Here is a 72,089-nt window from a genome sequence, read left to right on the forward strand (position 1 = left end):
TTAATCAAGTTTTAAGTAAGAGTTGGCACTTGAGCATATCATCAAGCAAATTTTAGAAGTTTGTGCGCTTTCTCAAGGGTGGCTCTGCCCTGCTTGAGACTGTGAAATTGCAGTTCTCCATCTCCACCCCTTTTCTTCCTTACCGTGCTGTAACATAAGGAAAAGAGGAAGTTTAGGTGTTGCGTAACTTTTTCTAAGCAGGTTTTGTGTGCAGACATTGAAGACCGTGTTATGTTAATTCAACCAGTGCTGTAGCTACCAAATTTCTGTTAATGCTAACAGCATTTGTGTAATTAAGGGCCCTGTGTACTGAACAGAGAGAGCTGCTAAACCTCTTGAGGAAATTATTTTGTCTGTTGCGTTGGTTAACTTTCCCTGATAATTACAAATGTTGCTGATACTCCCTTAGGGTAGTGGGGGCAGTTTTTGCGGGGCCTGCTAAAGTGAAACTCTTGTATTTTCTTTATTGAGCATTGGACAAAGCATCTGTGGCAGTCAGAATCGGACTGAATGGTTGAAATGGAACTGTTAATAAAAGTTGATCACAGTCCAACTTGAGGGGACAAGTGTGGTAAGATAAGAAAGTGGAAAGCTGCACTGACAAATTTTTTGTGTGTGTTTTTAAGGAGTTCTTACTGTATAAAGGTGGAAAGAACTGAGACCTGTACTGCTGGAAAACTAACAGTAAATGATCTAGAGCAGACAAGACAGTATTTGTCTTGGTTTAATGTATTCTCTTGAAGCCATCTGAAAACCTTGGGGCTTGTTAAAAGTTCCAAATAATTTTTTTTCTTTGTTTGGATCTTTATTTTCTACAACACCAACCATAGGTGGCACTGATTATTAACAATTAAAAAGTTTAGGATACATCTCTTTCTCCCAAACTTACATGTTTTGTAAAGCCATGACAGTCACTTGGTGTATTTTCTCTCACACTAGCAAAAAATAAAAGTGTGGCAGGTGTCTGCAGATTCTACTATTCAATAAGTATTACAACTAACATTTTTAGTGAAATTGATCCGTTTGGAAACTTCCAATATGAATACAGCTCTTAAGATCGGTTGAGAAGGTTTGTCTTTTGAAGCCAGTCTTACCAGCTCTGAAGCTGGAATTAAAGCTTGTAAGAACTCATCAGGAAAAAACATTGATGCTGATTAGTAAGGAATAAGTAGTTTTCCTGTGCTTTTGGCTTTGTTTTACTTGGAGGCAAACTTGTATTTAAAGCTCAGTTCTAGTTACTGGTGTGACTTCCACAGGATCTTTGGTCAAGCTTGGTATAATTCAGGGTTCCAGAACCTGGACACTGGTCGGCAAAGCTACTCAATTCAGCACGCTAGTAAAAACGCGGTCTGTTGGCATTTACTTGCCACTTCAGCTTCAATCCTGATTCCCTCATAATTCATCTTCTACCATGGACTACTGGAGTCTTGTTTATACACTTGCATACAAATGAATGAATGCACAACCTGCTTCTAGTCCATCCAAGCAATCTGATGCCAAATGCGTTGCAGCTGAATTAAGCTGGTGAAGAGCAAGTTGTGATGGTTTTCTAAAGTACGGGAATAAAACTGGATCTTTGCTGGAGGGATCTAGAAGCGCTTAAATACACATATACACGTTCATTCATACTTTAGTATGAAAGGTCCTTGCTTCTGAATAAAAAGAGCTCTATTGCTCTTGGTTAGGAGTGAGGCTGCAAGAGGACAGTGGGTGAGGACTGCTCTGGTGTTTTGCTGCAAAATTCTGCTGCCGCTGTGCTGCGATCCTTCCAGCTCCCATAAATTAAATGGGGTTTGGCCAGCTCATTAGGGCTGTTTCAGCATGGCAGATCTCTGAGAAATAGCAGAGGTTGGTGAAATGATGTCTTTGACCCTAGTGCCATCATTCATCTTTCCAGTTCAGTACTGACATGGTTGTTTTCTTGGAGAGAACATCATTGCAGCAGGTATAGTGGAAAAACTTATAGAGTATTCTTGATTGATACAGATCTCCCCATGTGGTGGTTGCAGTGCTGGTTATTTTTGTTATTTTGGAAGATAAAGACGTTTACTGTGGCGTGCAAGTTATATTTCTTTTAGTGATTCTTGTTGTGTCCTCCAGTTTATTGTAATCAACAGTTGTTTTATTTCGCCTCCTATTGGAGAGGCAGAATATCTTCTCACTGAAGTGCCAAACTGAGATTCACAGAACGTGCATTCCATTTCTACCATGAGTATGGACTTCATGTGACTATGAGCAAGTCACTCTGTCTTCTTCTGTGCTCTCAGTTCCTCATCTGTAAAGTGGGGATACATCACAGGACTACTGTGATGATGACTTCATTGATGTTTATTTGGTGGTGTTTTGTTTAGAGACAGAACAACTTTTTTCTTGCTGCTTTGATAGTGCCCAGTAGCCTCCCATGTGGTTTAGACCCATACAGCGGATATAATGAGAGGTCCTGGTGAACAAGATTGGAGTGAAATTACTATGATCAGTGTGTAATGAGCAGCAGCTATCTAATATCAGATATTTAGTTGTTTTCAAATCAAAATAGATCTTTAGTAACAGAAGTGACTCTTACTTGTCATTAGTGGATTTTTTTTTTTTTAATAGCTGGTCTCGCTTTATGTATAAGTAATAAAGTAAACAACTGAATTCTGGAGTTCACTCAAGTCTGAAATAACTGTCAAGTCTGAAAAATCTTGGGATTTTCTTTTCCTTTTAGAGATTCTTATAGTGGATGAACTAGTCTATGAAAATCCCTTTTACAGTCAATATTTCCTCATGCCTGCAGCTTGGTGGGGGAGGGCATCAAGCTTTATGAGGAGGGGAGGTAATTATGGTTGTGTATTGCATTGAAGGAGAACAGCCTGCTAAGGATGTTCAGTCAACTTCAGAGTTTTTTGCTAAAATTTTTTTTTTTTTAATCCATGACTGTGATTTTTTTAAAAAGAAAATCATTTCATGGAAGGGTAGTTTGGATGCATGTCTTATGCAAGTTGCAAATGTGGATTCTTGCACATAGTTACGCTTCACTGAATGGTCAAGGGAGGAAAAATACTCTCTTAACAACAGCTCTGTGCTTCCAAGAGCATTTCTTCTGTTCTGCCCTCCAAGATTTATGAGATTACTATGTCACAGATTTTTGTAGCCTTCAGCTAGTCATGAAGAAGCACAATCCAATTTGAAATTAAAAATGACTGGATCATCTTACTCTGCAAAAATTTAACTGGTGATCTAATTTGCCAGTCAACCAAAGAGAAATGTTTAAAAAAGAGAGGTTTTACTGGCAGCACCTGGAGTTGCAAAGAATTTACTGACATACCCTCATCAACTAGTCTAGTCTTTTGGATGCGCATTAGGAAAGCAGTCATAAATACTATCACCTTTTTCTTGATTGATATCTCTGAAGAACACGGATCGTGCTTGCTCTTGGAAAGTATCCATTTGCTTTAAAATAAGATAATTAAAGGTGGATAAAATAATTGATGAAAAAATTGATGAGATGTGTTTTCAGTAATGCATTACGTTCTGATGTATTAGCAAACATGAGGCTGTTGTTAATCTGAACTCATGTCTTCTGTAGAATTGAATTACAAGAACAGTTTAGTCTCCTAAAACTTTCATTTTGGAACCTTTTTTCCAAATATGATTGGAGCTTTTGGTCTCAAGGGTGATGGGTAGGGAATGACTTACTGATTTTTTTTTCCCTCTTCCTTTCTGAACAGTAGATTACAGAGTCAAAGATTTTCTAGCTCATCCAATCCTTCTTGTTCCATTGGCCAAGATCAGAATATAACTAATGCAAACCTGAAGATTTTGATTGCCCATCCATATGCATAGTAACATGGTGTATATTCCAGTTCAGTGCAAATACTTTTTACCATGGTGAAGTAATATATCTGATTTTTTTTTTTTAGGAACTGTGCTGTCTAGAATTTCACCAATGGCTTTATGTTTTAATGAATCGGGATGTTTGTATTCTTTTACAGAGTGTAGCATTCTACATAATCGTGTTTGTGTTCTTCTTTTTCTTATTATTCAGGACTTGCTTGTGACACGGTTTCCTAAGCAGATTGAATAGTCTCTCTGCCTTCACCTACCATTGCAACTCTCCTACATTAAATCTGCTTTCTCCCTACAAATCACCTTTCCTGCTTAGTTGTCCCTATATCTTGTCTTAGTTTGTAAGCACTTTGGGGTTGAACTCTGTGAATTTATGGGTATATAAGGTGTCTTACAATAGTAATTATGCCATGCAGTGTTTCCCAGCAAATGTCAAGCGCAGCCAGACTTGTTCTCATAAACCTGGCAGAATATAAAGAAGGCAAGTGGAATATACATCCCAGTAGGTTATTCTTGGTAAGCCAAACTGTTCACCTTCAGGAGTGCCTTGGTTGAAGCTGTGGATTACCTGACTGAGGTGAGAGATACCAAAGTGACTTTGGAAGAAAGGTTAAGTTTTGTTTGCAAGAAAACTAAAATCAGAGTTGCACCCAGTATGTCACCCTCTCTAGTTTGAGGAGTAGGAGGGAAAGTGTGTTCAAAAAAGTGGGGATCTAGCAGAATCAAGTCTTTTGTTTTGAGCGCAAAAGGTTAATTCATTAAAGCGGGGGACTGAGCCGTAGAAAGTTTCCTTTGTTTCATTGAACAAGGTCTGGGTTTATGTTTAACCAGCTCCCTGGAATGAGCACCTTCTCTGCCTTCAAGTTCCTCCTCAAAAATTTCCTTGTTCATGTCATCTTTGGCACCATTTGTTGTCATGCTAGACATACTTTAAAAAAGTCGCTCTGAAAATAAGTTTTCCTAGGGAAAATATTTCCTTTCCTCCTCTGGTCTCTCTCTCCTCCATCTGCACTCTCTGAAGTGAAGATAGACTGGGACAGGGTAGGGGTATCTTCTCTGTACCAGCCAGGGAAAGGGAAGAGCGTTCACGAAACTTTTAATAGCAGCAGATCCAGAAAAGAGGAGCCCTTCTATACTGTATTTTAGCCCTTTTGTATCCTTCCCTCCATATCATTAATCTGTGTGTTATGTTGATCTTTTACTGTGTATTACTCTTTGCTCCCCCCCCCAGTCCTATGTAATAAAAGTATCAGGTGAAAACTGTATTATAAATTAGCAGCATGTGTTGCTATACTGCTACATAAACTTTTTTCTTTTTTTTTTTTTTTTTTTTAAGAGAAGGGGAAAACATACTTATTGTGGAGGCCAGTGTTGCTCTAGGGCTTCATTTAACTGTTGTCCAGCCTAATTCATGTTACATATGTAGTCATCATCTCACAGGTACAGTTGTATTTATTCTAAACTTTATAGAGCGTATGATGAGGGAAAGGGAAAATAGGAGGGTGGGAATCTGTGAGGAAAGGCAATCAGCATACATCAGTTGTGTTTCACCATGTGGTTTGTGAAGATGGTATTTTGGTGGGTTTGGATTAGTTTTTGATGTGATGATTTACTGTTTGAGGAGAGCATGAAATAGCATCAACAGTGTAGATGATCTTGATCTAGGGAGCATTGCAGAAGCATAATGGAATTTCTTGTGAGAGAGATGCCTGAATGTTACTATAAAAACGTGTGTTTGTGGAAATGAGAGGGTAAGGAGAGGGACACAGCAAATGATTTAGGCTATGTGGATAGAAAGGAAAGAGTTATTTATGTCCATAGAACTTGGAGATACTTAAACTTCATCAGGAGCAAGAGAAAAACAGTTGAGAGTTTGAAGTAAAGGATTATATGCTCAGAGCAGCTTGAGGGGAAGGATTACAGGGACAGCTGTGTTTTGTGTAGCCTCAAAGGGTCATTGGATATTGGTGATGTTATAGAACCATGGGTTGAGGAAGTAGGGAGTTGACAGAAGTCTAAATGAGAGTAAATGTTCAGTATAATAGTGGGAGAAAAAAAATAAGATTTTAGAAAAGCAGAAAGCAATGTCAAGTTTATTTTTGAAGTCGTTGTGGGTAAGTGAATAGCAGGAGTGTCAGAGTGAAAATAATCTCCTGATGACAAGTTTTTGTGACAAACTGGATAGTATTAACAAGCCAAGGAGACCAAACCCCTCTTTCATAAGACATTATCAGCTTCCTCAGCTCTGATGCAGAGTAGTCCTGCTTGGATATTGTCACAAACTGACCGCAAGTATGACTGTAGAGAAAAATTCTATTTTAGTCCAGTCTATTGACACCTTCTTAAGAAATAAGATTGGTTCCCTTTCATGAGCTAATACTGAATTAACAGAATGTCTTTCCTGTTACAGTGGAAATAAAATAGTTTTCCACCATCGATTTCTACATGCTGATTATAATGTATTTATTTTTGGCAGGGTGGAGTGAAAAGCAGATTCACAAAGTTCCAGCATTGACACTTTCAAGGTATGAGTTTCTGCCCTTGAACTTGGGAAGTTTGTCATCCTGTCCTTTTTTTACCCCAGGCATTGAGTGGTAACTTAATCTAATTCACACCAGCTTTGGTCCTTATCTCTTTTAAAAATTCTGAGTCAGATGATGGTTTAACTCGTGCCCATGTAGTCTTTGATTCCTTTCTCCTGACATAGCTAACTAGGGTACCAAGTTAGCAATCTGCTAAAAGTATCCTGGGCAGCTAGAGATATGATCACCTGCCCACCAGAACTTCTGGCCTTTTCTTGACAAATGTATGCTAAATTATATACCTTTACAGGTATATTCCTTGAGAATCTCATTCAGAATCTCACTGAGAATTTCTCATTCTTTGAGAAGAGTGGGATTTTTTTTTTTTCCTGGTCTTCCTTTGTTGCCCTGTTTGGCTTGTACGTCTGCCGTCCATTGTGACTTCTGCATTAATTTGGTATTTGTGAGTCTTCTTATGGTTATGTAAGATTCTATAGAGTTTTATGAGCCTGAACTGCTGGTGAAAGAAATCACAGTAATAATGTCATCTTCAGTGGAGTTCTTCAGTATGGTTCACTGACCAAATTTAAGCAACAGAGTTTGGACAAAAACCTCCTTTAGCTTCATGACAGGATTCTTATAAAAACTCTAAAAAGTGAAGAAACAAGAAAATAATAGTTTAGCAAGAAACTGCACAGCCTATGAAACTTATCCTCAGGTCATTGACATTGCCTGATGCACATTGGTCATACACTGATTCAGAAAACACTGGAGTTGCTTATCAATGGTTTATTGAGCTGGGAAATGCCTCTTCTAGATACACCAAGGGAAGGGGGCTTTATGTAACACTGGAGATGTGAGTTGTGACTTCTCAGCCATGCTCAGATTTATACAATGGCCGATTAAGCTGGAAGTAATGTCTGGCCTGATGAGATGAATTGGCAGAGTTGTGGTTATGCTATAATAACTATTGGATAATGATTTTATAGTTCATGATACATAGTTCAGGCTAGTCTGGTGGAATCTCCTGTGTTTTTTTTTACCAGATTCATGAGATAAAATTCTTTCATTTTATGACAGCTTTCCTCTCTCTGTACTTTATCAGTAGATATTAAATGAACAGACCATAACTGTAATTACATTTTTGAAGTATTTGTGTTTTGTTTTTTCCAAAGCAGCTGTGATAAGATTTATAAAAGGGAGTTCACCACCTAGCTCCCATTGCCTTTTGTTGTAGCTGCTATCTGGTTTTGTTAGATGATGAATCAGTATCAGAATTCCAGCATGTGAGAAACCACATCACCTGCCATGGTTGGTGTGTGTTGAACAACTTGAGGAACAGGCAAGATGGAATCAGTCTTGCAGGTGTTGTTTGGAAAAGGAAATCTTGCATTGTCTAATACTGCAGGAAGAACATTCAAATTTTGCAAGTGAATGGGTCTGTTTTAATTTTTAGAGCTCCAACTTTATCAGTCATGACTCTTCAACTAATGTTCTATTACTGTTTTTCAGTGTGGTAGATGTCCATTTATCATGTGTCTGATTCTGCCACGTTAATACATGTTGCATGAAGTTTGATGCCTCCCTCATGCACCAATTTGTACATGAGCATAATCTTGCCATTATTTTGATGTCCTATTAAAATCCATAGATCTATAGATGTTAGTAAGAAATGAGACAAAATGCAAAGCTAAAGGAGTTACTATTAAAATAGTTACTAAACAATATTTTTAAAACAGCATTATTTTAAAAAGTTGCTTGATTTGATGTTTCACACATGTAAATGTAATCACAGACTATTTTTTTGTTTAAAAAAATAATAATAATCAGTACCTCTACAGAGTTAGGCATGAACAGCCAGTGTGTCAGATAATCCATTGTTGTGGACTACTTGTCTACTGAATTGATCAGAAGTACTCTCTTTTTTGTGCTACCCGATGTACTCATTTCTGCTGCTGTATTGTATTGTCATTTATTGCAATTTGTCATTGCTTCCTTTTAGAAGACAGCACACTCAAGATGGTGTACGTTTACATTTTTAGGCTCTCTTTGAAAGCTCTAACACTGCCTGTTAGAGTTCTCTACATAAGGCTAAAGTAGAATTGTGTTCTAGACATTGTTTAAGGTGTCACAGTAAAAAAGAGACTTAAACCTTCACTGCCCATTGATAGCAGCTTAGGATGTCCCTGTGACTTGAAGAGCATGGGATTTGATTCCAAATTCAGAGCTAGCATGAGCCCCCTGCTCCTGTAGGGGGTGTGAAGAGTGTAAATCTGTGAATTTAACAGAATAAAACACCCCAACTACTGATAATCTGTTTTACTAAAAGTTGGTTATGATGATTAAAGAAAAAATTCTTACAGTGTAAGCCTGAGAGAAGACCTAATGTGATACTGAAACAACAGTTAATTATTCACTGCAATATAGCTCAGTTCAAAAAAAAAAAAAAAAAAAAAAGCATGCATTATTCAATTATGTTATTGGACACAGATTTTTTTCAGAGCTTGAAGGGCTGGGTAACTATACTGCTTATAAGCTAATGCATTTCTTTGAATGTTCTCGGCTGTGAAATGTCTTTGTGTATGTTTAATTCTCAGCATCTCAGAGTAAGTTGCTGATTTGTTTGCAGATGTTGACTGAACCTCTGGTTTTTTTGTATCTTGAATCATAATCATTGCCTGAAATTTTTCCTAACATTTTCAGCCTTCTCGAGTAGGTAAGATAGAAATTCCGCCACAAATATCTCTACTTTTCTTCCATTTTGCTTAAAGGGGTTAGAAAAGCAGGGACTGAAGTGCAGAATTGTATTGCCCTGAGGTCTAAAACTTACTCAATTTGATCTTAAACCAGTGACTGTTTTAAGATCTCATGAGTCAGTATCATGGCTAGAAACACCTATACTGTTGCACTGAGAAGCTCTCATCGCAGGCTTCAGGAGTGATTTGTATCTGGCTCTAGTAGCTCAGGTGATGCTATAGCTTAAAAGGGTGACAATCTAATTCTTTTGAAGGATGTTTTCAAGGAGGAGCTATCTTTTTTAAACTTGTATTAATTTTTTGTCTTTTTCCTTTAAGGCCTTTTCATTAGTAACTGAGCCAACCCAATCAAACAGGTAGAGTGTTGCAAGTCTAATACCTATACAAAAATTAAAAGGAAAAAAATCTAAACAAATGTTGAAATGCAGCCGAAAGAAGACACAGATGGGTGTGTGATGACATAAAGGTTTTATTGGCAATATCTTAGATGCCCACATACAAGTCAGTTATGCAGGTCACCCCAAATGAGTTCCAATAAAAGCTTTATACCAACATGAACAGTCCTATTTATAGAGGCAGCTCTCTGTCTAAATATAAACTGCTCCCAGTCATGTCTAGACCAACATCAGAGCTGTGCTAGTGTTGAAAGTGGGGGTTCAGAAGTAAGAGTATAGGCTATACCGTTCTTCAAGCTGCTAGGTACTATAATTAGCATCTAAACTTTGTGACGGTGTTACATGTGTGAATGTCACAGGACACCGTGTTGCCCAAGACATCTTTTCTTTCTCCTTTTTAAGTGTCAGAAGGTATGTCTGGTGGATGTGACCTGTAAGATAAATATTCTTCAGCATGTGTTTAAAGCTTTGAGAATGTATCATTGCGTGGATGGATGGATAGATCAGTAAATGACTTTCACTGCTAACTGTTTTCAGCAGTTGAGTTTTAATGAGTCTTTCAACTGTTGCTGCTGTGTTTAATCTGCTCGCTTACTCAGCATTCAACATTAAAGAAGCTTTCGAGGAGGTTAATGTTGTCATGATTACAGAAGGGGTTAGTTTGATTGTGTTCTGCACAGACCTTGTGTTAAGAGTCCTTTTTTAATTGAGAAATATGTGCTGTGCATACAGATAATTAGGAAAGATAAGTGAGTGTTGTGTTTGGATGTGCACATCCGAATATACAATTGCTATATTAAGATAAATAACTCAGAGTGGATGAAGTTATAAACAGAGGTCCTGATTCTCAAGCAGTGGGTCTGTCATGTCCTATATTTGTCACTGGGTTCTTCTTTTGGATTTGTGATTTCATATGTATCGACAGACGGTGGAATAGAGTGAAAAGCACTGCAAAAAGCAGTTTGTTCCACTTCTTTTTATTTAACATTAGAGTTCTTCTTTAGTTTACTTGATAGGCTGCCTAACATCTCTGTTAAAATAAATAAGCACAAGCCAGTCACTCTTACAGGTGGGGAATACTTAAAAAATGTAGTGTACCAACGTGAAGAAAATATAGTGATATTTCTGGTAAGTGTACTACAAAAACAGGAGCTCTGATCAAATGCCAGCTCTTACATCAGTCCTCTTTGTAATCTTTCTTGCTGATCTGTGACCTTGACCTTGTGTTTGTGTTTGTATGTCAATTCTATTTTAGGGATGGACAAACCCAGTTCAGTTTAATTGGATTTATACTCCAGCTTCATAGGATGCCTCAGTATAATATAAAAGTTAAAATATTTGAATGAATTATTCTGTTGCCAGTCTTTTTCTCAGATTGCAGAGGGCTTGCACACAGTGGTGGTTTTGGGGTTTGGGTTTTTTTTAATTGTGCTTAAAACATACTTCTTAGAAAAGGCATCTTCTTTATCTTACAATGAACTCTCCTAAATTCAGTATAGACATTTTGCCTAGAGGTGGAGTCTCCTCTTAGTGAGAGAATCTCACAAGTAGCAATACTCCTGCCTCTTTAATTTGACATAAGTGCAGTTTGGCACTGAAAGGAATAGGCCCTGCTTTCTGTCCTTCTCCTCCACCACTCCAGTCATGCATTCCCACATGGAGGACTGGTTTCTAATCTAGGTGAAAACGGCCTGTCAACAGTATTTTGTTTTTTTAATTTTTTGCCATGATCAGGTCCTTAGTCCTACTTGCCACTTAAGATCTTTCTGTAGGAATGCTAGTGTCAATGCAAGGGAGGTGACAGGAGCAAGCAGCTGAAGATAGGTAGAAGAAATCAAGGCTACACATTTTGACAGCATCTTCACACTTAGATGAAAATTCCTGTGCAACCACATTCTTATGTATATTTAAATGTGTGGCTTCTGAGCTAGTTTATTGTTTTGTTTATTACTAAAAGTCTCATCTGCAACTGAGATTGATTGTTTTCAGATAGGGATGGGGCTCACTTTAAGCCCGTTAGACTCTGATTCACTGGTACCACTTCTGCTCATCAGAGTTCTTGAGTACGGGCTTAATTTTGGACATATGCTAGCATGGAATTTAAGCACATGCTTTAAGTGTGTTTTGTATAACTAATGCTTTAGGCAAGTGACTTTATAAAGACTTAGTGAAGTTGTGGGTTTGATGGGCACTGTGGAAGATGGCCCCAAATCAGTTAATACTTCTGTGATGCCAATATGGAATAATAGATTTATTTTTAATAGGTCTTTCAATTTGGGGTAATGATCTTATATGTAGAAAATTACACAATTTCTGCAGAGATCAATAACACATCTGTGTTGTTTTGTTTTATATAGTTTCTAAATGGGTATGAGTACTTGTTTCAACTTATCTGACACTAATGGAACAAGCAGTAATGATAAATAGCCTTTTCTTGCTATTTTGCAGTTACTTCCTTCATGCAGTATTCATGAAAGACAGATATAAAACATATTAGTAAGAGCTGTTTTCCACAACTTTGTGACAGCATATCATCTTTCTGCTTAAAATGCTTGTCATCTTTATCAACATAAAATTTGAGAAATTACTTCAAAGTGTGTGTCCTTGTCTTGAGTGTTTAGGGTAGTTAAACACTTACCCTTCCCAGCCATCCGGTGTCCTACTATCATGACTTTGTGGCAGTGAATATAAAGTAAGTATTTTCTTTGTTTTTTAGCTGAGTCAGTATTTTAGTCATTCTGATTTGACTCATGGCTCAATTTGAGCTGCAGCCTGATTCCTAGTGTTTGAGAGTATTATTAACTAACTAATTATCTCTGTTATCTACATTTATATGACTTAAAAGGCTTTTAATTTTTTACTTGGGGATTTATGTTATGAATGCTTTTAGATTAATTCTGGCGCAGTGGTAAGTTGTGGAACTTTCTTCACTGTATGTTGTTAGTTTTTTCTCCCCAAGTTTTGCTAAAGTTAGTTGTAATGGTGTATCTTTAATTTCATTTGGTTTAATTGCTACTTTGGAAAAAAAATCAGTTTGTTATTGTAAATGAACTAGTAAAGACTTCTTGCTAATGCAGATTTTTCCTTTCCCACTTAAGTAAAATTATATGAGCTTTTTTCTGTCCTTAGCCTTTTGAAACACAAACTACAATAGGCTTATGTCCCCCATTAAAATGGAGACTATATTGTCCTTCCTCTCACTAAAAAGAAACAAATCAATCACCTGGATCATTAAAACAGCTTTTTTTCCCCCATGTATCATTGCGAATTTTATAAGACTGTGTGATCCTATACTTTACGTTGGAATTTACTATGGATTTACTGTGTGATCCTATACTTTACTATGGAATTACTCTGCTTTTGCTTTCTGTTAGTTGAAACCTGTTCTGTTGAAAGAAAGTGACTCAAATTCAAAACTAATCATGAGATGGTCCTAAGTGGAGCACAGCTACAATCAATAAGAGTTGTGCATTTATTTTAGTTAGTGCTGTGTTGTAGCTTTGCCTTTGTGCAACCAAATCCTAGTTAAAATAATATAAAATGACTTTTCATGTGACAAGTCACTGAACCTGTAAAGTTAATTCAACAATGCCAATGGTGCTACTGAGAAATATGCAATTTTATTGAAGTGCTGTGGAGATTTGGCCATATCTTTAGACCTGTCCAACAAGTAGAAGGTCAGAGTTGTGTGGAAATGCATTATCTGTGTGTATTGATCATAACTCAGAAGCATGACTGTCCTGAGGAGAACATTGATTTCTTCACTGTATTTAATCAGGTTCCATTCTTGAGGAGTTGCCATATAGTTAAATGCTTAGTCAGTGATTTTTTTTTTGTTGCAGGTTTTGGGGGGAATGGAAATCTGGTTGTAAAATTTTTATTTTGAATATTTTAATGTAAGTGGTTTACAAAGATTGGAAAGATGCATCCACTCTCCACTCCCTTGTACCTACCAGTATATTATTTTATTATAATTTGTTTGGTTTCCACTGCTCTAATCTGAAAAAAGAGCTTGGCATTTATTTTTGTGCCTATTTGCTTTTGGCTCCTTGGATAAGAAGACTCAATTAATGAAGTCTTCATGCTTACTGTATTTCTGGGCTTCGATCACGATGCTACCAAAGTTAGTGCATAGTACTAACTCCCCACTATTTCTGGATTCCTGTCCTTACTGGGGGGAGTAGGGGTTCACTGCTCTGCCTTGCCAGGTCCCTCCTTCACCCTTTTTGTTTTCCATAGCAGAAGATCACTGAGCCATCACTCGTAGGGGAGGTTTTAAATTTCAAATACTCGGTTCCTTCACAGGTGGAAATTGTAGTCCGAACATTTGTTCTGTTTTGTGCTAGAACTGGCAAAGAGTTGTCAAAGAAAGTTTATTTCTAAGTTGGTGAGTGCGTGTTAGTGGAACCTGATGGACAAACAAACTCAAAGATGCTCCTTACAGTACAGTTACAGTACTAAACAGAACTGTTCATCCAGGAGTATTTGTGAGAACAAATACATGTGCATGGGTCTGTGCAAAGGAATTGACTGAAATTTATGTGAACTGCTCATTTACAGAGCTGTATCATAATATGCACAAGGTGGGATTTTCCACAAGTGATTATTTTTGCAAGGTTCATTCTTTAGCTAGTTAGAATAGGAAATACTAGTTTAAGGTAGGCTGACATTAGCTATTGTTTTGAGAGTGCCAAAAGCCTGAAAAATGGCTACATACGTGGTTCTTCTCTTAAATAAACTGAACTTCCTAGTAGGAGGTTTTAAAGTGCAGGACAGATTTCGATCAAGCTGTGCGCAGTGCTAGGGCATACATGCAAATCTTCTGAGCTGCTACCTGTGAAGAAAACTTGAGAAACATCAGTCGCCTGTAACTTAGGCAGAAATGTCTGCCTCAGGCCTTGTGTACACTGTGCACTGCTTTCTCAAGGAGGTAGCCAAGATGGTTTGGGTGCCAGAATCAGACGAGCTGTGGCGGAGCAGCACCGGGTCGATGCACTCTACTTCTTGGGGCAGGCTAACCTCTGCGGGGTTCCCTGCTGCCCAGCTAGACTTACTCTGGCACCTAAGCTGTCTTGGCTCTGTCTTGCATACGCTGCAGTCTGCGGTACGGACATACCTTTTTCACCGAGAACCACCGTTCTCAGATTGCCGTCATTTATGGTCTTACTGTCCCCTCTCCTGTGAGAGGCCTGCATCAGGGTTAAATGGACGCTTCTTCTCAAAGAGCTCTTCCCCGGCATTCAGTCAAAGCCTGTGATTTAGCCAACACTGTTCGGATTTTAGGTCTTTCATGTGAAAATACTTCTGCCTCCAAACCGCCTCCAAGTTTGAGTTCTGACTTCTGCTTCTCTCCCCATATGCACACGAATGTGCACAGTCTGCTTTGTCACCTTCCTGAAAGGGTATCTGCTTAAATACAGAAATCTCTCTGATATTTCCTCACCTCATTTAAACAGACAGTGGAAATATTATATTCCCCCTTATAAATTATGTATCGTCCCAAAGCTGCTTGTTGCCATGAGGTGGTGTGGCATGGTCTGGGTGAGTCACAGATTCCAGGGCTGGGGAGAATCCCATGGAATGCGAGGGACGGAGAGTGCTGAGATTAGATGTCTGAATCCCCCTTTGCATGCCAGAGACGGAGTATGCATGAACAGCCTCCCCTTTCCTTCTGCCACTCTGTGGCCATAATTAGCATCTGCATTAATTAGCATTCACATTTAATGCAACAGTCCTTAAAACAAAGGCCAACATAAATCTAAATGATCTTTTTTTTTCGCTTGGTTGTTGGTTCACTAACAGTTCAGTCCGATAGTCTGTCATATCTTACTGGAAAAAAACATTTCTTGTATATGCTGTGCCCTTGTTTCTGTGTTCATGTCACTTTTATGTGGCTAGGAGTGTTCTGTTACTCAGGGTTTGTGTGCTCTATCAAAATGACTGATTTTGCATCCCTTCTTGAGCTATGATGTCAACTATTACAGAATTTTTCTGCAGTCTAAACCCTGCTGTCTAAACTGCTAAAACCATCAGAAGTTTTGGGTTGGTTTGGTTTGGTTTTGCTCTCTTCCACTCGCACCTTTTGCCCCTGAACACTGAATGAGAAAACCTGTCTGTTGTCTGAAGTTTCTCTTAGCAAGAGAGAGTACAGTCAGGATTGTGTTTGGCAGTGCACAGCGTACCAAAGCCAAGGGAAAAGGCCTTCCCTTTTTGTTTACCTGTGCAGGAGTTAGCCAGAGCCATTAAGTTATTGCCATTGCTAACCCTGCTCTTATCCAGAGGGGATATTTTAGAGAGTGAATAACAATCCTGTGTCCTGCAGCAGCCAGCAGGACAGCGTCAGCCTGGAGGAAACACCCCCTGCCCCTGGCAGGGGGGCTCCGGTTCGGTTGCAGGGTCGAGGCCACTGGAGCCCCTTGAGAAATCCTGGCAGCAGCAGCAGGAACTCCTTTTGCTGCAACGTGACTCCCAGGTGGCCTCTCCCAACAGCCTTTTAAAAGCAACAGGCTCTCCTTTCCATGTTCGAAATGTCCTTTGGAGTCAGCCAGTAGGCCTAACGAAGGAGTGAGTAAGAAATCAATCTCTTGGCAAGAAGCTTAGTTTTGCTTTCTCAAAGTGACACCCTACAATTGTAGGAAAGAAGGAATTTGATGTTTATGAATTTATTGTAAACGAGGCCCGTTGATTCCCAAGTTCTTTAGACGTGCAACTGTGAGAGAATTCACCTATTTATTGCTGAATTTTGCTCCACAATCTGATTGCTTTTGCTCCTTTTTTTTTTTTTCTTTTTTCTTTTTTCTTTTTTCTTTTTTCTTTTTTCTTTTTTCTTTTTTCATTTTCTTTTTTCTTTTTTCTTTTTTCTTTTTCCTTTTTTCCTTTTTTCCTTTTTTCCTTTTTTCCTTTTTTCCTTTTTTCCTTTTTTTCTTTTTCTTTTTTTTTTTTTTTTTTGAATTTCATTTGCAAAGGGAACCTTCAGAATATCTTGACAGCCTGAAGCAAAACTGTGAAGAGGTCTCAGCTGCTCAATTCATCTCAATAGATTTCCAACACAGAGCGTGGATTTAGCAAAGCACTTAAATGCTTGATTCTCTTAAAGCACGTGCTTAAGTGCTGTTGAAGTACCTGCACATTTCTGCAGCTCCATGGTTGTGCTTTAGTAGGCTGTTGAATCAGGCCTGTTTTACCACTTAGAACCTTAGTAAAAACAGTCGACTAACATGCTTATCCCAGTATTCTGAATGCCTCCTTCCTGCCTGCCAAAATCAAAGAAATACAAATTGAGTTTAATAGCAAAATAAATCATTCTGGGACAGCTAGTCTCATTTTCCATACTCATGTTTAGTTCACTGAAAGATTGTGCAGCAATTTCCAGTGCATCTAGGAATTCTCTTGTAGAGCTTAATTTCATTGTGCTCTGCAGTCTTTCACTGTAGACAGCTATAAGGACAGGGAATCATTTAAAAATCTCTGTTTTAGGTACTTATTCAGTGCTCTTACTGGTGCTGTTGGGCAACTCACAGCCTTTAATATATTTATCCTCAATTATCTCTCAGAAGTTTGCAGCTATTATTACTCCACCTGGGAAAATAGGATATACAGAAAAGTAAAACTAGAAGTCAGCCTGTTTGCAGCACAGTGGGTAATTGGACCCCTGGATCCCAAGCTGGCACTGTAATCGCTCTACTGTATTCCTCTAATCTGTAATAATTAAAATGACTGACTAAACCATTGGTTGATGTGGTGGGCTCTTGCTGTTACATTTGGGAATACAAGAGTGGGAAGGTAGTGAGCTAGTGAGAGACCTTTTTTGAGTCCTAGAGTAGATTTTAACTATTCAGACAGTTTATTTTGTTAAAAAATTAAAGAACTTAATTTCATGCACTGGTTTGATTTTTAGCACTACAGATTCATGTTTTGATTCATTTCCATTTAAAAAATAAAGCATAATGAAGTAAAACAGTTTAATCATGTCATAAAAGTTCTCTGGAATGCAATTAATAAAAATGTTCTATGTATGTGTATATGTACACATCTAACTTGTATATTAATCATTCTAACAATGTCTGTAGTTTGAATAATGTCTATTTTAGTAGGTGCTTGTGTGGGGTATCTTCTAGCCATTGCTGATTTCCAAGAGGTATGTCTTAATTGTTTATACAAGAGTTTCTGTATGATCTTGAATGAAGTCCATGGAAGACAATACATCCATATATATATATGTATATTGCAGCAGTAATACTTTATGGTAACCAAAGGATCTTAAAGTTTATTACAGTCATTCTGTTAAAATCTTTGTGACTGCCAAGGATACCTGTAGTTTGCAAACAAAGCAAACCCCAACAACTGGAAAAGTAGAATTAATATTCTGGACGTACACAGTTTCTGTAGTTCAGGGTACATTCTGATATTCTCTTCCCTATGCCCACAGTTTCTCCCTAGGCACTTTTTAAAAGGATGTAGGTCTCATTCCCACCATATGTTGCACTCAGGGAGTGTCTCTCCATGTTACAGCTCTTGTGTTGCCAGTCGTGCTTCTTCCTTTGTTCTGTCTAGGTAAACATGATTTTGTGAGCTGTAATCTGTGTGTGCATGGAGGTACTGAGAATAGCCTCTGCAAAATGAGCATTTATGTATTTGTTAGGATACAAAACTCTCAGAGAAAAGAGTTGAAACAACAAACAATAGCGTGTATACAGTAGTTAAATCTGATACGCTTTCTTGGCCCTGTAATTTATCATTTTCTTTTGTCATAATAGTTAAATATGATTTTTAGGTCTAGGGATTCACAGATATTAGAGACTGATAATTAGAGGTTCATTGCACCAAGGTTACTTCAGTCCTTTCTGGGATATAGGAGCTGTATTGCTGAAGGGCTCCTCCATTCTCTTCCTTTTGCCTTCTTTACTTTCTTTTTCTCTTTCCTCAATTCTGGTAATTTCTGGAATGTTATCTAATAGCAAGAAAAATTAAGAACATTTTCATGGGTCCTGGGAAATTCTCTGGTACAATCTGTATGTTGCTAAAAGGTTGCTGAATGACTGTTAACAGCTGAACACTAATTTCCAAAGCTGTTTCTGTTTCCATATGACCACATTTTAGATCAGATAGTGAAGACTGTACTGGATTCAAAACTCACTGGAAAAGCACAGTTGTGAGATTGCTTTCAAACCCTGAAATTTGCTACCTGACTTCCCATCACAAATAAGGTGTAGTTTTTGAGATGTTTTTTGAGATGTAATTTCAGTTCTTGACAGATGACTTCATCGCATTTTCCTATTGTACATTAGGTCATGCAGGGTTTCATAACACTGTAATAACTGATGCAGCACTGGATCAGAACAGCCTTTTTAAAAGGATTGGTGATGTCCTTATTCCACATACATTATGTGCTTTTCAAATTTAATTCTCTTTAATGAAGGTTCCCTTGGATCAATCTGAATTCTGTAAAATTACCAATTTCTCTAGCACCAAGTAATACTAAAAAAGAAGGTGGCAAAACACTTCTTAGAATAGTTCCTGAGTGTAAACTAAACTGTCTACAGGTGTCATCTCCTGAGGTAGACTTTGAGTACCTGAGGAATTTGCATAAATGCATTGTCTTTTTTAACTACCCAGAGCTGTAAAGAATAATTTCTTACTAAATATTGGCTTAACTCACAGGGCATTTGTTCAGGGACTTGACTTAAAGGTGACCTGCAAGGCTTTCTTTATCAGCTAATAAACAAACCTTGAAATATATACAATTTTATTCTCTTAAACTTAAAACACAAGGTATTGAGTGTTACTTGCTCCTTTTTAAGAACAGCATGCTGTGAGCTTAATTCCCCTTTGAAATATGAAAATGGCTGTAGGTAAATATATTTTTCCAAAATAAAGTGCGTTCCCAAATATTCAAAGCAGTAAGTCTAGCTCTGTTAATGCTGCACTTATTGGATACTTGATGTATTCATTAGAAATCTTGGTTTTTTTGTTGTTTTCTTTTTTCTAAGGATTCGTTATTTCTGATTTTACTCCATTTGGGGCTGAAACTTTGCAAAAGTCCACCCAGAGGTGCACGGGTTTTTGAAGGAGCAGTAATATGGTAGATAATTTCTATTTGGATGAATCCAAGTTTAAGTTGTAATCATATCTTTGGATAAACACTGCATCTTCTACAGGTAATTACATAATCTCTGGTTCAGGTACACCGGTATCTCTGAGAGAGGAGGATTGAGACTCTAGTTACTAGACTGAAACTTTTCATTTGATACTTACATACATGGACATACAAACTTTACACTACAAGGCATTGCTGGTGTTGTAATTCTGTTTTGAAATAGCTCAGTGTTTAGCATTTCTGTATATGACTTAAAATATCACAGTAAGGGAGCATTTGTGTGGCGGGGGTGTATATGGGCTATTAACATTATGGCTATTAAGCTGTTCTTCTGGTTTACTTTTTTAGATCTGATTTTTTTTGACTTTTAGTTGCCTATAGCTTTTGAATTAAAAATTGGCCTCAGGGAAATCAATCATAAATATTCATTCACTTTAAGGAAGCAAGGATTTCACCTGCGTATGTTCCTTTTAAACTTCTAAATATAAGTTTTCAATGTGCTTGTAGTCTCTGAAAGAGAATTGCAGAGCTAGATATGTTGAAAGACGTTTAGCTTTGCTCCTATTGAATATTTATGCTAGTTTAGAACTGAATGAGAGAAGGAGTAGGCATGTGTGGTGTAATGATCTCAATATTGAACTGTGTTGACTATCTGAACTGTGTTCATGCTGTCATTGACCAGTGTAATACAACTAAAACCTAAGAGATGCATCTTAAGCGCATCTGGTAAAAGTGCCATTGTTGTGCTTTTTAAAAATAGATTTTTATAGCCTACAGCCTTATCCAAGGAAGTATTGAATAGAGATGTTCTACAAGAACTACTTTGGAAATAACTGTGAATGGTTTTTGTTGCACTGTTACACATTTAATACATGGAAAAAATACAGGGGTAAAAGCCCTCCCATAAAGATCTAGCAGGAATGCCCTCATAAGCAGCCTTTTCTCCATTTCCATCATGCATCCCTTCTACTGGCTTGCGGCAGTTGGGAGTTGTAAGGACAACACATTTCCTTTCTGTTGTGCCAACATACTAGATTTTGCATTACTAGTTAGTCCTGGGCAGCAGTGATAAATTTGTTTCTACTTTTAGGCATATCATCTACCTATCAAACAAAAATGTACTCATAAATGAAGCTACCTCTTCTGGTACTTGCAAACAGATTCAGTATGAATCTAAACACTGACTTTAGGCATATCTTTCCTATTAATTCTCTTTTAGAGTGGCAGTCTTCATGCCCTGTATATTTACATAATAAGTAGAAAGGTCAATGTAACTGTGTAGTAAAATGCAATGTAATTGAGGTTGGTTGTTTGTTTTGGAGTGGGGTTTTTTTGAACCATATTTAAAGTGCTCTGAGATTTTCCTTTCATGGTTGCTGTTCCTTGTTTTGAGCTGTAGGGTAGAGAGAGGCAATAAACACTTATAGTACCTATGCTTGTGATAGTTTACCTAGGCTTAGGTTTTGTATAAAATTTTCTGTCTCTCAATCATTTTCATCAAGTTCTTCAAATTATTTTGCATAGGCTGTTTGCATTACTTCATTTTTAATTTTTTCTGGAATATTTTTGCTTATATGTCCTAAATGTGAATCTCTGTCTAAGAAAATACGTTCAAAGTACTGTATGCAATTTCTGTAGAGCTTATCCTAAATCTTCTTTCCTGACCACTTGTTTTTTTCTTTTTTTTGTTTGTTTTTTACTTAGGAAATTTATGTGCTTGATGGAGATGGAAAAAGATGAAAAAAAAGCTGGTTTCATGGAGAAAGATGAAGAAGACAAATATTTAGTGGAACTTTATTACCTTGGAACCATGTTCTGAGTACTCCTCCTAGACATCTTTCGTAAATATTCTCTATATCAACAGAGCGATATGATTGAAAATTTGTTTCATCAAACAATATTTGCTGGAAGAAGCCTGCTTTGAATGTAACACTTTGCATTGTTTCGGTTTATGAGAAAAAGCTATAGACTTCTACATGTTATTTATTAACTCTGCATCTCAGTTGAGCTAAAGCAATCTAGTCTTTGAAGTGAATAGAAACAGAGCCCTCTTGGATACTTTTATTGAACATGACTCATGGAGAAGAGCTTGGCTCTGAGATGCACCAGGATTCTGTTGTTCTAACTTACCTAGAGGGATTACTAATGCATCAAGCAGCAGGAGGCTCAGGTACTGCCATTGACAAAAAGTCCACTGGGCATAGTGGAGAGGATCAAAACTTTAAGATATCTGGAAATATATTTCCCAGCTGTCAAAGTAATGGTCAAGTTCTTAACACAAATACATATCAGGGATCTGGCATGCTGCATCTCAAAAAAGCAAGACTGTTGCAGTCTTCTGAAGACTGGAATGCAGCAAAGAGAAGGCGATTGTCTGATTCCATTGTGGATTTAAATGGGAAAAAGGAAGCTTTGTTAGCTGGCATGGTTGAAAATGTGCCTAAAGGCAAACAGGATAGCACATTACTTGCCTCTTTGCTTCAGTCATTCAGCTCTAGGCTGCAGAGTGTTGCTCTGTCACAACAGATTAGGCAGAGCCTTAAGGAGCAAGGGTATTCCCTTAGCCATGATTCTTTACAAGTGGAGAAAGATTTAAGGTGCTATGGGGTTGCATCCAGTCACCTGAAGACTCTGCTGAAGAAGAGCAAAGCAAAAGACCAGAAGCTGGACAACAGCCTGCCCGATATAACAAAGAATCTGCCCAAAGAGAGGTTTATAGAATCTCCTCATGCAGTACAGAGCGGACCTAAAGTGATAAATGAGCCACTGTCATGTGCTGCAAGATTACAAGCTGTTGCAAGCATGGTAGAGAAACGATCTAGTCCTGCAACTTCACCTAAGCCCAGTGTAGCATGCAGCCAGCTAGCTTTACTGCTTTCAAGTGAAGCTCATTTGCAGCAGTACTCCAGGGAACATGCTTTAAAAGCACAAAATGCAAATCAAATAGCAAGTGAGAGACTTGCAGCTATGGCCAGATTACAAGAAAGTGCCCAGAAAGACACTGGCCAATTCAGTTTATCAAAAGGAATGACAAGCCATCTCAATGGTCAAACAAGATCATCAACCAAAACGGTATCTAGCAAAAGCAATATGGCACCGTTTCAGAGTTCAGCGGGAATCATGCATTCGCCTCCCAAAAACGTGGGATACAAAAATACTTTGGAAAGGAGTAACTTGAAAACCTCTCCCAGCAACAGCTTGCTCTTACATCTCCTGAAAAGCCAGAATACCACCAAACAAGCAAAAGGGCATGAACAGAGTGAGAGAGCCAGCATTTTTGAAGACAGCAGCACACCAACAACTATTGATGAGTATTCAGACAACAATCCTAGTTTTACAGAAGATGACAGCAGTGATGATGAAAGCTCCCATTCTAACTGTCTTCCTATAGACTTATCCTTTAAACAGAGGACAGACAAACTGGACGCAGGTCCACCTGCATCACTGGATAACCTGACTCAATCCTTGCTTCGTAACTGGGATCCAAAAGTTCCTTGTCCGGAGAACAAGGAAGACAAAGACACTCCAAAGGCTTCTAAGTTGAATCCCCATCAGAAAGTAACACTGCTTCAGTTGTTACTTGGGCATAAGAGCGAAGAAAAGGTAGACAAATGTAATGACCCTCAGGGACCACACAGTGCAGCTGATGTGGCAAAATTCACTGTACAGACTGGTAAAAGGACTCCTGTTACTGACAGTCCCGGTACAAATCGAATGACTCCATTAAGCACTCCACCTTTGCTTGCTTCCACAAAAGCAGACTCTCCTATAAATCTCTCGCATCAGTCATCTTTAGCCATGAAGCGTAGCTCACCACCGTATGCGTGCAGCATCCAGCCAGATAGGCTGGTGAATCCTGCATCCAAACATTTGATAGACCTTTCTAAAAGCAAAGAAATTCAAGGAGCTAAGCTGACCAGAAATGATAGCCCACAGAACTCTTCAGCTTTCAGCGCCAGCAAGCTGTTGCAGAATCTTGCTCAGTGTGGTATGCAGACTTCCATGGTAAGCGAAGAACAAAGAAGCAGCAAACAGCTGCTAGCGGTAAGTGCAGAGAAACCTGTAGGCTTGATTGATAGATTGAACAGCCCTCTGCTTACGAATAAATTGAGCACACATGAAGAAAATAAAACCTTCAGTTGTCAGCCTGCACCCACTGAACAAGGACTTCCAGGTTCAGAAATAGAAAATCTCCTTGAAAGGCGCACTGTCCTTCAGCTGCTTCTGGGCACTCCGAATAAAGGTAAAAGTGAAAAGAAAGAGAAGGTGCTTTTAAGAGATGAAAGTTCTCAAGAACAGACAGATAAGGCTTTGAATGAGCAAATATTGACAGTGAAAATAAAAACTGAACCTTCTGAAGAATCAAATGTTCCTTACAATTCAAATGCACAACAAATAAGGGAGTGCAAGGGTAACAAATTTCAAGGATTTGTTCATTCGTTGCAGAGAAACACAGCTGCTTCTCCAGCATCTGAGGACTTGAAATCTGAGCCTCTTTCACCTCAAGATTTCTCTTTTTCCAAAAACGGACTGCTAAGTAGATTGCTGAGACAGAATCAAGATAGTTACCCAGCAGATGAGCTGGACAGAAGTCACCGAACCAATGAGCTGACACATCTTGAATCAAAGAGTCTTTGCACAGTACCGAAGAAGAGGAAACTTCATGCTGAGCCTTCGGAAAGTCCATTAAAAAAGATGAAAAGTAATGTGTCTGATGCTGCAAACAATCACACTTCTCCGACAGAGGCACTCTATGGGCCTTTGCTTAACCAGCAAGAACAGAAATTCAACAGAAGCGATATTGAATTTAAATATGCTGTAGGTCATGGTTCAAATAATGAAAGTGAAAATAGGAGTTGGTCTAGAGATAGTAAAGGCTTTAATGTGTTGAAACAGCTGCTTCTGTCGGAAAACTGTGAGAGAGATCTGTCACAACATAGGAATAACATACTAACTGAGGGCAAGAAAAAAGGAAACAAAAACAATGCAACAATTAATAGACCTGAATTCAGCATTTCTTCAGTAAATGCTTTGATGGGAAGTCCTGTGCAACAGAACAGTTGTGTAGATCATAGAACATTTCAGTATCCAGTAGCAGTAAAAAGTCCTGCCGGTTCCCCCTTCCCTGAACATTTGGGGAGTACAGTATCTAGACCTGAATTTGACCAGTTTAGTGTGTGTTCCATGCCCAGTGAAAAAGGTCCCATCAGATGGGTTATCACAGGTATGGACAAGAATGATTACGAAAAAGAATCTCCAAGACTGACCAAAACCAATCCGATATTGTATTACATGTTACAGAAAGGTGGCAACTCTGTTAGTAGCCAAGAAGCACATGACAAAGACATTTGGAATGAACCTTCATTTACTGATAGTTCAACTCGTGTTACAATCAAAGAGGAGTTAACATCTGATGCAGAGCTTAAAAATCCTTTTAATAACTTACGAAGCCCTTGCAACAGCCATATGGGGAATAAGACCTCTCATCAGCATAGTGTAAATGGAGAAGTGCATGGACTTTTAGAAAAAGTGCTAACAATCAAAAAAGAGCCAGAATAAAATACAGCCTCCCAATGAGTTTACAATCAGTGGTTTTGAATCTTTGTTTAAAAAAAAAAAAAAGAAAGAAAAAGAGAAAAAAATAAAAATGAGTACGAACTTGAATACTGTATAAATTGAGCATGATTTGAGAAAAGCATGGTCTAATTGAAACGTTTCCATTTGATAAACTTTTTATTTTTCTGGTGATGTTATTTAAAATACATGTAGATAAAAATTGCTTTATAATAGATTGTCACAAGGAAACTAGAAAGGTTGTAATTTGTATGAGACATTTCTGTATGCATCAAATTAAGTTACGCGTACTCTTTGATCAGAGTCTTACTTGGATCTGCAAGTCTTTGGCATAATATAAAGCGTAAGCATACAGCCTAGGTGGTGGTAATGCTGCGTTTCCTTCCTCCCCTGTAAAATAATCCTTTTTTTGGGGAAGCCTAAGCATAGAGACAGTGTACTTTTTTTGAATGTTTAATATGTTTTGTGAAATTTTAAGAATAACTTTTAAGAAATGGAGCAGTCCGTCCAAGGTATTAGCTCATCATATTGGAAAACCTATGTCAGTGTTAATAATTGAAATGCACTGAAATGTAATTTTTAGTGCTTCCAAATTTTTTATTGTTATTTTTAAATCTTGTTTGTGGTCCTTCCGGAATAGTGGTGTAAGATGTACTTTTTTTCCTCACCCTGCTTTTGAGAAATGCCTTCCTCAGAATCCTTAGCTGTAGTTATAAGTTCTTAGTTATGATTAAAATTTTTCCTAGGTTTTTATATAAACAGTAGATTTTCATATACCATGCAAGTACCGCATGAGTCTTGTTGGCACATTCCTGTCCCTTCCCTGCTTAAAAGGGGAAAGTCAAAATTTCTCTTGGAGTACTGGGTTTAAAAAAGCTTGACACGTTTATTTAGTGAGGAAAATGGTGGGAAGTTTGTGAATCAGATAACCAGAATTGTTTGCTTAGCACTATCTTGCTTCCTTTACGGAAGAATATCGACCGCGCTAAAGCGGCACATCTGACTTCCACTCAAATATGGAATAGGATTTTACTGAAAAATGTTTTGGCTTCTCCCTACAACTACGGAAAAGAGTCCATATTCTGCCAATATTTATTACTCTCCAAACAGCTGATACATGGTTTAATGCACTACCGTTTCATTTGCAGAAAACCTGCTTTTAGAATTTTTTTTTCAGGTTGCGCAGAGGATAAAATTGTATTTTTTTCATGTTCTGTAATGGATAGTGAGATATGTCTCAGAAATGCCCCTCTGCAGTTTTCCTCGATCCCCACCTGTGCTGTGATTTGTAACATCTGGCAATATCAGCCTGAGTTGGAAGTAACTGGATATTGCAGTCAAAACTGAGACACCGTAAAAGAATTGCTGACTGAGGAGAGCCATGCAGCACCGTTTTCCCTGGAGTCAGTGTTAACTCCATGTGCAGCCCTTAATTCTCATGGGCGAGGGGGGAAACAAAATCCAGTTCCTCTAAATTATGCGCATTATTAGTAACCCTAAGTTTTGCTGAACTTCGATTTTACCCCCCCCAAAAGATGTTCTCTGTCACTTCAGACTTTACCGATAATCCCCAGTGTTATCAGAAAACAGTGAAGTACTTGGTTTGTGCAGATGCATTCGTTTTCTCTCTCTCTCTCTTTTTTTTTTTTTAATTTTGATTGTTTTTACCCCTGAGTGCTGATGACGGGACGGAACTTTGCTGTTTCTGTTCATCTCATATTTGCATAGGAGAGATGAGTGATGGGCATTTTGCTCTTTTCCTTTCTGGTTTCATTTCAGAGATTCTTTTCCCAGGCTGGACAGAGCAGGCTTTTTTTCTCCCATCTCGTCCTGTGCCCCCAGTCTGGAATTGGTTTGCCGCCTTTCTAGTGCAGTGCCTCTGAAAGGGACTTCTCCTGTCTGCCAGCTGGCAAATGCACCACTATTCTGTTTTATCCCCCTGGGGGATACCTTCTTTTAGGGAACACAAACATTTGGCAGTATCTAATATAAAACATTCCCCTGGATTATATGAGAAATAACAGAGCAATTTAAAGATATATTTTTATGTTATTTGGGTGAAGCGTAATATATTAATGGGCTGTAGAAAGAATTTATATTTTAAAACCTTCACACAAATTTAATGTCATTTTAAATGTCATTGTCGGAAGTATAATATAAAAATAAAATTTTGTTTGTCTTTAATATTTGCATTTATAAGTGGCCCAATGACAATTCAAATGTGTCATAGAATAATCATTAACGAGATAAAGTATATTTTAGATTGACAATGGAAATGAATTCTTTTTATACGAGTCAACCCAACGTAAATATTAAAAAAAGATGGTATTTGTTCCATCCATTAAATGTCTCTTAAAAGTCTTAATTGATTATTTTTCTTGAAACAACATGTATATAGTTAGGAAATATATACAATATAGAATAATAGATGGTCCCCAGAGTAAATGCACGGCTATAATTTACTTGAAGGTCTCCACAGGAAAAGCAGCATGAATGGGTGTGAAATCATGTGGTTGGAAAACTTTTCAGCAAAACAAAATTCAGCTGAAAAGTAGGGAACATTGTCCAACTAACCCTAACAAAAAGTAATACTGGAGTCCTAGGAGTGTGCTTACCCATGTATTTATTCTATGGTAGTCTATTGTTATAATATATACTTTTGAACATTTAGTTTTTAAAGCTTTATAAAACATTTAAGTTAAAATGTTAATTGCCAAACAGTTTTATCAGTTAACGGTTTAGCTTTTCTTGTAGGTGATGTTAATAAAAAAGGGTATTACCATTCTCACAGACGTCAGTAAAGTATAACAAAAATTTACACAAAAATTTAATTTCAGGATGTGCTGTTCATAGAAGAATCTTACCTGTTGAAGACCTGGCAATCTCAAGCAGTGTGTAACATACTACAGTAAGGCCCTTGAGAGGTAGACACGCTAATCTGATGCTCTTCAGTCAGCCACTGAGGGGGGCAACTCTCCTCTGTGTTAAATTCTCCAGTATCACTAATGCTACTCCTCCCTAGGAAAGAAAGTTCTCTCTAAATCAGCCCCATCCACAATTTTAAACCTGAGGCCTTTTCATCTTTATTTTTTTTTATTATTATTATTTTGTAGCCCAGGTGAGCAGGAAGGAGTCACCATCATTTTCCTTGGGGAGTTTTCCTTCTCAGTTGTCCCATGGGAAAAAGGAGGTGTAGGAGCTGGATTTGCTGCACCAGCAGAGAGACCAGTGGGGCTGGCCACATTGTCCCAAGCAACCCGAAGATCCTCGATTCCCACAGCCCCTGTAGGATGAGTGACAAGCCAAGGTCATCTGTGCGGGGTGCTGTTCAGCAACTCCTATCTCCTTGCTTCAGTAGACATTTACTCCTAGGAGATAATGCATTTCTGCTGTCCCCAGTATGCTTCCTCTGACTGTGGGAGTGGAGGCTTCAGAGATGATGCAGTCTGCAAACAGGAGGTCGAAGTTTCAGCTGGGCCATTAGACTATAGACTTGAACAGAAACAGTGCGATATCTGACTTGGCAGCAATATAGCTGTGTGGGCGAGAGGTGCCGGACTGTTAGGGGCTGTTGTGTGACCTCACCATCAAGTGAGTTGGGAGGGAGAAGAGGAGATCACATTGCAGTTGTAATGGGGAGAGACTGCTGGGGGAAAACTGCCTCCTCCTCAGGGAACAGTGAAAAATTGAGTTAGGGATATGTCTACACCGTCTTTAAAGATGCAATTGCTGCCCTTTGGGACTTGCACCTGAGCTAGCTTTAACCTCACTAGCAGAATAGTTGCAGCAGCAGCAGCAGTGTTGTGAAGTGCCCCATGCCTTGCTCCAGTTTGCATCTATACAGACATGCTGCCTCAACTACACTGTGGGTGTAGCGCCCAAGGTAGGTAGATTTGAGGGTTGACTTGCAATTGCTGCACAGACATACCTTTTTTTCCCAGAGTGTAAGGAACTGAGATAGCCAGGGCAATTTCTAGCATCTCTGCCAAAATTTGAGGAAATAAGAGGGAAGTAATACATGACCACAGAATCAAAGCTGTTTTGCCAGAAGGCTTCTCTACTGATACTGTCTAACCCATCAGCGCAGTTCGAGAAGTTGATAAACATTACAAGATCAAAAGGGAATTCAGCCATAACTTTCACTTTTTTTAGTCATTTCTTCTAAGTAATGTTTTTAAATTTTTAATTTACAAACGTTTTTAAAAGAAAGAAATGAATGGTTTAAATTTTCCCTGTTAAATGTTGGTGAAAGTATTACAGCTCTCATTGACGTCAGTGACATGATATTACCAGTTTGTTCTCTGCCACACCTTACAGAGGAGTAAACTGGTAAGTATATATTATATATATTTATATATAATGTAAATATATTGACTTGTTACACCTATAATATGTTGAAACTGGTTTTTAAAAGGTGATGTAAATAGTGTTTCCTTAATGAAAAATACATATTTTGTATTGTTCTAATGTAAAGGAAAAAAACCTTTTAATCTTTTTTGTTATGTATATTCCATGTATAAGTGTAAATATGATCACATAGGTTTAAAAACTTTTGCATGTATGTATACAGTTGCAAGTCTGGAAGAATGTATAGAAAAATACTTTTATTTAAAGTTGTGATTACCTGCTGCATGAAAAGTGCATGGGGGACCCTGTGCATCTGTGCGTTGGCAAAAATGTCTTAACAAGTCAGGTCAGTTCAAAACACAACAGTATTCCACTTCTGGACATGACTTCTGCTGTGGTATTTTAGCTTTGTGAAAGAATGTGCTTCAAATCAAAAGGGTCTGGGAAAAAACTCAAAACTACTTTTAAAACATGAAGAATTCATACAATTATAATCAGTCATATAAGTTCAGGACTCCACTTTACATAATTGAAATATTGTATCAGGACTATTCCATCATTGTAAAACAAAGGAATATTGATTTTCATTGCCATACATAAGAATTTGGGGATTTACCACAATCAATTTTATTGTGATGTGTTTTCAGTAATTAATCTTAACTGGTCTCATTTTTTTTTAATTAGAAATTAATTTCCTCATGTGATGTCACAAAACTGTACATACTGCAGTGTGAAGTTTTTTTAAATCTTTCAGTGTTTACTTCCTGCAGAAGATTTGAATAAATGAGAAAAATGCATTGTCTTGATGGTTTTTAAATCTGCTTTATTTCATGTGTACTTTCTATTACTGGAGTGTTAGTAGGCTCTGATAGTGTTATTAATACAAATTTATGACAAAAATAAGGGATTTGGGGACACTGCATATATTTCAACAAAGGATACTAACTGAAAAAGGAGAGTCATGGAGCTGGAAACGGAACAAGCTAAATCAGATTAGCAGTTTTACTTTACAAAGCACTGTATTATGTATTAATCAGGTAGCCTTCTCTATACTTACTTGAAATCATTATTCATAAACTGGAAATCTTTAGATGGGAATATTTCCATGAGAATTGTTTTAAACAAATGTTGAAGCATTTTCAGGATCTCTGTGCAGTGTTATCTTCGAGCAAAAAAGGCGTGTTTTCCTGTTAAAACATACGTTGGCCCATGTCACAGGGAGGACTTTTCAGTTGTGTTCAACTCAAGTTCTTAAGCAAACATGTTGAAAAATGAACATAATTTGCCCATGAAGACTAAACAAAGACTTAACAGCGCACTTGCATTATATTTTGGTGCTCTTAAGGTAGATTACAACATTAGTGCAATTTGTGTTTTACCAGAGAATTTGTGTTTCACAGATGCATAGGCACAGTGTGTTTGGAGCTGTACAGCTGCAAGCAAGTAACTGGAACATGTCTACCTTGAGTAATAGTACAGCTATTTTCATGAATCATCCCATGTTTTCCCTCTGATCTCTTCAGACAGCAATAAATACGTATTCATGGGGTTCTTGAGAAGCCTTCTGGAAAGTATAAATTGTAATTCATCAAGTTAATTTAAAAACAATAATCTCAGCTCCATAGATTTCAGATAGATCTTCATAATACATGTAACCAAGCATTTTGACTGTTACTGTAGCTGGTATGCTAAATTGAGTTGATTAGTATCCAGAGTTGAATAAGATTTGGAGACCAGCTGTCTTTAGGATCTCTTTGGATATCTTGTCTTAAAGTATATGCATGTATAATGCTGCCACTGATATTCAGCCACACTTTGGAGGGAGAAAGCTCTTGCACCCTGCTTCTGCTCAGCCTCTTCTCTCTTTAAGTAGACTTGCAGCTGGTTTCAGGGGTGAATGGCTAAGCCAAAATACAGCCCTATAAAAATGCTGTGTGCCTACAGAGCCAATCTGGACTTCTAATGATGATGTAGCTTGAAACTCATTTCAGAAATCCATGCTTCCCCACTGACATGGCTCCTTTAATTTTGATTCTATCAACCAAGCAAAAACAACAGTGTACCTTTATTTCTCAGGTGATGATGCCTAGGGCAGTTTTCTTGGGGCACCTGAGTATCATCCAGTTTTTCAGTTCATTACTCAGGGGAAATTCAGGCTCTTGTAGCCTCAATATGTTTATTCAGGATGTATTGTAACCCCAAGTAAAACTTGCTTTATGTCTACCAGAAACAAATAGGCCTGTGGAGTGAGTGTATGGTATGCTAAACAGTCTTTGGAGTGACAAGAATGTTGAATGGGTGTAAATATTCCAAGAAACATTTCACTCCAAGTGAATGTTAACAATATTTGCCTAGTGATTCATGATAAACTTACTCAAAAATGCTTCAAACTGACAGTGAACTCTTTACAGACAGACCTGTGGTGATGCAGAATCCTCCTGATCTCTGGTTTGTTCCTCACAAAACAAAAGATACATTGATATTGATGATACATCCCAAGACAGCCACTGGATAAAAAAATGAAGGTTTTTACTTCAGAGATTTCAAAATGTGGTAAACATTCATGTATGTATTATACACACACATATATACATATATATATATATCAATTGCATTCCTGAGACTTGGCAGCCCAATCTTATGCTCCTCTAAGAAACCAACATTGTGGGCATCAAGGGCAGATGTGGGATTTGATGATAAATCATTTGCAGGTCTGTGTATTGGAAAAAAACTTTATCAAGAGTTGGAAATTTGTTGCAGTAGCAATACAAGCACACATTTTAATATAGTAATACAATCTAAAGAAAAAGATTCTTGGTTGGCTTTAAACATTTTCAAGGAAAAAGGTAATTTTGTAACTGAAGAGTACAACAACTTTTCTTTTGAAACTGCCCAGCACATTAGAGATGTGTAATGCACCCATGGGAATGTGTGTAGGGACTTGATACGGCCCTCTGGCAGTGGCTAAGACATGCAGGTAATAGTTGATGGTAATACTTTTATTTCCTTTTGATTGTCAGAGTGACTCAGAGGGAGCAGGACAAACTCAGCACATCAAAATCCTCTCTGCTGGTGAATTTCAGTGCCACCAATGAAAGAGCATATGCTGATCTGAGCTCACAGCAGCCCGCTTCCATTTGGCTTTTTAAGGACTGCTTGCTCTTAATGAATAAAGAGATTTGTCACTACTTCCAGATTACTTTTCTGATTAAACTACTCAGAATTTAACTGAATGCAAAATGATTATTATTGACTTGTGACTGTGCCAGTAAGATAAGCTTGAATCCTGCCTTCATGATTAAAGTCAGCATGTGCTTTCAGTGCATATTACTGTGTTGGGGAGAGATGGAGAAATTACTTCCTGGCCCTCTTCACAGTATTAGATGATTCTTGATTCTCTTTGCTCAGTCTAGGTCAGTGAGGTGAGGTACTTCACCACTAAATGTGAGACAAACTAGGCTATGCTCCAAGCCAGTAGGAGCCTTCTGGCCACAGCCTTTACTGAAGCTGGTGCTGGCTTTGAAGTTGTACCCTTGCATGCTCAGGAATCATTCTTTTTAAAATTTGAGTGTAGACCTCAAAGGTGACTTCTGCAAATAAGTCATGGGTAGCCATTGGGACATAGAGGTATCCAATCTGTTGCTGTGACTTTTTAATATTGGCCTGTCTGCACCTTTGTAATTGCAGCAAAATGTCATTGTTTTCCAAGTTCTGCCTGACCAGACCCCACATCCAAATCTCATCGCTGGTACTTAAACAGAGAGAAACTACAAGCTTTAAGCATGTTTTGAGTTGGTTGCCCTGATACAAGCAGTGTCTAATACTTCATGTCTTGGAAAAACTTTACGTAGGGTTCTGTGAAAGATGGAACAGGAAGTTCCGCTAATGCCTCTTTGCAGTGTTTCAGCAGAGACCAAAAAAGGCTACTGCTGAGATGAAACTCCTTGTCAAAAGTGCTGCAGCCGGTTCTAGCTACTTACTTCCTTTCAGCTCGCTTCCAAGATAGGCATAGGTTTTTGGTATGTCTAACCAAACATCTTAGTCTGTCATAGCTACCACCTGAGAGAAATGCTGAGTTCTTTGCACTGGGAGTAGGGAGAAGCAGCTTTGAAGTCAGCAGTATAGTAGTGGTAAATAATGCAGATAGATGGAAAACCTTGAAATTTGAATTTGTGAATGTCCGAGGCTGCCTGGGGTGGAAACCCTTGCTGAGGAAGAAGGCCATTAGAATTTTGCCGTTCTTTTCAAAATGTTTTATTTGCCTTTGGCTTGGAAAAATCCCTTTGTTTTTTTTAAGCAACCCATGTGAATCTCTCATATGCCTTGCAAATAGCTCAGCATGTGATTCCCCTTTGGTCATGCAGGAAGTCTGTGTTCCCTTCTCTTTGCTACATGTTTCTGCCGTACTTGTATAATATCTGCATGTCTGTCCTTTGTGTTTGCTCCTGCAGACCAGGGATTTGGGAGTGCTGCTGGGGCCACATTTAATTTAAGGGAAGAAGGAAGAAAGAGAGGAGATTCTTAGGACAGCAAGCTATAAAGACATTGTTCCCACATGCCTTTTATTTTTTAATCCCACCTCATTTTCCTCTGTTCAGTGCGGGCACAGGGAGGAAGTCTCCATTAGTATCTGAAATAATTAGATAAACCCAGGAACCAAAACCTCATGCTTCTATTCAAGTCACAGAAGATGCACTAGTTATCTGTTCTTCAATAGCAGTGCTTAAATCTCTAAACATTTTGAGGCAGGTTTACAAACTTCCTAGTTCCAAGAAAAGCCTTTTACTGAATTATGTGGAAGTAGCAATAACTGGTTGCTTGGTTTGTAAATATGTTTGAAAATTTGGAAGTTTAGCTAATCCTTGCAGGTAGCAATGTGCCTCTCTTTCATGCTAGTAACTGTAACTCTCTTTCCCCCTCCACTTCCCTATTCCTTTGAGTCCTTTGCCTTATTTTTTTAACTACATGGAAGCCCAGTAATCACCTGTGAAGGACAGAGGAGGGGAACAAAACGTAATATAATATTTTTGGACAAAAAAGCTGCTCTGAAGTAAGCAGGTACTACAGGTAGTACTAAGGTACTACATTATGCATTGACTATTTATGCATTGACTATTGAATGGTGTATCTTGCTTTCTCCTACTGTAAGTATTCACCCAAGGCATCACATAATGCCTGCACACTAAGAAGAGGGGTGGTGACCTCTAACTATGTCTACCTCAGTATATCCTTCTTTTATTTTAGAATGCTGGTTATTGTGGCAGAAAGAAACAAAGTGTATGTTACAGCACCATTTTTTTCCAAAATCTGCTTTTTTAGAGTTTTGGAAAATGACACAAAACACAAAGCCCAAGTCTAAGGACAGAGTATGAAAAGGGCTATAAAGAAAATGAAAGAAAGGGAGAAACTTCTTCTTAAGTGTCTGCAGCATAGTCCAGCTGGCAGCCTGTTGCCTGCTCCCATTCTGGCCCACCACCTGTTTCCTGGTGGGAACGCAGAATGGCAGTGCAGGCAGCGGGGAGCCAAACGCTGCCGTTTGTACAACATCGGACACAGAGAGTTGGTGGCTGCTGCTTTCGCTGGTAACAAAACAGTGGCAGCTGCTGATAGAAGAAGAGAAGGCACTGAATATCCCCCGCTGCAAATGTTAACAGCCCAAAGAGTCGTTCTGTTTTTGTGTCGCAGAGATTTGCAGTTATTAATTTAGAAGCGGAAGGAGTAACTGCCTAGAAACAGACAGCAGCTATTGTATTGAATACATCCCACTCTGAAGCTTGCAAAGATGTAAGGATAAATCTAGTTACATAAAAAAGACTGATTTCAACAGATTTTTTCATTATTATCCTCCCACATCTGCTTCGCGCTTGAAAACTTGGTTCACTTTAGTAAGAAAGGTGCTATTTCAGTTTTCTTGTCATCTTTGTCTCTCTTTTTCCATGAACATTTATACCAAGCTTACACTAGAGAAATATGGCTTGCTATCCCTTGTTTGATTTCAAAATATGCCTTTAATACACTACAGTTCTATGCGCAAAATGTCTCCAGACAGTTCCAGAAACCTCCTGCTTGGAACAGAAATCTGTTCTGTGAAATGCTAACCATTGCTCCTCAGTACCTAGGATGCTTGGAGCAGTAAGTGTTAACGGTAGTGATGTGGGATCCTGATCACTGCATAAACTTCTGCCCCAGTTCAGTTTCTGAATCTCCTGGTTTGGATCAAGGGGATACTGAAATCTTCGGCAGTGCATCTAGCATGGGCTACAGAAGTAGCTAGTTTGCAAACATCTACTATAATCATATTATCCTGTGTTAATGGCAAGGCTGTGCAGAGTGTCACCCTGTGATCACCTTCCCAGTTAGCCCAAAGCAAACATGATCATACCAGAGTCAAAATGGTGCTGTCCCAGGAGAAAGATTTTGATGTGGAATGTGGCTGCCTGTGACATGGGGCCCCGTGTTTTGCAGCAAAGTAGAGGATTTAGCATATGATACCACACTCTTGACGACTGTAGCAGCAACTACATGGCAGGATACAACTCCTTCCCTGAGGAGCCACACTGGATTCTTAGAGTTCACTCTCCTCCTCCACTTGATGCATTGGTTGACATGCGTTTTTCTGGACAGGGAGGGGACACCAGATGAATGAGAATGGCACTCATGGGGCTAAATCAAGTCCCTGGAGTGAGGAACCAGGTCAGAAAGTGGTGGAGGGAACACAGATCTTTCTGTTGAGAAAGATACCAGGGCCAAGAGACACTGATAGTGCTAGCTTGGTCCAAGAAGAAGCACTTGAGAAGATGCTCTGTGCCTTTGCTGGCTATTGTGCAAATTCCTATCATGATAGGTCTCATCTGGGACCTGGAAGGGATTAAAAGAGGTACCAAAGAGGGACATATATAACTGAGCTCTGCTGGCCACAGCTGCTATTGCTGCCTATGGAGATGAGGGATGGTCACCAAGTTATGATTTGGGAAACCCAGGTTTACATTGTGGTCGATTGTGGGTTTTCATCAGCCTTTAGGAAAGGTACAATGGACCAAATAGAACTTCTTTGTGTTTTAGGGAGACTTTGATACATATGTACCTAAGACAGGCAAGAGAGTAGCATTTGTCTCATATTTTGGTGTGTTAAAATGTCTAGCATGTGATTTGTCCTTACTATTTAGAACACCTAAATGTGAATGTTCCCATGGGCTGGGAAAATCCCTGGATACAATGGCACTGCTATGCTCTGGTAATATCTGTCACAAACAGCTTTTGCAAGTGAAGGATCACAGAGCAGGAGGTAAACTCCAGAACTTTGGTCTCTCTTGCTTTCTGTCTCTGCATCTATTATTTAAATTGCACTCTGTAATGCTGCCCCTGCTTGGTCATCTCACCTGGGACCTTTCAGTAAAACTAGGTTAAAATGTACTAGTAAGATAAATATTTTGGAAATATAACTCAATTACCGTGCATTAAATGAGCTAGTTTAAAACTAAATGAAGATAAAGAAAATGGAAGAAACATTTTTGAAGCCAGAGAGTAACTGAAGGAGAAGCGATGCCCTGGCTATGTTTTTTACCTGGAACCTGAGAAAGCTGATCCCAGGCTTGTAATTGTATAGCAGGTCTAACCACTAATAAGCTTGGACAAGTAAATAAGACCTTGCAGCAGTGAAAGTGCCTTATTGCTACTATGCTTGTGGGAGCCTGATGACAGTGTTTTTTCTCAGCTGGGCTACACCTCAGTGTTTCCCTCAGCATAAAGCTCTTTCACTTAGACTTAGTTCCAGTGTTCAAGATTTCAGTGTATTTTTAACATGTTGTTAGTTTATCATCTGCCATATATTTCTTATATCTACAGCAGGGCAAGTTAAACATGGGGCCTCATGTCTAAAATAGTTTTTGTTGAAGAACACAAACACAAACAATGCTTTTATACTCTGTGATAATTTTTATGTTTGGGGAGGGACAGTGGATTTTTCTAGGAAGAATAAAAAAGTGGAAAATCTTTAAAGACTATGTCCCCAGCTAATCCACGGTGTTTGGATTTACGTGCAAAATATGGATTTTTGGTCTATAGCATTGTTACAGTGTTTCTCACTGTGGAGAGAAATGTGAATGAGCATGTGTACACAAACACATGCAGAAGATGGGTACAATGACTCACGCAGACAAAAGAAAAATTAAGAAGGCTGACAATGCAAGGGCTGATATTTAAAACAGTAGGGGTATATAGCGAGCATTCTTGTAGAGTAGCCATTATTTATTAAGTACAGACAGAGTGATTGGAGCTATACAAAAATATAATGAGACATGCTTCAAGGAATTTGCAGCCTATTACAAATGCAGAAAAAACATTGCAGGCACACAAAGTACATTAAGTGCTGGTACAATTTAGCAGTAGTGAAGGAATCTGGCTGAGGTCATTGTTGAAAAGTATTGTGAAAGGAGTAAATCTGGAGGAGGAGGGGGAAGTCATTTGAGGTGAAATTCTTTGGAAGACTTAAGTGGACCTGGCACTGGTTCCTCTGCGTGGGGTAGATTTTATCCTTGATGCTGGGGAAAGATGACTTTCCATTTGAAGAGGCTGTAATGGAGAGGAGGAAAAAGGGAAGTAAAACCATAGGTTGAACTGGTGAGAAAGTGTTAATGGTAGGATGTGAAGGCAACTTCTGAAGGCAAACGCAGGAAGATGAGAGCAGGAGAAAGGGAAGGAGGAAAATTTGGATATATGGAACTACAAAATCACATCTAAGCTTGATTTGAGGCGAGTCAAGAAACATTTATGGATGGTGCTGATTTGATTTTCAGGAGTTGAGTCAAACCAGACACTTGATATCTTCTGAAATTTAGAAAATGGTGTTGAAAACCAGAAAAAGTTAAGTAAAACAAGAGTAGTGGAGGAGAAAGATTTATTTAAATGATAAATTCAGTATCCAGGCCATGATATTCCCTATTTTTGGGGCTGGGTGCATGGTTTTTTTTTTAACTTGAAACAAGAGTGATTATCTGTGGTGTTTAGCTTGGAGGTGATCAGAAAGCAGCCTCTCACTGTGGGCTTCCTCAGTGATCCCTTAAAAAATTGTGAACCAGGAATGAGGATGGGGAAAAAATGGAGATCAAAAGTGGGAGGAAGATATTTAGTTAAATTGCCCAGGGAGAAAGAAGTGCAAAAAACTCCAAGTTTAATACATTAAGAAGTCTAAAATATACACTGAGGTGTTTGTGAATCTTTGGTTAAAAGCTTTGATGTTCTTGGAAATGCATCTGCTACGCATATCAATTCATTTGCAGCTAGTGTGGTTATGTTCGCACAGCTGCAAAGGCAGAGTGGTAGTGGGCTTTGCATGAGACTGGCCTTGAGATTTCAGCAGAGAAGGTGAAGTGTCATCTGGATCTGAAAAATGAGCAGTAGTAAGATAAAAATGAGCATGGCTATGTGGAGAGCGCTGCCTCAAAGTGTCTGGGTGCTCCCTTTGTTAATACTTGGGTGCTTTTAACTAACACAGAAAGGTAGTCTGGTGTGGGGGTGGTCCCCACACTGCAAACCAAGGCTAGTCTTTGCTTTGTTAAAGGTTAGTGCTGACTATACCATCTTATCACTGCAAGTTGAAAAAAAAATGTAATGGGACTTGCTAGTAATGCATTTTAGGTTGCAAGGGACAAGAAAATGATAAATTATGGCGGATATAGCTATTGGGAAGATTTCAAACTCACCATGGTGTTATATAGAGTTTGATGACTGTACCTACTGCATAAATTGTAGAAGAACCAGGATACATATTTTCTTATTCCATAATATTATTGTGTGCTTTTTGGGGTGCCCACACACAGTGGGAGCCAAGCAGCTATAATTAGCAGATGCATCTGGCTATTCATTACAACAAACTATGGATGAAAGGGGCACATGATCTTTGTCCTGATTGTAAGTGATTTAAGATTCTCTTCTGGCTTAGGGCTGTTAAACTGTGATCCCTAGCACCTTTGTTTTTCATTGTGAAAAGAAAACACATTTGTTCTTTTGGTTATGATTTGTTTTCTCCTTTGATACAGCTTAATGAGCATTGGTAACACCTCACCTCTGCCAGCTGACCTTGCTTACCTTTTTACAGAGAACATTCAGACTCAAACTCAACAGCAGTGCATTTAGATAAAAGTTTAAGTAAATTGCAGGTTGTTCCCCAGAGGTCTGACTACGCATTTTGGGGGATTTGCCATTATCTTCAGTCCCTGTATTCCTCAATTCCTTGACTGGAGCAGGGACTCTGGAATTTATGGACTCCAGCATTTTTTTTTCCAGGAAAGTGCAGGTCCCACTCAGCCAGTGAATTTAAGCCTCCTGACAAAAACTTTGCTTTTTGCAGCTGTCTTTCACGGGCTTCTTAGACATTTTCCAGGGAAGTTCAGAGTCCCTATGGCACTAGGAGAAAAATGTCTTCTGTAAAGAGAGAGTCTCTAAAGATTATTCGTGTACCTTGAGTAAAAGATGAAGGAATATCTGATGAAATGAAAGGAAACACTTCAAAGCAGTTTAGATATAGTTGTATGCCAGATGAATTTCCACCTGTCCAGTGGGAAATGATTAACATGTTACTCGAGATAAATATATGTTCTCTGTGTGTCCTCAGCAAAACCTGTTTAGAACAACCCGCACAGATCTGAAAACACAAACTTGCACTTTGGAAAAAAAAATGCATCTGTGGACTGCTGCCCCTGTCAGATTACAGGAGTTTATTACTCTTAGGGGAAAGCTTAATAGTCTGTTAATTGAGAAGACAGAAGATCTTTTACACTTGACTGCACAGTATTATTAGGAGCACAGCAATAAAGGGAACAAACCTTAGCCTACATATTCAAGTGAAATTTTGCAAAATAAGTTTAACAAGACAGTGATGGATTATCCATGCTACACAAACAACAATGTGCATGGTTCTACACAGAGCACAGAAACGCAGCTCTTGCTGCTCAAATCTAACAGTAATGAAAGCATTGATTACAGATAGGTATTCTGCTGATTTTTATTATTGCCATGGGCAGGGTGTATTTGCCCAAGAAAACTGCATTTTTTTTAAACATTGTGTGAGGCCCAGTGCTGTGAGAAGAGCAGTGTTTTTTTCTGGATCTTCTGACTTATGCTCCAGGGTGCAGAGTTGCAGCTCTGTAATACTGCAGCAGTGTGGAGACAAGCCTAGGTTGCAGAAAATTAACAATTTATCCCGAATCTCACCGCTTTTTAAACTTTGAATCCAGACTGCTACATCAGATTGAATGTTGAGTTCTTTGAAGGTACAGAACAGTTTGTTCCAAGGTTTTGCTTGCTTCATATGCAGGCAAACCTGCTGCTTTTTCAGAGTGTGATCTGATGGTACTGTGATTCACACATAGCAATACTGGTGCCATGACAACTCCAAAATCAGCCATGCTTGTGAATTTCAATCTCAACTTCAGTGCCAGCCCTACCTTTTATAAATCCAGGGGATTTTTTTTTTAATTGTACAGTATCACTCTGAATTGCCTCTACAGATTTTTTTCCATGCAGTTGTGCCAATGCCTCAACTTAGAGAAAAGCATGCTTAGCATTAAGCTTACAAAAACTTTTAGGTCTTACATTTTTATACTTAAGTAAATTATGGCTCTGTAAACAAGAAATGATTTTATAAACTCTCTTGTGACTGATTCTTATTGACTTAAAAGAAAATAAGTCAGGCATAAGACCATGCTGCCAATATAAAGCCTACAAAATGTAGATCTCAGACATGCTTGTGAGTAGCTCCTAGACCCTGCGTGTAGCTTTGCAGGGGCAGGTGCCTGAGCCCACATGCGTGCTCCTGCTGAGGTCACTACCGCTCCAGAGAGATGCAAATGTCCCCTGCAAAAAAAAAAAAATGTAGGCTTCTGTATTTGCATATCTAAATTCTGCACATTGCCAATGTTTCTACATCATATACCGTTTGGGAGAAGATTATTTTAAAGCGATTTTTAGAGCTTCTGTATTGTGGAATGTAGAAAGCATGTAAGCTTTCTGAGGCGGGGGTTATATTTCTTTCATGTTTGTACATTGCTTGTCACAGTGATTTAGAGATGCTACTACAGGTTTAAAAAAAGGGATTTTTCATCCAGTGGTGCAAGTTAACTTCAGCACAAGTAGTTTTTTCCTGTCCTCTGGACTTTCCTGTTAAGTGGCAGAAATTCACCCAAAGTACTCAACTAAAGGTACTTGGTCTCACATACAGAAAATACATCAGTCTCTCATCCAAACTTGGCAACATCTGTGTTCTAATCAGACTCCTATCTATTTTTATAGACAAGTCATTGCTTACAGAGCGGAATGCAAATTTGCTGTGGTGCCTTCTTTCTCGGGAAGGACCAGAGAGGCGCAAAGTTACCGCCGGCACCCTTTCACCAGGGGGCAAAGCACAGAGCTGCCAGTCCCCTTCCCTGACATGGCCCTTTTCAGAAAATGGACGTTTAAGGGAGCAGTGGTTAAACATTCATAATATATGTATTTTTTAAAAAAACTCTTGTGGTTTGCTGTAGAAGTCTTTGTTTACACTATTTTTAAAAAATGGGGCCTGCTGTACATAAAGAATTTGCATCTGGTGTTCCGCCACAGCAATATTGTAAAGAACTTGTGATGGCTGACACACTTCTGAGCTGACAGAGATTTTACCAGATGGGGAATTTTAAACAGCGGTAACTTATTAACTCCTGTGGCCTAAGCACACATATGTAGCCTGAAACACAGGAGCAGTGCTGTTGCTGTACGGGTGTCTCTCTCAACCATCAGGTTACGTGCATGATTGGGCCATTGCTGCCTCTAAGTTTCCAGTACTTTATGAAATTGGTTATTAAAAAATACACAATTAAAAAATAAAGAATCTTGTTCTGACCATTTGAGGGGAGAACCCAACAAAAACTTTATAATTTAGTCTGTCACGAATGTTAAGCTGAAATTACAATAAGGCATTTTGAACTGGTTTGGCAGAGACACAACCTTAAGGAGATCTGTAAATAAATAAAAAAGAGGCCTAGACTTCAAGCGCTTTCTCCAGGTCATGCCTGGGTCCCTGTGACAAACCAGCTCAGGCTTGGTCTAGCAGAGCCGATTGCTCTCCCAGAGATCGACACAAACTACTCGCAGGCCCTGGCCCCAGCCCCGGCTGCCGTTGGGGCCCCAGCGCAGGCGCGGCCCCGCCCCCGGCAGCCGTTAGGGCCCCGCCCAGGCCGCTGCCGCAGCGCTGCCCCGGCTGCGTCACGCGCAGCCCAGCCCAGCCCAGCCCAGCCCAGCCCAGCCCAGCCCAGCCCAGCAGTGTTGCTGGCGCTGGGGGCTGGCGCTGCCCTGGTGCCCTGGGCCGGCCCCGCTCTGCTCCGCTCCCTGGCAGGGTGCGGCAGAATGGGGATGAGGCCAGGGCGGTGAGGCCCTGCCCTGCCCTGCCCTGCCCTGCCCTGCCACCACGAGGAGCCCCCAGCCCCAGCAGCCCCTGCTGCGACTGAAGGGATAAAAACTAGCCACTGTTGAGCAAGCAGATGAGCTGCTTTTTCTCATCCAGAGCCTGAGGGCAGGCCCAGACCCAGACAGGCCCTTTGACGATGGTATCCGAAAGGCCCAGCAGATAATTGGCATATACCTGGGAGATGTGTACAATCCACTGACATAATTTCATAAATCCTTAAAGGGGGGGGGAAAAAGCAAGATGAGGAAGAGAAACTTTTTAAACCTTTCCTTTATTTTTTTTTCTTTGATGTAGGAGATGTATTGTGTTTTATGACTAGGTCTCCTGATTACAAATATGGCCAACTGTGCCAAGAGCATGCCGAGATTATTTTAGGCTTGTCCAGATTATGTCAAAACCAGTCCGCACCCTCTTATCCTGGCACCAGAAGTATTTATGTACTGCTCCAGCTGGGTCATTGTGCTGCTCAGACTTGGTCAGATATGATGCAGTCGTAAAACCGGGCGCCGGGTGTGGGAGTGCGCTGCAGTCAGCATTTCATCATGAGTCCTCCCAACATGGGAGCAAGAGAGACCCACTGCCCTTACCCCTCAGCAGAAGGTAGCTGCTGGGGTGGCAGCAGCTGCTCACAGCTGCCCTTCGGGGTTTCTCAGAAAGGTGAGGACCGGGTGTCAGGAGAGCCATTCTGCACAAACGACTGAACAAAATCTCATAGCTGAATCAGCGCTGACGTTCTGTCTTTTAGGTATTACCAGGTAAAAATCAAATAACACGACTAATACGGCATCCTTACCATGCCCAGATCTATAAGCTACTTAACAGAGTCAAGGTAATCCAAGGAATGTGACAACTTCTAGTGCCATGGAGACATCTGGAGTAAAACACTAGCAAAATACAAGAGAGAGCGCACAAGCCAGTATTGGCTTCCTGAGCACAGGAATGCCACCATTAATGCCACCAGTTAGAGAGGAATCTCAGCAACTTCATTAACCAAGTGAGTGATGGAAACTGACATATACTCTATGAAGAGAGTGTTTTTGTGTCTGAAACTGCTGTTCCTTTTTAACATTGGTGAATCTCAAGTCTGCACAACTAAGTCTGCAAAGAAGCATGAAAATTCCTTGCAAGAGAAACTTGTGATAACAGTTGGCATGCTTCGCAGACCAGAGATGCTGACAGATTGCTCTCAGGGAGTGAATGGGAGCACTGAACGAGAATATTAACATCTGCCCGCCAGGAGTGAAGTGTTGGGGCCACATTTTCCAACAACTGAAATGCATTGACAGAGTTTGGGCAGCTGCCTTTGAATGTGGAGTGTTCAAAGATTCATATCTCTCTCCTGCAATATGACAGCCCGATCATGTGTAATATTCCTGGTGGCTAATCTTTCCCCACTACAGTTGGTCTCCATTGCTGCAAATTGACTGTGTGCTCTGATGACTTGTCACCTGTTGGGATTTTAAGGGAACAAACACTCTTCACAGTTATTCCTTTTTGCATGTGCTTGTTTTAATACGTTCAAATGTGGAAGTACTTAACTCCACAATGCCCCAGATGTCTGAAGGCCTCTTGAGGACGAGAGCATGCATTGGCGACACAGTAATCTGAGACGGTGTTTTTTATGTGCATTAGGAATAACTACAGTTAGTACTGGAAATTGAAGACAGGAAACCACCTACCTAGAGAAGAGATTGACTACAGAGGGAGCCACGCATGATAATTCTGAAAAACAAGCAATGTTTAACATTCAGATAAAATGAAGACAGGACTGAAACTTAGACATTCAAAGGTAAGTTAAAGTAGGTCAGTGAGTTCAGACACAGCACTGCTGTTTGAATAACTCACAGAAACTGCAGATTTTTCAGAACATAGGCACTGCCTAAAGCCATTGCTTTGCAGCATATCTACAAGTCAAGCAAACATCCAAAAGTCTGATCCAAGACTTTCCGATGCTGCGGTAGCATAGAAAATGAGACTAAATCATCATTCCTTCTAAAGAACTGGGGAAAACCTTTTGAAGAGTTAAGCTTCAGCTGACACACTTCCTAGTTCTAATATGAGCTCACCAGGAATAGTGGTAGGATTATGTCTCTGTGAGAGCAAGCCAAGCATGTAGTTTGGTTTTGGCTGTTGAGTCATCCTGTTACACTCCAAGATCTGTGGGTTTTGTGTGGTGCTGTAATGCTTCCTCCTGGCCCACTCCTGCCCACCACCAGCTGCTTGGTGCAAAGGCAGTATACAGCCAGGGCTGTCAAAAGGCTATTACAGACTTTCTGCATATGGCAAGGTGGATACGCTCAGTGATAGACTTTGGAGAAGAAGAGGTAGTAAGTACTCAGCTTCCCTGGGGAGATGCAGGTAGTACCATATAGGTAAGGCCCCCCAGAATCCTTGTAGGGCACAAAGAAATGTGACAGGCTGACGCAGTGCAGATACAACCATGCTGGTAACCATTAGAAAAGTATGTATCAGGATTGCTGTTTACTCATATCGGCCCAGGGCTATTAATAAAAATAGAGTTAATGTTAACTTGTTATTAGGGAGGAGCAGCAGTACTGGCCAATTACAGGTGTTGGCACTGGTGACTTCTCCCTTTTTGTTTTTCAGAAAAGTTGGGGGGGGGTTCTTCCTAAAAAGACAGAAATTTCAAGTTTTGGCATGCTGTTTCTCTGCAGGTTTTCAGCCCAAAACAAGAGAGTTGGTTTAAAAAAAAACAGAATAAAGTGACACCATGCAGCTGGCTAGAATCCTTATTCTTGCTTGATAGCACAGGAAAGCTTGTACAGACTTCCACAGGGAATGACTCAGGTTGGTATTTAAATTTATTTGAAAAGAAATCAAGCTAAAAATATAAAAGTGAGGACTGATGCAGTTTTCTAGGTTAGTTCTGCCTTATTTAGTGAGCCTCGTTACATGTTCAATGACATAAAACCAGGTGGCAGTTGACACACTAAACCAGTCTAAACAGGTCACAGTCTGCTCCAATGTCAATCATTTGCCTGAGGTCAGGAAGTAAAAGTAGGCCATGACTTCATTTCTAAAAACATCAGACTTGTTTTTGTTCCTTGTTAGTATTGTTCAACTCTCATGTTAAAATACAGTGGTCACATACATCTCACACAAGTAGCTGAACCTGAGAATGTATCTGCAGGAGAAAGCAAGTGCACAGGTTTGCTGATACTCTGTACAATGCCCACTTCTTCATTTTGTGGCTGCTGAAAGGTGGTTGTTTATTATCCCTCCTGCTTCCAGCAAAAACCATTTCAAATTTCACAGAACAGCTCTCTTAAATGGATATATGCGAAAGGTATATGTAGTCACAAGACATACTTACTGGGATAAAAGTCTTAGCTAATAGACTGGTATGACTCTTTCCTTTGGTGCAGCTATGCTGATTTACATCAGCTGATTGATGCCTCTGGTGCCTCTCTTTTCAGTTAGCAGGGTAATTGCAATAATACATCTTTCTGCTAGAACACAGTTTTCTGAAAATATATTGTATACAGCAGCCATCCAAAAACTGACACTATGTGAAAAGAGAGTCTTCATAAAATTGTGTTTTCTATGGAACAAAAGCACAGATTTCTTTCAATGGACAGCTCTTAATTGTACAACTACTACTAGGTTCATTGCCTTGGTTTCCTGTCTCCAAGTAGTTACTCCTTAGGAAAGAATTTACTATCCCTTGACATACTGCAGTACAAAATACAGTGCTTTACTTTCTTTCATCTCCAATCCAGCTGCAAGGCCAGAAATTAAAGAGCTGGGTTCTTCCTTTTCAGTCCCACATTATAATACAGTGAAAGCAGTGGTGTGTGAGAAGAGAACTGGCCTGAGATTTTTCCGTTGGGGACATATCCCAGTCCTGGTTTCCTTTAGTATGCAGCACCACTTACACTGTGTGATACTTCATCATGTCACTGATGCTTTCACCAGGTATTTGGGAGGCTTTACTAATAAAAGCGTAGACAACTGCTGAATCAAGTGAAAATTCATTACAATCCTTTTAGATAAGATGCTAAAGAACCCTTGACACAAGTCTTTCAATGAAAAATTTCTATTGTGTATTAAATTACTTAGAGTCATATTCCAATTTTTAATTCCAGGCAGCTGTGTGGATCATCAACATTCCTAAAGGAACTGAGGTAAATTCAATTACTGAGAAATGTTTCACCTGATATAGAAAAGCTGAGTGGCATGCATTACATTATTAGATGTTTGTTTATTGATTTCTGAGAAGTTATCCTATTATAGTTTTTTAATCCTGCTAAAGTCTGCCTCATAGTTTTTTGAAAAACACTTTGGATCTGAAGAGCCACATTGAAGGAGCAACTTATTTGGCCTTACTCTGAGAAAAAAATTAGCATTTTAAATTTGTCACCTGTTGGAAATTAGGATTTAAATTTGACAAGGATCAAAACTGGTTTAAGTATCTTAAATATACTTCTTAATAGAAAAGAGTGAACAAGCAGAAAAAATCTGAGAGACAGTCCATAGTTAGAAAAAATATCTTGGTGTAAATGTAAGAGAGAAATTTGCTGGAAATTTGAGATGGAAGCTTTCCAAACTATGAAACAAACTGCAAGATAAGCTGTGTTTTAATGGTATCTCCCATTAACTGTTGTCTGTCTCACAATTATCTGACAATTGTCTGTTTCAAAAAACCCACCTGCATGGGATTTCTATAGACGATGTGAATTATTACCTGAACTCTTTTAAGTAATTGCTTGTCAGGATGCATCCAAATGGGATGCAACAGTGCCATCTCCTCTTCTTCCCTGTTTCCAGAAAAAAAAAAAAAATCAAGCCCAATACCACCTCTTTTAGCACCAGTGTGTTCTCTTTTCCTGTGACTGACTCAAAGTATGCCTTTTAAAGCTAGAGACCAAACAAATGACTTCTCTAGTTCTATAGGGCTGAATACAAATGTGAGACTGACCATAAGCAATTAAAAAAAAAAAAATGCTGGGACCAAAATAGGAGATTTGTGCTTTGCAAATTTATAAATACATTCTGCTTTTGCAAAGCATCATAGTCACTAACTGGTAAGATAAGCTTACGTCATCTGTAAAAAAAGAGTATGTTTTTAGAATTGTAAATGAATGTCAAAGCATGCTAAAGCTAATTGTAGCAATATTTGGTGGGGGCTGCAAATGAGAGTGAGAAAGTTGTCCCAGTGGAATTGTTGATTACCCATTTTTCTGTCTTTCCTTCATAGGAACTCTCTCCAAGGTTATATATTTTGGAATCATAAAAGTAATTGTATCCTCAGAGCATATCAGTTCAGTTTATATAGAGAGCATCACAGCATGTGTCATCTGAATTCACTGGTCAAATGCCATCTAATGCTGGTCTGCTTTAGTTCAGGTTATGAGTTGACTGTAAGTATAAAACCATGATCTTTGTTAAGATGGTCACTCAGTAGGTATCCAAATGGACATAATCAAATCTTTTCCATGGACTTATCCAGCTGTTGACAATTTAGGCTTCTCAGTGGTAGAGAAGAAAAGTATTCTATTATGTTAAGTTTCGTGAAGGTCTGTAGAAAATTAGTAGTGCTCTATTTGTTTTAAGTTTCATAATCACTTGAAAATAACAGATCTTCAATTTACAGAAGCACAGTTTATAAAACAAAATGGAAAACTCTGCCTTGTAACCACAGCTGAGTATCCAACACTAAGAAATAAGCATAAGTGTTAATGAAATCTTTAATGGAAGTGAAGGTTTGTGTTAAAAGGATGTCACAGCTTCTCAAAGTGTCACTGAACTGTGTATGTTTTCAGTGTAAAACAGTGGTGGCTTGAATATAATGCAAGTATAAGGAGGAGAGGTGTTCCACTGAAAATCTATTTCTGACTTCGAAGATAATTAAATAGAAGAGGAAGAACGCATTAGGTCACCCTTCGCTTTCTCCAGAGCCCTTAAAAGGGCTCAGTGGGAATTGCTGGACTGGATGCAATCAACCACAGCAAATGTGAAAACTTAGTATGAAATTATCCTGACCAACAAAGAGAGATGATGTTTGATGGATCTGGATACCAGGAAATTAATTTCCATGGGGCTGCTTTAAACATTACTTTTCAAGAAATAGATATAAATGTATATCGTACTATGTTTTGTACCTATTTTCTAGAGTCCATGCTTTAAATTGCATACCACTGATTTCACTAGTATTGAAGAATTCTAGCATATGTTCACATCTCTCTCACAAAATTGTTAGTATTTATGTAATTGAGCTAGTTACTAAGTTATTTGTATGTATTCAGATAGTCTCTTGAAACTCATTATGGTGGTGGGCAAGTTACTGTAACTGCTATTGCAGTCAGGTAGCTGTTTATTTCAGTTCATGTTGTGTTAGACTTTCATTTCTAGAACTGATTCAAATCTGTGTGTTTTCATATAACCAGTAAATCTCCAGTTAGGAAGAGGGGCTGGAATAACTGAGATTTGCTTTGGAAGAGGAGTGTGTGAAAGTTTCCTTCTTGTAACGCTTTGCTGTGGTTGGTGTTATTAACATGTATTTCCCGTTGTGGCCAGGTGATGTTGATTATCCACTGCATGATATAAATTAAACAGCAGCTGGTTGGCTCCCACATTATTCCGTAGATGTCTTCAGTATAGGTGTTTCAAAATGCAGCCTGGAATATCACTTTCCATATGTTTCACACTGAATTCTCAGGAGAGGAACGTCTGCTTTAGCCTAGATACTTCCAGTCACACATTCCTGGTATAGCAAGTCTTGGTTCATACTTTAATCAGAGATGCACTTTTTCTAGATCTCCACAAGTGTTGGCATTTTCTGTTCTTCTCCTAGCTGCCTGCCATTTGCTCCCTGGCAATATCATTATGGGTGAAAAATTTAAAAAAATCTTTAGACAAAAGAAAAAAAAAGGATTTGCCACTATTTGAAAGATGCTATCAGGAGCAAGGTCATAGCAACCCAAAGAGGGATAGCACTGATGCTGACTTCCCAGTGTCAGGGCCCTGATGGCACCCACAGGCATTAATTGCCCTGAGCATCCTCCCCTGGGACCCACACCCTCTCCCCATGGGCCCAGGAGCCCTGTTTCACCTCAGGCCTGGCCACCTGTACCTGTCTCTAGCCCCAGCCCTGTCTTCTGCCGCTCCTGGCGGGATCCCCTGGCTGGGCCCCGGCCCTCACCATCTCCAAGGCTGTTGATTGCCCCCGTTGCCAGCCCTCATCTCTGCCCACTGCGTTCAGGTGCTGGAGGGTGAGGCCATGGCACTCGTCTCCCTTTGGGCAGCCATGCTCTCGCCGCTCCCTGACACCGAACACAGCTTCAATCCCATCTCAAATGGCACAGCTTCAAAGGCAGCAGTGTAGAAAAGCAGTCAGCACATCTCAAAGACATCTTGTTTGCCTTATCCAAAACAGCAACTGGCTATATTAAAAGCAGATATCAAGACAGACTGATTCAAATTATGAAGAGATCAAACAGATTCTCTTTCTAGCACAGCTCACACGTTAAACTTCACAATGACCCTTCAAGACTCGAGAAGCAGGAACATTATAAAACCTTGTGTAATATGACTCAGACACACCTTTGGGAAATGAAAGGTGCGTAGGAGGAAGCAAGGCTGAAAAGATGCAGTCCTTTACTGACACACACAAAACCAAATATATTTCTGCAATGATCTGTGTATGGCATCCTAGCATTACTAGCTCCTTTGACAGGTCTTGGGGTAGCATTTTTCATTTGGAAGAGAAGTTGATCTTGGCAGTTGACTAAGGCCTTTTCCCTTCAGTCATCTCCTTGATGCAATGATCAATGTGCTCAAGTAGAAATCATCTATATAATAGTGCTCCAGGAAGATATGTACCCAAAGATGGTGGGATAGCTGCTAGCATACTTAAGTGTGGAAGTGGAAGATGATGGTCTGTTTTCCTTTCACTATTCCCCCAGATATGTGGAAAAGGAGAAGCAGTGGAAGGCTTTAAGGATGCTTTAATTGCAGAGCTACAGAAGAGGGAAATATGATTGTCCATTATGTGAGAGCTATCTTACATCTTTGTCCAATTTATACTCTGGAAATTATTAGTTCAGGTTGTCCTTGACATGAGCTCATCCTGCTGATAGTGGTGCCTTGTAACCAGACAGTTTCTGTACTGTCTGTGGTACCATTGAGATGTTTATTCTTGGACAGACAAACCTAGGAAAAGCATAGAGATTAGGAAAAAATCTGTACTAGATAAGATAAGAGGTTCATCTTAGTCCAGTGCTATGGCTTGGAATGGCTATTAGTGGATATTTAAGGATGAATACAAGAAGGGAGAAAGTCTACAGTAGTACTTCCCTCAATATGTCCTCCCAGCTTCCAGCAATCAGTATCGTAGTATTTCTTGGGATCAGAATTAAAACTCTAACTGTTACTAATTAGTCTAATCTATTTGATTTTCTTGCTCAAGTACTCAGCAGTCTGGAAGTCCTCAGCAAGCCAGGCTGTTTTGATGGATTCTGTAACCTCATCTGATCCTTTCATGATGATATGGAAGCCCATAATTGTCAGTTTTGGAGTAGTTTCTTGTTCCTAGCAGAGTCAAACAAGGTTCTGTACTCGCACCTAGCCTATTTATTTTTCTGTCCTTGGTAATACTTCTCAGAGCATGACAAAGCACAGTTGCTAGAGAATTGAAGTCACCTGCTTAATCTCAGCAGACCAACAGCCAAGGTCACTGGAGGCATCATCCAGGAACCTTTGTTCACTAATGATTGCAGGATTGCTTGCCTATTCACTGGAAGACCTCAGGTTATCTTCAGTTGCCTTGCGGTCATCCAAAGACCAAGTCTGCCTATTAAGATACAGAAGAGGGGAGTCATTGTACGAGTTGATCCAAAGTAGCCATTCAAGCTTTCACAGCCACAGTAGAAGAAACAATGTTCAAAGTGATTGACATGTTTACTTTGGTAGCTCTCTGTCCAGGTCAGCAGTAAATGAGGATGAAACATCTCTTTGCATTTGGGAAGAAAGTTTGTTTTGATCATCAGCAAAATCATATTTGGCATGAAGTATCCAATGCTCTGCCAAGGCTGAAGTTTACTTTTTGCCTTCCTCCATAGATGTTGGTCTGGGATGGTGTACAGTAAACATATCCAGTGGTCAGACAACTCTGTCAACACTGCTCATACCAAATTCTGGATATCCATTAGCATAACCCTGTAACAAACACAGAGCTTCCATTTTACAGCAATCTTTCATGTAACAAAACTGCCATGGCAAGATCTCTTCTTGGCCTGCAGGATCCCCAAACTCATCTTTTTCAGCAGCTTGCTAATATACAAAGGAATAAGCACCTTGAGGATGATACTTGAATCTTTTAAGGACACCCTGAAAATCTTCAGTCAAATTGGTAAGGTTAATACCACTGAGTGTAAGGAAAGGGCTTTGGATTAAAGTATCTGTGTCAAGTCTTTTGAATGGAGCCTCAGTCTCAGAGATGAAGCATCCAGCCAAGCTGTTGGCCAGAAGAGAGGAAAGGATAACCAAAGAGAAACCATTATAATGTTCTGGTCACCTAAAATTTGCATATTCAGCCTGTAACCATACCTGTTCATCCCAGGTTGGCTTGGTTTACATACAATTTGCATACATTGCTGTATGCGCAGATGGTGAAAGTAAAAATAGCTACAGTTTATTAACAAACAGTCATTGTCCGTTGTGTTGGACAAACAATAAACATACTGATTAAACTCTACTATAGAAACAAAACCAAAACTACTTCATGTTTACAGCCCTTGTATTGTTAAACCTTAGAAGTTTGGATTTTTTTTCACACTTTAGGAAGGTCTCTTAAATAAAATGTAATAGCATTTTGTTTTCTGTTTCTAGAATGGGCTTTTCTGCTTTTCATTTTTCTCAATAAATTAGAATTAGTATAGTTGACCTCTCAGCTTAAAAAATTTCATAAAATGAAGCTGAACTCAATAGCAGGACTCTCAGTTACATGAGCAGATACAATGGTATCTGTACTTCAGCCATAACATGATTCCTGGGCTTGATCCAAAGCTCGCTGAAGTTGGCTGAAGAATGCCCACTGACTTTTCAGAAATGAAGTAGGGCCTGGATTAAAATCAACTCACAGAGAAAGATCAGATTTCATTTCTTGGTCTGCAGAACTTGAAATTCTTCTAGCAGTTTTGCCCATTGGGTTGAACTCACTTTACATTTAGCAGCTTTTAGATGCATAGCCTTAATAAGAACAGAATTTATTATATCATCACTGATTTAAATTGGTTAGATTACAATACTTTTTAATGTGAATGTAGCAAGTGTAGTTACAAATGTTTTCACAATACTTCACAAAAATTTAGACAGCATGTATTTCATATGTTAGAGACAACTAGGCTGAATGTGTATTTTTCCTACCTGAGTAACTTTTGAACAAACTATGAGAAGAGTTACAACACTGAAGTTAGAACCTGTAAAACACAGCAACATAAGCACCTCAAGCATCTCATCACAAAGATGTTCAGCCTTTTATTTTTGGTGCATGTCTAAATTCTGTAATGATTTCAGCTTATACATTTGGAAATGCACAGAAGACTGTATCGGCGCCTTATCGGTTTCAGTGCATCCAACATTTTGCTCAGATACGTCTGTCTGAGTTGATACACTGCCTAAAGGCCAACAGAATAGTTATATATTCAGAACAAGTTCTAAAATTTAAATCAAGAAAAGACCTTTGCTGCATTTTCTATCATCTTTAGAAAAAGTCTGTTGAAGAAGTGATATAACCTAAATTCACAGTTGCAATAGGATTAATAGGAATATTTTGTATTCAAAGGGAACAAGAGAGATTGGAGCTATATAATATTTCGAAGCTGCTGAACAAAGCAACTTGATAATGGAGGTAATATGAAGTGAAATACCCAAGGTTTAAAGAAACCCTGATGGAACAATGCTGTTCCAGTCACCAGGAACACTGCATCTCTGGAGATGGGCTTAGTAAGGAACTGGGCCAAGGAACTGAAGCCTTCTCAGCTTCATCAGCTTCATCTTTAATAGATAAGAAGCTCATTTTGCAAAAATCATTGTAGCCCAGTTAAATTGAAGGTCTGATAATTACACTAGCTGATGTTCTCTCTGTCTTTTCTCTCTATCTTTTCCACACTTTCTCCTATTTAATTGTGTATACACCCTGCTACCCTGCCCCCTACCCTTTGCTTCCCAGCCTCCAAAATAACACCAAAGTTGACTGGTTAGATATGGCATCCAAGAAAACCAGCTGGCCAGCAGTTAGGCAGTAAATGGTGTTAGGGTAGTATTTCAACTCTGGAACAGTACAAACTAGGACATACAGCAAAACTACCAAGAGCAGTCTCAGGAGCACAGTGGGGTTGATGCATGCTGTATCTCTAAAATTCTGCTCTCAGCAGTGAAGCAGCAGAGCATGCAACCGTATAGGGTAAAAGGTCAAATAGTTTTTGGTAACAGATTTAGATATAACTTATGGCCTTGATTGTTAAGTGTAGCGCAGTCAAGAAGTGATAATGAAGTTTTGGAAGCCACCTATCATATTAAAACCACTACATATCCTTACAAAAGATAAACTGGGAGTCATAATGCTTACTGAGCCCAGAAGAAAATAAAGCAAAGAGTGTAGCAGAATCACCAGGAAAGATTTGTGCAGAAGCAAAAGAGTGAAAATAAAAGACAGAAAATATGTGGGAAAATCCCAGAAAAGAAACAGGCATGCTGCTGCTGTTGTGGCCTTTTACAATGAAAAAGAATAATAACCATTTTTAGTTGATTCCCCCCCGACAACATGACAAAAGCACCTGGAATAACTATGACAAGAGCCTACATGCCCAAAACACTTATTAATTCATATATTGATTTTTTAGAAAAATTATCTAGCCTTGCATATGTCTGGTAAATGTAAATGTGACTCAAATTACCTATCTGCTCACTCTGGTATGCATACAGTGATGTGATAGTCTTAATGAGAGGGATCTGCAACATTATTGCTTTTTAGCTCATTTGGAAAAGTATAAATTGGGTGGTGGTACTGCAGCGAACCTTACTAAATACCCTCCCTCTCCCCATTAGTTGGCTTAAATGCATGGTAGGTAACACAGTTCTGTCTTGTTGCTGGAAAAGGGATGAAGAGTTAGGAGCTCAAATTTACCTAAAGCGCAGCACACATGCAGATCTAAAGAGAGCACTTTCTCATTTGTAACAATGCCAAAGTTTTATTGTGATGCCCTGGAAACTTTGCTAGGTATTGATTCTGCAGAATGATGACACACATTCAGCTCTAATGAACGCAATGGAGTCAGTTTATCCAGCTTGCTTTTGAGGACTTCAGCCATATAGCAAGTGAACACAGGAATTTTTGCATATCTGAATGAATCATTACTGTACGGCAAACTGACTGTACAGGAATGCTTAGTTTACTCTATTATCTCCCTTCAAAGGTACTAATCTAAAATATATTTTACAAATTACACTTTTCTTTTTCCTCTCATAATGAATGTTCAGTGATTGTTTCCTCTGAGATTCAGTTGCTGTGATTTCAACTTTAAAAAATGATCTTTATTGTCACAGATACTGCCAGTCCTTTCATTAGTAGTCACAGGGATTGTCACATGCTCCTTTCATTGTGTGCATGTAGATTTTTTCCCTTCTCTGGCTCATGCTGCGTAACCTTCTTTCTCTCCTATGTCACACGCGCTGCAATCCTTTTCCTTTTCTGTTACATGCACAGCAATAATCTCCTGCTAATGCACCAGCTCTGACTAAGAGAATAAGCCCTGTCACCTCCAAGCTCAAGCAGCTTCCTGCATAATGCCACATGATGGGAGATTACATGCTTAAAATGTATTTCAGTCTTAGAGTTTTCTTGCTGGTTGTAAATCATTCAAGCCTTTCCCTGCAGGTTGTGATGTTGCCCAAATCCCTCCCTGGGCCTATAACCTTGTGCACTCCATATTTTGCCTTCTAAGGAGCCTCCAGGTTGCTGGTGAGACACAAGCCATCTGATTTGCCTTTAGCTCCCAGGGATGGTACTTTACCATGTCCCTCTGCTGAGATGTCACAACAATAACCCTGTGCCTTCGCACAGCACTTTTAGTCCCCCGGAATTGCAAAGTCCTTTGCAAAACACGTTGAGTTATGCAGCTCTACTCCCTTAGGATGTAGCTGATTTTTAGCCTTCTTATTTACTTCTGCAGGGTTGTAGGTATCTATGTATGTATGTGTGTGTTCATTTAAATGCGGTAAATGTAAACCTCAACATGGCATTTTTGGAAATAAAGCAAGCAGGTTGATATAACTTGATATCCTGATATACACTAAGAATGGGATCCCTGAGGAGTTCTGTGACATAAACTCTAAGTTCAAGTAGTGGGGTACATAAGGTACTGTTGTATAAAATTTTTAGTATTGCAACAACCTTAGAGTTTGCATAAAACTGCTCTCTATCATTTTCTCTGCACTCTGAAGAGTGGCAAAGAGGTACTCCAGATTCTAGAGTTCTGCAGTAAGGCTCCTCTATGCAGCATGCAGTCGGAGGTCCATAAAACACCATTTTTTTTCTGCACAGAATCTCTGATGTTTCATTTTTACTGAAACAGAGTGATGCAGTGGAGCAAATGTTGCACAGGCTGCCTGTGTTCATTATGTGCTCTACTACATGACTTTGAGATTGAGAGTGGTATTTTGTTCTGTGGTACTCCATCTGTAAAATGAGGATATTAGTTCTTACCTTCTTTAGTAAACCATTTTGAGGTGAGATAAGTGTGAAGGGATAATTATACATTATTATTATGATAATGATGTTCTTTTTAATGTATGATTTCATGCAGTACTTTCAAAGAATCTTATTGCTGTGCCACTGTAGCGTTCATTAGCCTTTTCCCCATAAAACTATGATTTTTCTTTTTTTTTCTTACAAGGCAGCATGATTTTTCTGATATAACTGTCTGTCTGGGTGGGGACCTTCAACTGATGCTGAACTGGTGGAGAGAGAACAGCTTTCTCTTGCAGTGCTCTTTTTTCTTGGCAGACACATGAAGTTGATACAATCTGGAATTATGTGGAATAGTTTTAGAGTGGAATTCATTTTCTTTATATTTTGCCATCTAAAAGTTTGGTATCCAGTCTAGGCTAATTGTGTTGATAATAATTCCTAGTGCATACCTGAGTTAGCCATCAGTCCACCTCATAGTTTGGTAATTCTTTTTGAGTCTGGTGTAGAAACACTTTTATTGATCCAGCGTAATGCATATTTTTATATATGAGGAGAATGAGTGTATTTTCTATTGCAGAGTTGTATTTTTTTTAATCTAGGTTTACCAGTTTCTCTATTTAAAAAGTGTAAGAAGTATATTTGGATGTAGTAGAAATAATTTATTGTAAGTGGTAATGTAGAGGAGGTCAAGAGTGTAGAATTCTTTCTTCATATGATTTCAGCATGTTGCTACCAAGAAACTGTCTAGCCAAGAGACAATTATTCCTGCTCTATTACATGGCTATAAATAACTGAAAATTCAGTGGCATTTATTCACAGAGCAGGAGAGATTACTAGGCAGAGCTTGGTTTAGATGTGTTTTCTGAGGTGTAAAGCTTTTGTCCAAGTTTTGCTGTGAAGTTTGAGTCAGTACAGTGGACTAGGTTTGTAATATGTTAGGGCATCAAATAGCAGAAGGCCAGTAAGGGAGGTCTGTTCCGTTTGCTGGTGTCTCTAGACTAGAGCATGGCACAATACAGGACACAAGCATTAAGTTGGTAAGTTAGAAGGTGCAAGCTGGACTGTGGTCTCTACGCAGTGCTGAGTTTTATTATCTTGAGTGGGACTGTATGTGAAACACCATGGCTTATTTAAGCCAGGGTGACTTCTTAGAAATATTGGTAAAATGTAAGTGGGATATGCTTCTCACAAGGTGCCACATGAGCTTGCACTTGAATTTTATGGACTCTCTTAGGTGCAGAAACTTGATCATATGCTCTGACAGGTGTATGGAGACTTCTTGAGTTTAACATAATTTCTTCTTCATTTTACATGGCAAAATCTGTGACACAGGAAAGGGCTTTATGGTTGAATTCCCTAATGTACAAGAAGCCTGAAACAGAGAATATGTTTTTCCTGGCTCCAACTCCCAGGATCCTGTTAAAATGAAAAGTAGTGAGGGATACCATAACATCAATACCATACATTTTTTAAAAATGCATTATTTTCCCTGGATTTACTGAGAAGTGCTATTAGAAGATTCGGAGCATCTAATGAACAACTGCCTGATGCAAAGAGTGAGAAACTGACAGCAAGAAATAGGTCAGAGACAGATAGATGCACAAATCTTTTATTTTAATTGTGGTTCAGATTCAAAATTTGGAGGGCCAACCTATGGACTGAAGAGAAGGTAAGAAATTATAAATACCATTTTCAGCCAGTCAGTACTTAAAGTCCTTATTTGCTGAAAGACATCTGGAATGCTACCTGAAGTTTCAGTTTTAAAATTAAATTGAGTATTTAAGAGACTAAGGCCATGACTGACCAATCACTGCAAAAACAGCCTGCATGCTCCCCCCCTAAGCTGAGTCAAAAGAGCAGAAGTATGATCTCTCCTAAATTGCTTCAGTGTGAAGTTGGATTAGCTTGAACTGCTATTCAAAGCTGTTTAACATTAGATAATTGACAACTATCGTACTAATGTTACCTCGAAGCAAGTAACAGTAAAGATTTTAATGTTGATTTATGAGGCAGCTATTATATTTTAAGCAAATAATTTAATGAAAGCAATAACAATATTCATTAAACTTCTTACCAGTATATAGAGTGTACAAAAGACTTTAACAATTCTCAGAATGATTTTTGCGCTGTAATGCCTAAATTTTCGATCAGCATTGGCAGGAGCAGGAAACTAATTAATGTTGGATTACAGTGGAATTCCTACAAAAGTATATATGACATCTAGATTAATACCAAATGAGGCCCTCATGATTAATGTTACCATGATGAACACCAAAGGTATTAATAAAGATTAGGCCAATTATTAGGCAGTGTCGACCAAAAGAAGATGGTTCGGCACAAAAAAATTATGTAAAATATGAAGAAAAAAATCTATGTCACCCTTAAATTCATGTTAGCAAAGTGATAAGGATCTGTCTGAAACTGAAAAAAAGCAGACTTCTCTTAAAAGCACTGCAGTCTGATCCTTTTTGGTGAGGCAGGCATACATATTCCTGTTGCTCTAGGGGCACTCTGCATGGTTTGACAGATGTATATGCTATATACTATATTTGTTATGACCAAATTTGGATCCACCCAAGGAACACCTGCAGCACCATTATAAATGTGGAAGAAAGCATTTGTAAAGTCTGCCAAATATGGTTTCCTTAAAACTTAAATATCAGGGGAAAAAAACCTCATTCAACAGCAGTGCAGATTATGGTTGTGTGGGTAGTACATGAGAAAGTTTTTCCCTCTACTTTCTTTGTATCTGATCTCCCCATAAACTGTCCCCTCTACCTCAGAAGCCCTCTCAAATTTGTCTCTGATTTTCTGCAGTTTATTAAAGATTAAATTTAATTGAAATGGTAGATTGTCTGAGGGCTGTTATTAAATACTATAACCTAGGCAAAGTTTGTATGCATAAAATGTGTGTATGCATGAAAATAAAGTATGTTTTTAAAATGCACTCACCCTCAACTATGTTTTGGATATATAAATTACTTACAAACATCACTAGATTTTGGTGATGTGGCATATAATTGATCAGTTCATGGTGATGGAGGCAAAATAGACATATTCCCTTAGCATTATACAGTGCTACAAGAGGAAAGACAGTGTTTGGAGGTTGTTTGGAAGGAAAGAAAGTGCAAGGATACAAGAGAGATTGAACTGTTACACTGAGGGGATTGTTACAGATTAAGATATATGGAACAGGTCACAGAATTTCACTCACTTTTCCTGCCCTGTGTCTGAAAACTTGAACTTGATCTAACAATATTTATCTTCTGCAAAGGCATCCAGCATTCTTGGAATACAGAATTCTTGACATTTTTTTCCCATTTCCCTTGTCACCAATCACAACACAGCAATGTCTATGATGGTATGTGCTGGGAGCTGAGCCTCACCCCAAAGGCAGCTGCCAGGCTCGAAGAGCATAAGGGACAATTAGCCCAGTTACAGCAAAATAAACAGCATGATCCAATTATAGTATTATTTTCAGAATATGTTTTTAAACATTTTATTTTTAACTATGCCATTGAAAAATGAAAGTGTAATAAAAAAAAAATTCCTGCTGCAGTATGCAGAGAGGTTAGAATGACTTACATGCAATTAATACTTTATTTGATGAATGTAGCTGTTCTCTGTGCATGGAATAGCTCTGTGAAGGCTGCAATCTCCTTTAATGCATTTGTTGTTCAGAATTATTTGACAAAGCATTACTTCAATATTTTTAATTTAAATCAAGTTCTTGCAAGTTTTTGATTTTAGCATTTGCTTTTGAAGCCCTGCTCATTATGTATGAAAGGTAAATTTTACTGTATTGCATTATTCTGATTGGACAGCTGCTGCAGGCATGACAGCCCCATGCCTGTACAATTAAAAATTTTATTTTCTACAAACCTCCTCCTTTTCAGGCAATTAAAGCCTGATTCTATAAGTATCTGTACAGTCTACACACAAATTGGGTTGGAAGGAATTTCACAAAAAACGTCGACAGGTTTAAACCCAGTTCAGCAAATCTCCTGAACTTCACTGTGTGTAACAGGAAATACAATCTGGGAGATAGAGGAGAATGAAAATATGAGACAGATCATCATTAGCTCCTGTAAACACCTCACCAGATAACTCCCATAGTACGTTGCTGTGGTTCAGCCAGACGGAGAACTTTAGTACAGCGTAGTATTTCTGAAACAGGAAATAACTTTTCAGCAAAATCAATTCCCCATGTATCTTTGTGGGTTTTTTTTACAGAAAATTTCCTTTTATTTGGGAAGCTATTGATTAATGGCAAGAAATGATTCATCTGGTGATGACTGGTGATGTGGAGGAAAAGAAGGTGATCAGGAGTAGTCAGCATGGCTTCACCAAGGGGAAATCATGCCTAACCAATCTGATAGCCTTCTATGATGGAATGACTGGCTGGGTAGATGAGGGGAGAGCAGTGGATGTTGTCTACCTAGACTTCAGCAAGGCTTTTGACACTGTCTCCTATAGCATCCTCATAGACAAGCTCAGGAAGTGTGGGTTAGATGAGTGGACAGGGAGGTGGATTGAGAACTGGCTGAATGGCAGAGCTCAGAGAGTTGTGATCAGTGGCACAGAGTCTAGTTGGAGGCCTGTAGCTAGCGGTGTCTCCCAGGGGTCAGTACTGGGTCCAGTCTTGTTCAACTTCTTCATCAATGACCTGGATGAAGGGACAAAGTGCACCCTCAGCAAGTTTGCTGATGATACCAAACTGGGAGGAGTGGCTGATATGCCAGAGGGCTGTGCTGCCATTCAGAGAGACCTGGACAGGCTGGAGAGGTGGGCAGAGAGGAACCTCATGAAGTTCAACAAAGGCAAGTGCAGGGTCCTGCACCTCAGGAGGAATAACCCCCTGCACCAGGACAGGTTGGGGGTTGACCTGCTGGAAAGCAGCTCTGCGGAGAAGGACCTGGGAGTGCTGGTGGACACCAAGTTAAGCATGAGCCAGTAATGTGCCCTTGTGGCCAAGAAGGCCAATGGTATGCTGGGGTGCATCAGGAAGAGTGTTGCCAGCAGGTCGAGGGAGGTGATCCTCCCCCTCTACTCAGCCCTGGTGAGGCCACATCTGGAGTACTGCATCCAGTTCTGGGCTCCCCAGTACAAGAGGGATGTGGCACTACTGGAGCAAGTCCAGCGAAGGGCCACAAAGATGATTAGGGGACTGGAGCATCTCTCTTATGAGGAAAGGCTGAGAGAGCTGGGCCTGTTTAGCCTAGAGAAGAGAAGGCTGAGAGGAGATCTTATCAATGTGTACAAGTATCTGAAGGGAGGGTGTCAAGAGGATGGGACCAGACTCTTTTCAGTGGTGCCGAGCGACAGGACGCGAGGCAACGGGCACAAACTGAAACACAGACAATTCCATCTGAACATGAGGAAATACTTTTTCACTGTGAGGGCGACAGAGCACTGGAACAGGTTGCCCAGAGAGGTTGTGGAGTCTCCTTCTCTGGAGATATTCAAAACCCGCCTGGACGCGATGCTGTGCAAGGTGCTCTAGGTGAGCCTGCTTGAGCAGGGGGGTTGGACTAGATGATCTCCAGAGGTCCCTTCCAACCTCAGCGATTCTGTGATTCTGTGATTCTGTAATTCTGTGACTGTTACAGGGTCCTTCATGGAAAACTGGAACCATGATATGAATATGCATTTCTGTCAAGGGTGAGGTCTTGTCATAGAATGAAAATGGCAGTGTATATGCGGTGGCAAGGCAGGCCACAACTGGATACGTAAGAGTCTTCCTTATGTAAACTACAAGAAAGGAAAGTTGTGACAAAAAAATGCTAGCTGAGCTTTCAAAGCTGGAAAGCCTCTCTATAAACCCCTGTTGTTTCAAACTGCAGTGCAAGACCAAATGGCCTAGTTGTTTAAGGCCTAATTCATAGCTGAAAGAGGCTTGCTGATACAACTTTGTTATCAATTCCTGCTGGAGTTAGTCCAGTTTAGACCTGAAAAGACTATTTTTGCCATCTTAGCCAATTCTGAGTCCCTGAATGAAATCTACTAACAAAATAATATCTTCCTGGAAAAACACTTCCATGCTATTTATAAATTGCATTTGTACCAAACGTTCTAGTGTAATAATGTTGTTGAAAAAGAATTATCCCTCTAAACTACAGTTTTGTATCAGTGAAAGATTTTTACGTTAGACTATGGCCATTTAAAATCTGCTAAGAAGTTTTATAAATATATTAAGTGATGAAAGCATTTTAAAGCATATGTTTCAAGCTACACAGAAAGAAGCTTTCCAAGAGCTGGTGAGCTTGATTCATGTTGAACAACCTACTTGTACTTGAATAACACCATATCAAGCCCAAGATTGTAAACCTAGCTGAGGGGTGAGATATATTGGATCAGGTTAGATGTTGCTCTAATGTGGCTGCAGCCCTTTTAATTCACTTGTATCATGGGCAAAGCAAGCTCATGTTTGCCTGGAAAACATTACATGGACATGCAGTAAGATGCAGCTGCAACAACACAGTTTTTTAAAAACACAATAGCAATAGAAACTTTCCCAGAGAAATCTCAGGGTAGAAGGCACATCTGAAAACAATAGCAGATGGGATGATAATTCTGATAATACGACCACTGTAGAATTCCTGTTATGTTTAGTGCTCTACAATGAAATAATTTGACTTTAAAATATCAAATGGCAGTGGATTTTTTCCAGCTCACCACGTCCACTGACCTTTGCAATGACTGTTCTCTGGAAGCCTTCGAGATGGCGCACATGCAGCATGTGGAGTCCCATGTCATGTCAGTCATCATTCTCTACTTGACATTTCTTGTGTTCCTAAATTGGTTTGTTCCAGATTAATGAGGCATTTGTTCTCAATCAAGAAGCTATTTAAGAATACACTTTTAATTGTAATGGCTTGTATATGATTAATTATTTCTACATTGCTTGCTCATGTTTTTGGATAGTTCAAAGCAGTAATTTTTTTCTACTGGGTACTGCCCAGATCTTTTCAATGTTCACACTAGTTATGACCCCAAAATTTATGGAAGTGAATTGTCTTCAGGAGGAGTTGTGAACTTCTTTGAGAAATTTGCCCGCAGCTCTTTGTTGTAATGACCTTCAATGTTCTTTGTCTGTAAAAGAAATAAGTAGGCTAACACACAAGTTGTTTGCAAAAGCTGAGTATTTAAGTTAATTTATGTTTTTTGAAAGACTCCATTGTTTTAGGACCACTCATCTCACAGTTGGTTCTGAGGAGAGAATGTAGCCATTTTAGTATTGTTCTGTGCTCATCCTTCTGTTTTAATTGAAGTCTATTCTTTTAACTCAGTTATGTCTTTAGAGGAAACTGTGTTTCTATGGCCAGTACTTTCCAAACTGGACCAAGTTGTTCTCTACATGTGTGTTCCCTGCATGGGGGGAAAGGGACAAGCCATGTGTTTTCATTTGCAAAGCTTGCTTCAGAATTTTTTCACACCCTGCAGAATTTCCCTTTGTTTGCCTTCTTGCAAAGACAAAGGGCTCAGTACTTCAGGCATCTGGGTCTTGAGAGATTATTTGAAAACTTTGCTTTTATGACCCTTCATTTCACTTTGTTGTATTGGACATTTTTGGGGAGGTGTAACCATGGACCTAGTGGTGGTCAGCATGTCAGATTCTGAGCCCAGAGGAGAGTTTGAACTCATAAGGGAAGAAGAGATTCTCTCACTACTAAATTAATAAATAATTAAATTAACATTAACTTCATCCTGCCCTTCCCATACAATCTGTTATTTGTGGCCAAAGAGATTGCAAATGAATCACCTGCAGGGTTCAGGTGTGGAGGAGGCTCATTTCCTTTTCACATCACCTTTGTCTGCTGCCATCAGAAAGATAATCTGATCATCCATTCACAAGGTACATTATCCTTTTATTAAGTTTGTCCAATCTAATAAAATAATAGCCATGCAAATGCAAAATAAAAGACTAATAAGGACCCAAAGAGCTTGTTAGAGCTGTCTGTAGATAGCAGTGTGCTATTCACTGGCTTGTGACTGAAATTTTACAAGTTTTACTTGAAATATATTGTGGGCAGCTGGGACCCAGCTAGTTTTCATGGTTGTTTCCATTTTAGGTTAGCAGGGGCAACATTATGAGGAAAGATAAAATTTGTTCAAAAGGACTTATTAGATCTAAACTTAGGGGCTATAGCATCAGATTATGTGCTATCTGTGGGTGGCTTTTCGGAACATATGGTAGTTGAATCTATGTTCTCTCCTTCTCTTTCTCTCTCATACAGAATATGTCATGAGGAGTGACTCCTCCAGAAGAGCTTTCTATGTAGGAAAGACATTCAAATTATTTTGATTTTTCCTAGTATCTAGGATGGCACTATGTTCCTGCAGGGCAAGGGATGGCGCTTTGTCAATTAAGTTTACAATAAGTGGTTCATAATGATTTAGCAGAGAATTAAAAGGAGGACTTGCGGATGACACAAACGGTAGAGTCTTGACAGAGCATAGGAATGATGAAAACATCCAAGAATCCTACCCCCCCCCCCCCGGTATGGTATCATTCAGGGCTCTTCTCACAAGTGCTGGTGACTCATTTTGGTGAAATTTCAAGGGTTACCACCCTTCCCTGTCCCTCAGTGGAAGGTCATCACTCCTGGTGTAGGGGCAGCACATCTGAATGTATGACTACATATAAGCTACCACAGCTCATGGCTGGTTGTTTTAATCTAAACTGCTTTATAGTATATTAATACACAGAACTGTAAATTGAGACAACAGGGGAGTAGAAACACTGGACTGTTTTGACAGCAAAGAGGGCAGGTGGGTGGCATAGTTCTCTACACTTCTTGGTACAACTTGATGGTGCTTGGTAGTCAGAGCTCTCATTCTAGAAAGCACTTCTTATATCTTGTAGGTCAGAGGCTTTTTAATGGGATATGTGCATGCAAAGGGCATGAGATGATAGCAGAGACGAGTAAAGAAACTATCTGAAGTACTGGGTTTGAAATTTGTGGCCACAATCCCACTATCAAAAGAAAAAAAAAAAAGAAGAAGAAGCCTGAAAGAGAGTACAGTATTTGTTAGCTATCTAGTCCATGAAGTTTATTTTGCTACAAATAAAAATGACAATTTTCTAGCCTAAAGGTTAAGACACAGCAAAAGCCTGTTTGAGTTAGCTTGTAGAGTGGCAGAGCTGAGACACGGACCAGCTATAGTTAAAGGCAAAAGGGCATGCGTGGAGATTGATAGAGAAGCAAAAATGAACTAGAATGCCTCGTCGCGCTGAAGCTGAAAAAGTATGCTTCATTTAAAATGATAATTTATGGAGAACTGATTGACAGATATTCAATTTGGTCCTGGAATCACTTGAACTCGGACTATATTTGTGAAACAGTTATGCTTTGCACAAATATTGTCAATGTCAGCTGTATTGAACAGTCTGCCTTTCTTTCAGTATTAAGTGTAATTATAATTAGTTGAGTAAAATGATAATTACGTCTAAAAGGGACCTCTTCCAATAAAAATTTATGCTATGCTACCTATTGCAAGATTCTTAAATGGTTTCATAATCTGATTCAGTCATCCCATCCCTTGCTCTATCTGGATGGCCTGTAACCTACAGGACCTGTTGTTAATTTGTAAGTTTGGGGTTTGAATGGAGCTTGCTGAGAAGGTCATGTGCAGCTAGCTGTATGGCATTTTTTTTGCAAAATGGCTTCTACATATACCTCTGTCCTTAATGCCCAGCACCCCCTTCAGAGAGACTGATGTAAATACGGCTGAGCTGGCCCAGCAAGGAACTTTCTTGTGTGAGTCAACTGTGATTAGCTGAACTTCAGGACCTCTGAACCTAGTGAACTAGTTCTGCCAAAATAGTAAACCTCTGCTACTGAACTGAAGTTAGGAAGGCTCATGTGTGGTAGTCATTTGCTAACCACATAAAGGAGAGAGAAGATGTTTCTCAGAATATTTATAGAAAAAGTATATTTGCTCTAGTCTTCATTTAAATGTGTAAACAGATGAACAAAATGATGAATGTGAGATGCTTGTACAAACACTTGATGAATGATAGATTAAATGAATCAGCAGGAGAAGAAAAAAATCAAAAGGATAGTTTAGGACAAGCTTCTTAACAGTGAAGATACCTGGGTACATTGTGAAGTGCATATTATTTTGTAGACAGAGTAGTGGATATTATTCTATGCGAAAGGCCTGGAAATGCAGAATGTGTGTTACATCCCTGGAACCTATGAAAGAAAGTAAAGGGCTGAGTTAGTTAGATTTGAAAATTGATTTCTCAGAACTGAATCATCCTCCAAAGCATGGGTCGGGTGGAGCAGAACGAGTTTCTTCTGAGAGTGAACTGGCCAGATCCAAAGCATACTGAAAAGAGGAGAGAAACTCACGTTGATTTTGCTGGGGCTCGTATCAAAGGACAGAGTCCGAGTTATCTGTCAGAGCAATGCTTTCAGGCACATTGTGTGAGAGGGTTTTGCTTGTGGATACAGCAAGACTGAAATGCTGAGCTTCATCTTCTTTATAAATGAAGCAGGACTGAAGTGTTGTGAGAGCATTTGAACTTTTAATAAGCTGATACTTACTAAAAAGACCACACATACCATGACAATACAAAACTCATTACGAGAAATTCCCTAATGCCAGACCAAAGTAAAATTTGTTGTTTTCCGAAACAGCAGCTGTCCCAAATTCATTTATAGCAATCATTTACCTTTCAAGCCATGGTTTTCCTATTTCAGTTTCATAAATGCTTGTCCTGGCCATTAAACATAGGGCAAATACTAAAAGCAAAAGTAAAAGAAAAAGTAATATTTCTGTTGGCTTTTCCTCTTTTCAGAAATCTTTTGACCCACACCAATTAATACCAGTCTTTTATCACCTATTGAAAACCCCTCAGGGAACATAGCACAGATCTAAACTGTGTTATATAAAACCTGATATATTTTAGGTTAACACTATTTTGCATATCTTTCTTCCAGCAAAAGAGCTGCTAAGAGGTCAGCATAGGAATTTCATTCGTTAAAGAATGATGATGATGAAAACACCTATACTTGACACTTTCACTGTTGACAAAACTGGTGAACCTGAGCTTGTGCGAAAAAAGTGTGCAAAAAGTCCTGGTGGAGGAACATCTGCCATAAATGTTTCAGTAGGGAAAAGATGTTGTCTGGCTGAAAAATGTAGGACAAATTCACAAATGCCATATGTTGCTGTTTAACAGATATACTTGGCCTTAGGGACCCATGTGGTTCCATTACTCGTCCAAAGTTCAAAATAAAGAGAAAAATAAGTTTTGACAGTTACTTCTGAGGAAAGTGATAACAGATCAAAGGACTTTCTTTTATTGCGATATTTTCATCATTATGGGAAAGAATCACTTCGGACTTTAGCTGCTGTTTGAAATCTTTACCTTTTAATAAGTGAACTCTTTAAATATAGCTCAGAGAACAAAGGTTTCTCTTTTACAGTTAAACTTTTAACCCTTGAGGTTGAATTGGTGGAGACCAGAGGGAAAATCCACTGTGTTTTCGCTGAACTTTTTACCCTTTGAAAAAAAACTGAACAAGTTTAAAGTTCATACACTGAGCAAGAGGTCTCTACTGGGGATTTCTGGTATTATTAACTTCCTGACCTCAGATAATTAAAAGGGAAGAGCGGAGGCAGTGCAGACTTTGACTCAACTTTGAACTTTTAACCTCTGGAGGAAAGTATTTAGTGTGCAAGTGGTGTGCACGGCAAACTCTCTTATTAACTTTCTTTAACCCATGGACTCAAAAAAATGTCAGCAGTTGTAGCATTAGGCCAAAATTATCCTTCGTCCTTTATGGCCTGTTTCTGTTTGTGTAGCAGTTAAAACTCAGGGGGGATATTGTTGGGATACAAAAAAAGTGACACAGACAACTATTTACCAGAAACTTTGCAAGTACAGTAGGCAAGCAAAAGGGAGACAAAGCCATGAATCAGTCAGACACTGCAGCAGGGTTTGTAATTCAGACTAGGTTGGATTTTGCCTTTAGGACATACACCAGTATTTTAGTGTTGCCTCTGAGCAAAATTTTCTTTATAGAGTGGAGGTATTTTATCACTTTATTTAACAGCTTCACTGGTTTTACTTCCTCAAGCTTTAAACATAGTGATACTCAGCTGTCCAGGAGATTATGGATTCATTGACTAGGAAATAATCAAACAAGTAACATTATGAATTTTGTGTCTGAGCACATAAATCATACTTTCCTATAGCTATAACATAAATGGAAGAAAAAAAATCTTCATTTCTTGTCTCAGCAAGACAAAGATTGTCTGTGGTCAATTGTTTGTCAGGGATGCTATTTGCTATGAACCAGTCTGGGGAACACTGTGGAAAGCAGTAAAAGCTTCATTTTAATCTCATAGCATAGTGTTATTAGGATGTAAAATAGAATTATGCTGGATTCATGTAGTCAGATCTAAAACAACTTAGCTGAAAAGGAACACAAAGGAAGTTGAATGAAATATTGCCTGTAACAGAAGGCTGTAAGCTGCTGAGGCGAAATCTCAGTAAGTGACATCCTCTCCAAGTTTTCACCATAAGAAGAGAAGGAGCACAACTGAGTTAGTCTTTTGTTTCTCTAAGTGCTTCTAGGGTATCATGGTGTTACCAATCGTAGCAATTGTTTGTCTTCCCCGTTAGGAACCCAACAATGTGAATTATAACATACATTTCAGTTTTGTTCAGAGGTAGAAACACAATCAGAAAAGTTGCAAAATGTGTTCTGGAAGCAGACGTGCTAGAGCATGAAATTGCTGCACTAGGATTACCAGAAGATTAGCAGGAAATATTTTGGGCTGGCTAGATGTTTCAGTAAGGATGGATGCATACATCTTGAAAGTTTTGAATTTGGATGATTTTTCAAACCTCTTGAATAAAGCCAATTTCAGTTGGCTGAAAAAAAATCCCTCTTAAATACATAAATCAAATAGTTATTTAGGGGATCATCTTGTATGTCCTGATGAAAAGAACAGTGGAAAATACAAGTCTTAAAAATTTTGGCAAAATGCACGTTTGCATGAAAAGTCATGCCAGATTAGTCTGGCTTGCTACTATTAGAAGTTGTTTTTCTGGTGATTAAAAATATTGGCTACATTACCAGGTAGTGTGGTGCAACGGAAGTAGATCTGCAGAGTGAAACAGTCACTGAGGACCAGACATTTGTACTGTATGCATTTGGGGCTTTATTTCATACTAGCTCTGGTTTGATCCCATGAAATGAGCACCCATGTGCATCACAAATATTTCTTGGGTTGATCTTCTGGTCTAGTTTTAACCTGAAGGAATTTGTTTCGTGTGCTCTGAGACCACCCTGCAATGTGAACCAGAGTGCAAGAAGTGGTAAGGAGGAAGAGTTTCACATCAGAAGTGCACTCCTGCTCTGAACTAAAATGCTTATGTAGGTGCCCCTGGTGTCATTTAAACAGGGAGCAGAAGCAGTACTGCATGGCTCTGTGCTGAGATCGTGTACTACGCATCATGAGTCCTCATGGTTTAGAAGAGGTGACAGAGGAGCCAGGGCAGTGTCAGCCCTGCAGCTGTGTTACATGATGTGTGGGTGGAGGCACACGTGTACTGGCTTGTGCCTGTAGTGGGGATGGAGAAGTGGACACGAAACCCTCAGGACAAGCCTATGGCAAGAAAAGAGTCAACTCGTAGCCCTGCTTCCAAAGTAAGTTATATTGATATGGTCCATGTGCAAATAGAATAATAAAAGGCTATTTGGTATTAATCTTTCTATACTGCCAGTTGGGGATATTGCATGTGCCCTTAGTAGTTTTCACAGGGACCCACACTGGGAAGTACGGAGGCAAAATCTGTACGTGAGCGACCACATGGGCCCAGTGGTCAGAAACACTCAGCTGCCTTGCTGCTACAGAGCTGTCTGATATCTCCTGTTTGGGGTAGAGCTGTCACAGCAAGTCCAAATTCAGTATGCCTGTATTTAATATAAAAGGAATGTTGCCTTGTCTCTATGAAGCCTTGACTCAGGAAAACACTTAGGCTTCTGTTTATGCTTTGGAAAAATTAAATTATTGAGTAGACATTACTATTAATCAAAAACTAGAGTGGAGGGAAGAACACTCGACTCGATACAAATAAAATTAATAAAATTTACATTTTTTAAACATAATTTTTTTAATGTAAGGCCTGCAGCTTTCACAGATGTTTGCAAACATTTCCACGTTACCTCAGATGGTCAAAACAACCAAAGTCTGAACAGAGCGGGGTGGTAGGGGCCAGTGCCTCCTGGTTTCTTTGTGCCCCACTCCATCACGCTGTCTCCTCTGGCCCTGTGGTATGGGCTGAGCCTTGGCTAAGGAGGTGGAGGGGAGCTGCTGATGCCCGGCGCGGAAGTGACAGGCTCTCCTCCTGGTCTCCCCTTTAGTCCCCGGAAGCTGGGCCAGGGCAGTGGGGTGAAAAGCAAGTCCTTGTGAGCCCAACCCAATCCATGCCTATAAAGAGGGCAAATCATTTTATACTCAAGGAAGCCAGCTTCCTTCAGCTCTGCCTGTAGACCAGAGTGAGTCCTTTAGTGCCCCAACCTGAATATGGAGCACAAAAATCATGGTAAAGTCTCATGATTAGGCCTGGTATGGGTTCCACCTATAGCACCAATGGCACTGACCAATCTGAAGGTTGTGAGGCTGGGCAGGATTTTCCCTGTTCCTTTTTGCAAGTTTTAGCTCTGAAGATTTTCCGCTGTGAACTAGGATGCTTCAAAAACTGGTCACTAGGCCAAAGTGAGCAATTTTTCGTGGGGATGGCAAAAATCACTCTTGAAATAAAAGCCTGTGGCCTCCAGTCAAACTTAAATTCCTGCTGCAAAATATGGGGTTATTAGAGCATCTCAGCTAGCAGTTACCCAGATTTTCTTTTTTAAGCATAGACTTAACAGCACATTTTCCCTGATCCAGATCACTGAACTGTCTGAACTGTTTTAGCAGAGGTTTTCCAAAAAGCATTCAGCTTGTGGTATATAGTTGGCATAGAGTATTTCAGCTGGAGCTAAACAAGAGAAGTTTGGCAAAGTTGCAGGCAATCAGTAGCAGGGTATTTATGAGAAGCACCGGGAAGTTTTAATAATAGGAGTTGCTACCAGCCCCTTCTGTAATTGCGCAGACACAGAGTATACAAAATCAGCATGAGTGTGTAAGTGTGTGTATGCATGGAAAGTGTCAATGTGTGTATGTTTGTGTACTACAGAACTGCTCATGTGAGAAAGCAAGTAGTATCAGAGTCTGCCCCTAGGAATGGATTAAGGAAAGCAATTAGACAGATGCTTAGGCTCTGGGAGTGCCTTACTCTATCAGACCTTTACAAACTCCACTGTCCTTGTGCACAACTGTGACTGTGGATGCAGTGAACTTCTGCTTTCCCTTAGATTTCAGCATTGGTGGGCCAATATTAGCTATTCACAGTG

General features: G+C 39.3%; 1 protein-coding gene across 1 annotated transcript; it reads left to right on the plus strand.

The window, feature by feature from the left end:
* The first annotated feature begins 21,595 nt into the window (after positions 1-21,595).
* NRIP1 (nuclear receptor interacting protein 1) lies at positions 21,596-30,320 on the plus strand. The gene has a single exon (XM_013948596.2). The coding sequence runs from the start codon at positions 21,668-21,670 to the stop codon at positions 25,154-25,156; it is 3,489 nt and encodes a 1,162-aa protein (XP_013804050.1). The 5' UTR covers positions 21,596-21,667; the 3' UTR covers positions 25,157-30,320.
* The last annotated feature ends 41,769 nt before the right edge of the window (positions 30,321-72,089 follow it).

This window comes from Apteryx mantelli, chromosome 1 (assembly GCF_036417845.1).
Source record: "Apteryx mantelli isolate bAptMan1 chromosome 1, bAptMan1.hap1, whole genome shotgun sequence".
Taxonomy (NCBI): domain Eukaryota; kingdom Metazoa; phylum Chordata; class Aves; order Apterygiformes; family Apterygidae; genus Apteryx; species Apteryx mantelli.

Coding starts and splice junctions, on each gene's coding strand:
- NRIP1 (XM_013948596.2), top strand. CDS start 21,668: ATGACTCATGGAGAAGAGCTTGGCTCTGAGATGCACCAGGATTCTGTT.